We start from the raw sequence: 72,089 nt of genomic DNA, 5'->3' as shown, positions 1-72,089 counted from the left end.
TACCAGCACAAACACACAGCAGAATTAGCCAGGAGGTTTCATCTCAGCTGAAAAGTTCGACAGCTTTAGTCTGGAATAGCTGTTAAAAAGGGACTCTAGCTGACAGACAGCTTCTGTACTCAAGGGGTTTTGTATAGAAAAGCAAAACAAAACCAAATTGGGTTTGTTTTGTTGGCTTCCTCATTGGATATTTTGGTACTATTTGTTTTAACTATAAACAAAGAGAGGCGATAGAGAAAAAGTGCATACAAGGAGACTTTTCCTGCTGCATTTCACATACATCTTTGCCACTGCAAGTCAAAACCGCATTTCCAAGAGTAGTTTAATAATGAAAAGCATATCAGATCAAAAATCCCACTGGACTTCTAACAAATCAAAGAGACGGTCATAGGTCACTTATAAAACTTCATTCAGCACATGTTTCAATGGATCTCCAGAATCCCCTCTGTGTTACAGATTCTTGAAGGACAAGTTGTCCCACTTCTACGTATTTATGCATGTTATCCCACTTCTGCATATTTATGCATGTTGTGGAAAGCCTGCAGGCTGCCCATCTGGAAAAAAAAAAAGTCTAACCATTCTTGAACACTGTTGATTATGGTCAGTAGCACAGAGCATTACAATGATAGGTGGGGAAGAAAGGTATAGGTGGGGAAGAAAGAATATCACACTGAAGCTATACTGTGGAAAGGTCTAAATGTATATTTAATGCCAATAAACATTAAATATATATTAAATGCCTACAACCACCCATCCTAGCCTTTAAATAAGCACCGAACTTTGCCAGTCTCATCAACAGAAGCTAACTGCCTAGGGCCCAAAGCACACCAAACGGATCCAGACCACACCAGGACAAGAAATGTAAAATATGCCAACATATCTCCACCACTCCCACAGTAATGACACCCCACAACAGAACCATCTCCATTCCTGGATCTCACACCTGCACCTCCAAAAATGTAATTTCTCATCCAGTGCACCAAATGCTCTGATGGAAAATATGTAGGAGAAACCAAGCACCAGCTGCACACCAGAATGAACACACCCTGAAAATCTATCAAAGACAAAAAGACCCAATGACCTGTGCATTGGTGACACGTAGGGGGTGCATATGCACCCCTTGAGATTGGCCGTGCACCCTCTGGAAGCTCCAGCTGCAAAACCGCAAATGCCACCAGAAGTGCACTTCCGGTTTCACTGCTGGCTCGGCAATTGGTTGCTGGGGGACCCCCTTGGCGATCTGGTGTCCCCCCAGACTCGGGAGGCACCAGCTGCTCATGGACCTGTGGGTGCACACGTCTCAAGACAACCACTCTCTCTCCAATCTCTCAGCTCTAATCCTCTAAGGGAATTTACAAAACACCTTTCATAGATGAGCCTACGAACTTCATGTCATAAATCTAGTGGATATAAAAAATCATGGACTAAATACAGCCATTGGATTTATGGCACATTATAACCTGCCTGCCATCAGATAACACCAGGTAACCTCTCTCTACATTTTGCCAGCTACTTTCTATCAAGTCAACATTCCCCGCCCCCCTTTCCCTACTTCATTTACCTGTCTCACACCTATTGTCACCCATGGCCTCTGATCCTCACTGCCATGCATTTGCATTTTCACAGACTAGCATTTTCCTCCCAGCAGAACACAAAACATCAGCAAATGGCTCCCTATGTCTGAAGAAGGGTGTTTGTGCCTGAATATTTGCAAAGCACAATTTCTCTAACTATTTAGTTGGTTTAATAAAAGGTATCACATCTACCCAAAGAACCTTGTCTGCCAATAAACATTAATGCATGATTAGAAAACAGGGACAGCAAAACAAGGTAAAACATTACTAAAGCACTGGAACAGGTTCCCAGAGAGGTGGTGGAGTCTCAATCTGTGGAGATTTTTATGACCCGGCTCGACAAAGCCTTGACTGGGATGATGTAGTTGGGGCTGGTCCTGCTTTGAGCAGAGGATTGGACTAGATGTCACCTCCTGAGGTCCCTTCAACTACCATTTTTTAGGATTCTGCGACAAGCTTTCAGAGAGGATTTACTTCAGCTCTGTTTCTCAGTTGGCATATGCTGGGTCTATATTTCATGAGGAACATCTACTATGTGCTACATTATGCTACACATTTGACCAGACAAAACACAGATGCAGGAAATATTACAAGCATGCAATATGGTAGATTGGGAAACTTAAGTTTTGGATTTCCTGAGTCACTATTGCATTTTTAATAATTATTTTATTTTAAAAAATGGAAGAAGAAAATGTAAGCATGTGTCTGCCCTTATGCCTGGCCTAAAGAAACCTTATTTAGTTAAGCAAAGACAATGTCCTTCAATGGTGATTCTCCATTCAGTTACAATCCATTTTACACCAATTTACTTTGTAGTAGGAATAGTACAGGCACAATCTGGGCAGAGAAAAGTGTGTGCACATCATCAGTTCTGTCAAAGTATGATGTGGACTCTGTCTCCATGCCAGATTTCAACTTTTGATTTTTGCTCAACTTGGGTGACCTAAACCTTTAACTAACACTAACCACTTAAACCAGGTAAGAATATACTTTTAGGCTAGGTACAAGCATTCAAGAAGCCTGAGGTTTAATTGATCTAAGTTATGTGGTTTTCTGTAAGCAGCATAATTTAGATTAGTAGCATGCACCTTTTGATGGGGGCGACAAATATTAGATCAGGTTCTGCCATTTTTAAACCAGTCTGTGCACACCAAACATCTGCTCTGTTATGGGTACAGACCGGTTTTGCGTGTTGAACTTCTGTTCTGTTACTTATCATTTATACCAGTAAAAGTAATGTCTGTACCTGGCCTTGGGCTCTCCCTGTATGTCAAAAGGAGCTGGAGAACTTTAACTCAGGTTTTTCCAGAAATGTCACCTTCACACAATGCACTGTGTATAGTCAATTTTATCCCTGAAAATAAAAAAGAAGCCTTCAAAACATTGGGAAATTTGAGGTTACTGTGGTAATCATTAAACAAATTTAGACATTGATCCTGCAATCAGATACAGCCCTTTAAAGTCCTAAGTCAGCTTTGCCAATATGCTGTTGTGTAGCTAATGCCCAGGACAAAGTGCAGTCATCTATGTATATACTGACATCTATGGCCATTGTCCTAAAATCCTTTAAAAAAAAAAAGTTTCCTGGATAAGAGACAGTAACAGTTTATCCCAGGATATTGCAAAGTACATCTGTATAATAATCTTGGGATTGCATCATTGAATCACTGAATGGTTGAAAATTGGCACTGCATTCAGTGCTTGCTAAACCCCGATTAGAAGGGTGATGTGTGCTGGCCAATCCTGGTATCCAGGTTGTAGCCGTATTGGTCTAGAGGCAAAAGGAATCAGAGCTTGTGGTAGAGGTGATATTTTTTATTAGACCAACCAGATTTTTGCACAAAGAAAAAATCTAAAGAATGTTTTTTGCAAAAATCTAGTTGGTCTAATAAAAGATGCCAGTCCTGTGGTATTTTTATTCCAGGACAAACACAGGCATAACTTATCCCAGCACATACGTAATATCTGTTCCTAGCCTCTTTCTCTATGTTGGGATGTCAACCTTTCTGGAAATGGCTTACCCACAAGTGAATGTGCAGCACTGGACCCATCTAACAAGGGAGGTTTTAGAATGTGCCCAGGACCAGACCACGAGGGTAGCAGTGCAAGATGACTGGAGATTTGGGTGGGTGCAACAGTCTACTGCAGAAAGCCAATGAGAGGTCAAAGGCCTTTGAGAAAGAAGAGAGGGCGCTTACTTCCCAAGGGCTGTTGTAAGGCCAAGGGTGCAGCACATCAAAGTAACAGTCTGGTTATATTTTTCTGAAGTGAAGTCACTATCAAATGCAAGAAGGTGGAGAAAGCAAGTTTCCTTCCTCAACTGTGTTCAGACTTCAACTTGGATGACTTTCCTCTGTCCTCAAGATAGGGCTAGATTGTCCCAGGTCTTGCAAAGCTGAGCAGAAAGGGTGCTGGGGGAGAAAAGTCCCTTGCTCCACTGCTTTGTTTGGTGATAGAAAGCTGCAGCTACTGCCTTTATTTTTCAAGTGTGGGGAGGTAAGACCAGGGACTACACATCACAATTTTTTCCCTGGCAGACTCACAGCACAATCCAGCAACGTGCCCCCCTCCTTGCTCAAAGGGGGTTAACATCACAGGCTAACCTCTTGCAATCACCCCCAGCACTAAACCTATTGTGCATCATTCCAGCTGTTACAGCCCACTGGGGACATGATGCATTGCAAACTGTGGCTAGATCTCATTTATAAGCCAAGAAATCATCCATCTAACTCAGGGAAATCGGTCCTCCAGCCAGATGATAACCACCACCATTCGATTCTCTTTGATGGATGCATGATGGCCTGTTGCCTCCCACACGATGGCTGCTGTACAAACCATATCCAACCTGTGTTGTAACCCAGACCCGTCTCCTTTCCCTTCTGAAGTTACAGTCCCCTAGCTGATGCAGACAACGTGCTTCGCTGGGAAGAGAAAGGAAAATACCAGCCCCTCGACAGTCTCTCAACTGATCGGGGAATCTGGGTACTCCAAGGGACCAACTCCATTATTTCCGTAACTTCCCCACCCATTGCATGCTTGGTTAATTGATAAATCAGTGCCAAAAACCAGGGAATGTTCGTTCTAGCAAATAAAGAGATAATGTTTTTAAAGTCTGCATTTGCATAAAGACGTGATTTTTTTGATGCATGTAATTAGCAGAGAAGATTCTGGTTGAAAACTGAGTGTGCACTGCAAGGTCCTTGCTACATGTTCAAATGAAACCTGGATAAAAAGCAGGTACAGAGCAGTTACACGTTTTCAAGCATGAATATTATAGCTGGCTGGCCCCTTTTATACCTGGAGAGCCATTTCTATCATGTGATCATTACTTTGCATATGTGGATGGTCTAAATTTATAGCATGATTAACCAGTTAATTATGCAATATAAGCAATAGGTAGCAGAGGCCTGAGTGTTCAAATGGCAGCAGGATCCTAATGGCTTTCCACAGAGACTGGATCAGGATTTCCCTTCAATCTCCGAAAAGAGAAATTCTGGATGAGAGGCTGTCTACAAAGTCTAATGTTTTAGGACCCAATTCAAAGCGTATCTTAAGTCTTGTCCTACGAGGCCTCACATCAATAAGGAATGCTAAGTGATGTCGCTCCTTTGAGCATTATCAGCTGCCTTTGCTGTATTAATGTGTAGAGGTCTGCTACGAAGCAAATGGGGTGACAGCTTGGACAAATGCACTATTGATTCTAGATACCTAGTCATACAACAATTCCCTTTTATGTCCCTTGTCCAACACATCGTATTTTAAATTAAGTTGACAGATGACACAGGATCAGATTAAAAAGGCTCGAATGTGAAAGAATATTAGTTTTCCAATTTTGAGATGAATTCAGTAATGGAAACTTCTCCCTACTGCCCAATTTAAAGTAGTCTAGAGAGGCCTGAGAAACAGCGATATACAGGATGCTGTTTGGTCGTCTTCATCGCCTTTTCTCCCAGTCCAGGTTGAAAGCTGAGTTACTGTCTTGCTGAGAAACCTGGACATGGACCAAGATCCTCTTGGAGCAGAATCAATCCACTGCCATTTTAACATCTCAGCCTTTTAAAACCCAGAATGATAGGATATGCACTTCATTACAATCTGCAGTGCACGTAAAAAAGGTGCAATTGGGAGAATTAACCTTATTTTACAGAGGGGAGCTCCTTCAAGAATTTAATTAAAGAAATATTTTTAAGAGCCAGGCAGTATGAAATATGTATTGTAGTATAAACTGTACCCTGAATTATATAAAGACAGTAGGGTTGGGGTTTTGGGGGTTTTTTTTTTGCATTCCTCAGTTGCAACAATGAGTCACCTTCTTACTTGCAAAGCTAGACATGTATATTTTCTGTAGGTGCCAAACAGGCAAGACACCAGCTGGCTTAGATTTATAGTTAGCGGGGCAAAGTGCTTAACTTGCAGATCTAAGGAAACACAAAAGCTTCTTTAAAAAAAGCACCCTTTTTAAAATCTCCTGATACTTGTTCTGGAAGCCCTCTTGTACATGACTGCAAGCTAATTTCTAATAGTTCGTGCAAAGAGTTAATACACTATATTTTATATATGCATATCCATACACATATGCATATATATATATATATATATATATGACTTTAAGTTAAAAACTGATTGAGAACTTATTTTTATATTACTTCTACTTCCGAAAGAGCATCTAAAATGCTCTAAAACCTAGGTGTAGAGCTTTTTAAATGGAAACCTGGGAAGATCCCCAAGGCAACTTCACAGATGTATTAATGGAGTAATAACTTCCAAGCAAATTCTGCATTGACTGAAACAGCGTGCAACCCTGCTGGTTTCAGTGGAAATGAGTAGGGGTTAAGGCAATGCAGAATTTGGAGTTGATGTGCATCTTTAGCCAAGATACTACCTGCATTTGTAAACCAGCTAGACAGGGGTATGAACCGAATCACCTCTTCATACTAAACGTGGCTGTCTAGCATGTAGGCCACCCACCGTTTTACTACCTTACTTTATTTGGACATACTACTCTGACAAATGGGATGGCTTCACTGAGTTTGCTGTTTTGGAAACAATAAACCTTAAGGGGAAGAACAAATGTTGGAAACTGCACGAGCAACGAGTAACAACCCTAAACGCAGACAATCCTGACTCCACACGCTTGAGGTCTAATATTCTCTTAAATAAAATACAACCCACGTGCCTGAAACTATCCAGAAAGGACATTTTCTGTCTTGGATTCATGGCAAAACACAAGGGATTTGTCTTGTATGCGACTGGGAGCTTAAAGGTAACACTCAGCCTTGAAGAGCAAACACCATCAGTGCTACAAGTAAAACCTGCCAACCTTCATGAAAGAAGCCAAGGGTCTGAGTTCGCGCTGTCCATTGGAAGCCTCCACTTCTGAAACCAACACAGGGAATTAATGGAGCAGTCCTGCACCATTAACAGGGTGGCTTGAGCACTAATCAGGGATTTCAGTTTAATCATTTTCTGCTGAACAAACTGATGCAAAGGGATATGACAGCTCTGATGGAGCTACCCCAGTCATGGCAGGTGAGGACCAGCCCTGATGAAGTCTAACGTAATGACACTAGCAACTTCCACTAAGATTGGAATCACTGAATCATGATTTCTCATCAAGAAAATGAGGCTGGAAGGGAGCTCAGGAGGTCACATCTAGTCCAACCCCCTGCTCAAAGTGGGACCGGCCCCAACTACATCATCCCAGCCCAAGCTTTGACCCGGGTTTTGAAAACCTCCAAGCATGGAGCTCCTCCATCTCATTCAGCTGTCCTCCAGCTTAAGAAAGAAGTATTATGTGCCACATTAGGTTCCCAGGCAAGGCACAGCAACTACCTGGTGCAAAACAAATGATCTCAATCTTCCTGAAACCTGAGCTACATCTATTCCCCGAGCATCTCCGCACACAGCAGCACTAATAAGATCCACAGAGAGAAGCTCCTGAGGCTTTGGGGGTCCCAAGCTAGTTACCATGCCATGTGTTATACCTTGCATGTAAAGCAGGTGTTCCTGAGGTAGGGGCTGTCAGGAAATCAGGGGCCCTCGGCCTTTACCTAATACCGAATGGACAGGAGGTGGGGTCTCAACTACAGCCAAGCTAAATGCAAAAGTGCAAGGTGCATGGGCTGGGAAAGGTTGGGAAATCACCGGTCTGAGTTAGCTTTACGGTTGTTTCTTAATATCAGTGATTCTCAACCTTGTTTAACTCAAGGGAACGTGCCGGCTCTTAGCCTTTCCCCCTTTTTTTTCCACTATGGAAAAATAATAGAGAAACTCTTTGGGGGCAAGGAACTCGTAAAACCACAACAGGTCAGGATGCTTTATAGGATCCTATTCAAATCTCTGGACGTATCTTTTGAACACTGTGGGTGTTTGTACACCCACCAGAGCTGATACTGCACGGCACCCCGCAGCACCCTTCAAAGGATTTCACAGCTTCCTGTGGTGCTACGGCAGCCTGGTTATGAATCACTGCATTTCATCATTAAACAAAAATGATCCCATGCTCACAACTGAAATCTGTGTGCAGTTATGTGTCTGCCGTACACCACATGAGAACTTGGTGCTTCATCTGCACTCTGGAGATGGAGACTGTCTCGCTTGTTAGCCTGGCAAGGGGGGGGGGGGGGGGCGGGGGTATATACGTGTAAATAGGGTTCTTGTGGTGCGATACAGATTTATACCCTACTTCCCAGGTGCCGCTTTCTGAAACAACTTGGCAGAGGTTTCAGTGCTGCTGGGCTACAACTGCAGTAAAGTTGTGTGGTCCTGCAGAAGTACACTGTGCGTGCAGCACGCTCACGCTGCACTTGGGAGCAGCTGTGTGTGTCCGTGCTCATGGCTGGGCTCGGGATCTCCAAGAGGATTTTGTTTTGGTGTGGTTTTGCCCTTCCCTTTAGATTGCCTTAAGACCAAATGACCTACGCCAGCTGTTCATTGTGAGCCTAGGAGGACTGCGCTATCAGCACACGGCAAACATCGGGTTTACACTGTGTTAAAAAACAAGCAGCAAATAATGAAAAAACACCACTTGCTAGCATACTTTTTTTTTTTTTTTTTTGCACCAAAATACAGGGCAATTATTTAAGAAGAACTGGCTCATGTGCCAGGAGCAGCAATGAGGAACCTGTGTTTAGACAGGACTGTGATACTTCACCAAAGCTGTTAGCGGAGGCGCCTAAATCTCATTTATGCTCAAGTCTCTTTCATGCCTCTCCAGTAGCATCAAGGGAATGAGAGTAACATTGCAATTCACCTCCTGCCCGGTCCTGACATGCCCTCCAGACTGAAGTAGACAGGGCTGAAGTAGATAGGAGGGGTGTGAAAGGCATGACTGTTTCATCGGGCCAGGGGAATTGCCAGCTGGTAGACCTCAGCTGCTTCTCCGTCTCTTTACCTGGTGGCTAGAGCACAATAGAGAGTTTCAGCTTCTGGCAAAAGCAACCTTGTGGCTAGGTACTTATCCCTTTTTAAGCTAGCTATTTCTCCCAATGATGATTATTCATCCCGGGCTCAGATTCCTTCAAACTCCTGGCCTCAGTCTCTCATCTGGCAGCTTATGGATGAGTGATAGGCTGAGCATCCGACAGCAAGCTTTATCAATAAAAGCAATGGCTAGCAGTTCTGCTCCACACACAAGTTGAATAGCTTTCCCCAGCTGAATCAATCAACCTAGGACCCATTCAGCTTAAGATCATTTGTGTCTACCATATGGAAACTTTCTCACCACTCCTGGGCTATTTACGCCATAGCCCGGGGCCTTATTAATCAGCAGTGCTCTTCCACACCCTTTGATAGCATTAAGGATAGTCTCTTGCTCAGTGTAAGATGCAACTGTCTGATGATATCTCAAAGGGAGCGGGAGAACAGAAAAAAAGTCACGGGCAAACGGGAGAAATCACCATCACCCATAAGCTTGACTGAGGGGAGCAAAGCCAAGAATGCAAGGCCTTTTATCCTGCATGGCTTGTGGCTGACGTATGGGAAGTGAGGTGACACGGGTGTAGAGGGGGGAGTCAGTAGCAAGCTGTTGATAGGGTGAAATAAACTTACATTACCGAGGCATTTAATTTCTCCCTTTCACCCTGCCCTTCCAGCCCCGATGGCTTGCTTTGTGCTTCCTATATTGTCAGCTCTTTGGGATGGAGGCTATGGCTGCTTCTCCAGTTGCAAAGCTCCTATAGGTACTGCGGTCCAAATAATGACGTGAGATGCCAAATGAAGTCCAGTCAAAGTCAATGAAGTCCAGTGGTCCGAGTTTGCGCTGGAAACTTTGGTTGGCATTTGCAAAAGGGCCACAAGAGCTAGGTGCCTAACACACGCGAGTGCTTTTGTCCGCTACAGAAGCTCATGATCCCCAATTAGTTGCCAGATGAAACGACTGCGTTTCATTTTGAGAAGCTCAGCCACTCAGCAAAACGCGCTGCCGCTGAAATCTCATCTAACAGGGCTCTGAATAGCAGCGCAGCTAGTTTTCGTGCTTAGAAACTGTCATTATTTGCACTTTACTCCTTTGCCGGCTATGCCGTGCCGTAACAAGGCAGATACATTTCAAGTCTTGTCATTAAGTCGGTACTTGAGGATCTGAAGTGTGATGTTGGAGAGGTAAGAAACAGGCAAGAAAGTTTTCTGTGCGTTAAAAACGCAGTTTAAAACGGAGCTGATTTTGAAGCATTTGATTAGTTGCTCTTATTTTGTAAGTGAGCCCTTGTAGGAAAAACACGCTGCTTCCAATCCAACACCCACTTTAATATTTGCCGTTAGTTCCCTGCTCTTGGCTGATGCGGTCTCTTAGCAACTTTCTGCCCTTTGCCCCTTTTCATTCTTGCTCCTGTTAAGAGCACTTCCTTCGGTTGCCAGTCACTCACTCCCCTTCAGGACTTCCTTAGAGAAAGATAACAAAAATCCTTGTGTGGATGGAAAGCGCTAGATACAAACGGCTATTGCTGCGTCCTTATGTTTATAGCACAGGCCCAGGGAACAGGCTGTCCTGGGCTCTGGCTTCCAACCACAGCATAAGTCAGTCAGAAAAAATGTTACAGCCCTGGAGAAGGAAGCAGAAACAGCGGCAAGCCCTGCAGTACCTAGCACCGGATTCAGCTCTCGCCCTTATGCGGGAGTGTGAAGACAAAGGCTTTCCTCCTGAATGATGAGAGCCGTCACTTCTTTTCCCTTGGTGAGTATTGCACATGGGAGATAAAAAAAAAATGCAAAAATGCCTCTGTGCCGGCTGAGATAACAGCTTAGATGCCAAAACGCAGCAACGGGACCACGGAGGGGCCCTACGAGAGCAGCCCTAAGCATGCACCGAAGCAGCACGCCAGAGAGAGACCCACAGCAGCCTTGCAGCAGATGCACCGAGCCACTCTAAGGCATCAGCGTGGGATCTGGTAGGTGCTAAGCAGGACAAAATTTGCCGAGTGGCTGTCTTCAGACACAGAAACAAACAGAGGCAAGCCCGTAAAGTTGTATCCCCCCTTTTCCGTCCTTGCATCCAATGCAACAGCAGCCACTTACCTAGGAACCTGACCTGAGGTCTCTGCACCCCATAAAAGAGCACGTATCAGCTTCTTTCATCCTACCCCATTCATCAAGGCCACGTATCTACCAGGGGGACAGTTTAGAGTTTGCCTACACCTCCATCCATCACTTCCATTTATAAACGAATAGGGACAAGGGTGAACAAACCTTGGCATCGCACACGCACATCTGAAGTCAACCAAAGGCACGCTGCACGTATGCGAAGGCCTGTTACAGGCAAAACTCTGACTCCACGTGTAAGCCGATGTATTGTGCAAGCACATTTTGTAGAAAACCCACAAACTCTGGCCTGTGGCATATAGTGTTGGCTCTTGTCCGTGGGCAGGAAAAGCATTTTTTTTTTTTTTTTTATAGACATGTTTCAGCTGAAAGAGTTTTTGTTCTTTCTTTTTATAGGTTTAATACCTGAACTCTAGACCTTTCTCCGGAAAATAATTATTTTAACAATGGGGCCTTAGCCAAATGCCGCAAAGTCCTAGGGGAGGATATAGGCTGCTTTCTGCGAGGACCTTGGGAAAGACTCGCTCAGGCATTTCATGGGTAGGACCATGACAAATCTAGATCTAGAGCAGGTCAGACACAACCTGGTGTAAGACTTTGTGGTTTTACTTTGAGTCCATCCATCCATCCCGTTGTGATGAAAAGGGATAGACTGCGACACATGCTTGAGTGCCTGGTTGGATTGGAGCCGTAATCCACAATACTCACAGCTTCATGGCTTTTAAAGTAAATGGGTTTTGTTTATCTGGCTGCCCACTGGAAGCGTTGAAGCTGCATAAAAGCTTATTTATTATTATCACTTTTTAAGAAGCAGGCTGAATTCTCTCCTCCATTTCTGGCTGTGATAAACCCATAGATTCCCACAGCATAACACAGGGGGAATCGGTCCCATCAGGTGGCCATGAACAAGGGGAAGAGCGAGAAGATGACAAAAGTGTGCAAGTGGGAGAGGAGAAGAGGAAAGGGAAAGATGCCTGGACGAAGGGGAGAGGGAGAGAGAGAGCCATGCTTGAGGAAACTGGTGGCACAGTACCAAGGGGGAGAAGAAAGAGGAGCAGACATCCCATGGCAGTACAGACAGGGATGACAAGACCATCCAGTCCAAGACCTAATGGAGCCAACTTCTGATTCACATGGGGAAATTTTCCTTTAAAACACAGATTCAGCAAGGACTCCAGCACCTGGTTAGCTTTAACAGACATGTAAATCCCCCAAAAAGACTTCAGGACATCCAACTGGACTTAAAAAACGAGGCCCCAGGTGCTTAAATAGTCAATGCCAAAGAGCTTTACTGCATTGGAGGCGCCAGAGGAATAATTAGTGGCTTATAATCTTGGCCCCCTTGAAGTCAGTGGTTTTATCATGGATTTCAGAAGAGCCAGTGTGTCACCAGTATCCTTTGGCAGCTGCAGAAGTGGCGCATGGACCTACCATGGATCCCCCACGATGGCTTAGCATCACACTTCTGTCCACCCGGTATTCGCTGCCTAATAGCGTGTGCCTACAAACTCCAGCGCTTTACACCTGGCTTCCACATGAATGATCAGGACTTTAAAAAAAGAATTCAAGCCATAAAGATTAAAAAAAGCAAATATGTAGGTTAGGAGGACAAACCTAGTTTGCCAGAGGTTTCAAAGGTCTGTGGTTTTATAAGCCAATTTAGCCCAGGCCTACTGAAAATGTTTCCTGGCGGGAGATCGGGAGTACTTTCGCCGCTATGATCATACTGACCTGTACTCTAAGTTAATGGAGATGGATACGACTGCCAAACTTGGTTCTTTTGTTGCATAGAAACTAATGCCAGATAGTTCGGGAAGTGTATTAAAGCTCCTCTGTGCATGACCTCGCCAGGATTTTTTTTATCATTCAAGCTTTAGTATAATTCAAGGAAGGCTTTACCCAGCCCTGATCATAAATTGCCTTAACGAGGAGCCACAAAGCAAGATGCTCTTGTTAATTCTAGTTCTTCCTCATCTGAGACAGAGAGGTGAGAAGTCACCAGAGCCGAGAGCTTCCCAAACAATGTCAGCAGAAAATATGGAACCTGGAAAATCAGGTCAATATTCGAGTCCCCCCCAGGGGCTTGGAAACATGGCAAACTCATTAAATGTCTTTCTAAGTGCTAGTGTCTGCCCATCTTCTCTCATGTTGAGTAGGTTTATACTCTGCGGGCTAATTACTGGGACCGCTTGTGAGGTATACCACCTCCGCACCGGGGAAGTGGCCTGACTAGGACCTCATATGCCAATGCAGGGCACAAGCGTGCAAGACCCTGCAGCCTCAATATCTGTTTCAGCAGCAGCAACAATCATTCCCAAAAAGACAGGTTTTAGAAGTTAATATGCGTCGTTGAAAACTGCAACACAAATTGACTGATTTCCTAATAGGTGCTCCACCGTGCTTGCAAAGGCATCGCGATCATTAATTCATTTTTACAACATCCTGTGAGAGGAAGAACTGAGATGTGGAGAGATTATGGTCACGAGCATCCAGCAATTTCTGGTGCAGTTGGAAACATCAAGGACCTTGTTTTAAGAGCGTGCCCGAAAGCTTGCAAATAAAGACATTTTTTTAGTTGGTCTAATAAAAGATATCACCTCTAGCTCTCTGCAGGCTCAAAGCACAGTTGCCTGTGTGCTCAGCCTCTCTGCACTTGGACTACAGGTTTTCAGAGGTCCAGAAAACCACAATTAGCAACCGCCTGTGACAAATCTCATGTCAAGGGACTTACCCATCATCTCCTACATGAAATCCAATCCACCGATCTGCCTTTCCCCTTCAAGACCCTCCTTTCTCTTCCTGCAATTCCCGCCTCCGTCGCTACTCACCTTCCATCCTCCGTGACAAACGAGGCAGGAGTCCTTCAGCCTCGTACTCTTCATTCACAGAGCAGGTCCATCCATTGCCTACGCAAGGAGAAAACACAGTATAAGACCGAGAATTTAAAGACCGTATGCACGTTATCCTAGTGAAAACCCACATGGGTCACCAGTAGCGATCAAGGCTTGACACCACCACACAGGCATCTGCCACTTGAGCCAACGGAGGAAAGGTTGCCATCTTCTATGCAGCCTGTCTCTAACCTAAGTTCCTTGGGTGATCTTGCTCCATACTAAAAACAAAACTGCCAACAAGTTGTTGCTTGTAGGAGCAATGTGAGCAGAAAATGGCTCAAACAAGCAGGGGACCGAAGTACTTGTGTTGGCTAAGAGGTAGCATCCCCAGCTCCTGTGCTATGGGACTATAGAGAGGCTGTGGTTTTTCGGTAGATAGCAGCAAGATTTCACTCTTTCTCGAATGCAATATCAAAAAGGTAGGGAAAAGTAGGCTCTCTCTTAGGGGGCTTAAAAAAGGACAAATGACAACAGTTCTGTCCATCTCCCGCTGAAGAACCCTTGGTCTGCTAGCCATCCTTGACATGCATCCATTAAAATATCCTCCAAGACAGGAAGAAGACATCCAGACACATAGCGCTCAGCCCAGGCTACAGCTGGAATAAGCCAAAGTCATGTGGAGCTGTAGTGTATAGGCAGTATGGACAACTAGGTAGGGAAAGGGCTGGGAAATGGGTCATGTTTCTAGCTCTGTTCCCAGCCTGCTGCCTGGTTTTGGGCAAGTCACCCTGTATATTTGTCTTCCCACACCTTTTGTTTCATCTTTTTGGATTACAACCTGTTTGAGGCAGGACCTGCCTCTTGCTCCGTGTGCATACAACATATAGACGTAATGTCCCAAGCTTATTTGCAACCTCCAGGTGGTACCGTGATGTAAATAGAAACGGCAATTGGAAAAATAAAAATAGCTTGTTTTAAACACAAAGAAAACCAGTGAAGTGTTTCATTTTCCATTACTGTTATGCTTCCAAACTGTAATCAGATCCATTCGCAGACTAATATAATATACGGATATTTGCCCCTTCAATAAAATGTGCAAATGAGCAGCACTGCTCTTTTTAAATTGTATACATAAATATCTCAGAGATATTTTGAGAGACCAAGCACTGGCAAAGACAGAGAAGCTGAACTGCACCAATCTAAGTTCTGGAAGTAATGAACTGAGGTAGGTCTAGGGTTAAATGAGAGGACCGAGATAATCTAGTGAACCAAGTATTGTGTGCCTTAAAAATACCATTTGGGCTCTGGCGACATAAAATCTACCACCAGTCATGGTCTGTAACAGCAGACCCTGGGCTTGACCAGAAACATCCAATTCAGGAAAAGAAATAGGAGGAATGAATGCATTCAATTTTGACACAAAGGAGTAGTTAGAAATCAGTATAAAAGTATATTTGCAGAAGAGGGAGCGTGCAATCAGCTCTGCATAAAGTTGCTGTCAAGTAGGTAAACACTTTAAGATCCAAAAAAATATACCCAGTCTTCACAAAGGATGCATTGAGAAGGTTGCCAAATGGGGATTCAGGTAGTCCCTATTTGTACTACACTGTCTTGGCCAACAGGAGATGGCTTTCTCAGATCACGTCTGAGCTGATTCCCAGACTTAGATATACTTCTTTTACTCTGTTTTTTATACTGACTCCACACAGTAAATATTCAGTGTGTAGAGTCATGCTATATTTCATGTGAGTACAATTTGTCATATTTTTCCCTAGAGCTGCTGCTGATGATTTTTTAAACCAAATGTTCTCTCTTGCTCATTTTTGTTTCTTTTCTCTATCATATTAAGCTCGAGCCTCAGTAATATCTTGAGTGATGATATAACAAACATAAACGTTGGAAAAAAGCAGAAAGCACATTACCTATTTTAGGAAACAAGTCCAATAAACTAAGACTTAGGTAGATAGGTTGCTCCTTCACACAATGGTCCTCTGCAGGATTTTCCATTGGGCCAGCATTTTTCTATGTAGGAGCAGCTTGCTAAAAGCTATCAATCCATTAACTTGGTCAAGCCTATTTGAGTCACTGCAATTACTCACATTTATTGTTTGCATTTGCTGTTCCGACTCCTCTTTAGTTATCCAGCCAAGTATTGAAGGATACTCTAAACAGCATAACCTAGGACAAGACAACATTTAATTCTCTCTCTCCTGTCTCCTTATCAAAAAGGAGCAAGAGAGCAGGAGAGAGACTCAGACCAATGCAATATAGGTTGGAGCTCTCCCTTCTCTCTCACAAAAAATCTCTCAAAACTAATCACTCCATCTACAGTACATAAGCATTATTCAGACGCTTCATGAGACAGCAAGGTGGGAAGGGACAGACTTCTTTTCATTAGCTTAACTGAATTTTACAGAAGACCTAGGTAGAGTGAGAAGCCTAAAAACATTCATATAGCTATTGGATCTTCAGACTTCACTTGGCTCGGCTTTGCTATATCTTCAGCTATTGGGGATGCTGGGAAGAGATGGACTAGACATGTTGGGTCTCTGCCATTCCAATAATCCTCCTTTCTCCAGGAAGGAAATCCCAAATTGCTTTAAGGCATTACAACATTTGAGTAATGTCATCTGAATAATCACCCACATTCCTTTTTATCCACAAAAATCAAGGAATTTCTGATAGGTGCTAGCTCCACTAGTGGCCTTTTCAACTTGCACAGTGGCGTTTCACTAAAGCACTTCTCTAAAATAAGCCGGGTGGATGCATCAGGGACTGCAGCCAAGAAGTCCTGAGCTACAGCCAGATTTTGGTCAGGCAGGACCCAGGAGCAGAACAGAAAGCAGGGTGGAAACTTGAGGCGGGGCAAGTACAGGATACAGGAAAGCAACTGCATAGCCACTTATTCACTGTCTAGAGGACAGGACTTGATCAAACATTTGTGTTCGCTGCTTGTATGGCTGGGTCTGGAAGGGGTATAGTCACAACTGCACCAGGAAGATTTTTAAAGCGTCGGGAAAACCCGGCCGTGCAAACAGTAACGCCGCTGGAACGCAAGAAAGGGCAAATTTCGCTACGTGTACAAGTGCCCATCGAAGCAGGCGGTCTAATCAACCCACCTCGTGCTGATTATTTGCTCATGCAGATTATTTGCTCACCACGGTTGACAAACCAAGACAATCCTTCAACCAGACGTGGGTCTGAACTAGATCAGAATCTTTTGAATTTTCAAAGAAAGTTTTATTATTTCTTTCAGCGGCACAACGCAGCACTTTCTGTTCCTGACAGGAACCCTATGGGAAAACACGTCTCTCTCATGGTATCTCTGACTCAAGCCCCAATCAAGAAGCCTTGGAAAACTCAAAAGAACAGAGCTTTTTGGTGCTATTTGCAATTTAAACAGGTGGGGATAAACTCAGATAAGCATCTCAGCCAGATCTTCAACACTTGCAAGGTTCATCTATCACTAGAACTGCCTGACTTTATTTTTATGGTCCTAGTCTCTCCTCAAGACATCCTTGCAATCCCTTGATTAATGGTGATGGGAGTTATGCAGATGAACAACAACAACAACGAAAAAGAAAATAGATCCACTATGAAGCAGCTCTCATAGTCCACCCTGAAAAATGCCAGCTTTCCATAGGGAAAAAAGCTAATCCTTCATTACTCGCTTGAAGTGACAGGCAAAGTATCTTCAAAAGTCTAAGAACTCAGATACATTTCTCAGAAAACTGCAATGCAAGGGAAAAAAAATGCTGTTTCCATTAGTGAGGTATTTTAAAAAGAATTGCTTCAAGACAGCTCTTAAGTTTTCCCTCCTTATATACTTCATACAGAAAAATATACCACTTTATTTCTCAGAACCACTTTCCCATGCCTGCATTTATTTTAGAACTTGTATGTAGTTCTTTTCCTTTGTCTTTTGATACCACTTAACACTAGTAGCAGTTACCATCATCTAAAAGGCCTCTTCCGTAAGTGTGCTGTAGCTGTCGATAAATTGGTACTCCAAAGGCAGTAACTATTGGCAATAGCTAACTACCATATAACTTTAAGAGAAAATGTGTTGCATTCTCTTCATAACTGCATATGTTTTTCTCTGTTGCACCGACCAGGAGGTTGTTTCACTATTGCTGAAGGCCCCAAAAGGATAAAATCTCAGAAACTCTTCTCTGAAGCAGCAGATGTATGCAATGCGGGCGATTCATTTCATTTCCAATATTAAACTGATAGCAACTTAATTGCTACAGCAGCATCTGCTTACTGGCATACAAACTGCAAGCACTCTTTTCTACTGCCGCTTAATTTTTTTCTTCCAATTTTAATACTTGAGGTGCAAAAGGTATCTGCAATATAGCTCGGTAATTCCTGGCATGGCTTGTAGATGGTGACAGGGAAGCAAAGGTGATGACAGAAGCAAGAGATTCTGGAGCTCTCTACTATGTGTTTGAGGCCCGTCTGCTGCTGCCTCTTGTTTCAAACCACATTGAATAAGTAGGCTGGGCAGAAGAAGTAAGTGTCAAGTTGTTGGCAACTGCAACTGTGGCTTGTGGGAAGAGGCTGTTAAATTTTCAGGCTTCTCTTCATCACTAAGTAGTCGAGAAAGTCTCCTGCCAATGTGTCCTCACCATCCATGAATGAAAGAAGGAGAAGAATAAAGGGAAGGAATCTCTCAGGACCACTGAGAGGTCCTGGTGAAGAACCCAGACTCCAGATCTAAGGGAATTTTACTACAAACGAGAAACCTCTTTCCCTGGAGACATCCCTGAGGACTGGGCAGACCCCAGGACAGAGGACCTCCATCTGGTTCCTACCTGGGAGGAGACACCAGTCCCTGAACATCATGGGTGTTGTACCACTGAGACACCTGCAAGGATGGAGCCAGCCCTCTCAGTTCCAAAGCAGCCAGGAAACAACCTGCCATCCCAGAGTCAGACAACGGTCCAGTGGGACCCTAGCAGTGGGGTGTTTGTTTCTCCACTTGCCAACACTGACCCAACACAAATTCACACCACAAAACCCACCCAAACAGGAGTTTTCTGGGTAAAAGCCAAGAAGTGTTCCCCGAGATGAAGTCAAGGTGTCTCAGTGCCCACAACCAAGCTTAGAATGGAAAAACCTGGCCATGTCTACACATTCATTAATGTGCTTTAGGTAATGTACATTAAATCTAGTACCACCCGGCATTTTTACACATGCAAGTGCTGCCGCGCTGGAGGCTTTGAAAAGCACCCAGTGCTGTGACTGAAGGGCTGATAAAATGGTGGCAGCGTGCTTTTGAACTGAAACACATAGAAGACGCTTTAGTTCAAAAGTGCACTGCTGCCATTTTCTGTGCACTAACATGCTTTTTGCCGCCTATCCAGCTGTACACGATGCAGACCTGACCGTTCATACTGTTGGAAGATGAATCGAGTCTGCTCCAAAGTAGTGTTTCTCCAGTGCATCATGGGACCAAAAAGTATGTGTATAAATGCCCTCTGTTGGGAGGTACCAGAAAAAGGTGCATTAGTCTATTTTAATATGCATTAGCTAAAGAGCACATTTTTTGTGACGCTTTAATGCACATTAAAATAGGCTAATGTGCATTAAAGCATGCATGGCGATGCACCCACTGAGTCTGTACTTATAACGTCTGGCTTAAAATATTTGATGGAGAGGAAGGTGGAAATTAATTTCATTCCCATAATTGCTTTGTGAGGCCTCCTGAAGCTCCATGGCCCCTGAGATTGTCTCTCAGAAGACATGGGGAGATAACTTTGAAAACTATTTCTTTTCCTGAACAGATTCAATGACGTTCTGAAGCATGTACCAATTTGCAGGATGCATGCTGGTGAGCTCCGTGAACCTGATTTTTCCGAGGCAGAGTGACAACATCGAGAGTCCAAAACTGATAAACTGCTTGGTGGGAAAACCGACCATTTATGGCAGGAGACGTAGGACGGTGAAAGAGGAACGGCATCTTTATCTACTACATTTTATTGTGACTGTTCTAACCACATGTCAACCAAGCCTCCTTCTCTCTCTCTTTTAAGCATACAGTGATGAGTTATGGGCTGAGCCGGCATTTTAACATTTGTGTTTCGTAGGATCATTTGAAAAAATGGAGTACAAAAGGCTATACTAATTGGAAACAGGAGTTATTCAATGCCAAGCAGGAATTAGCTACAGTTTGCATTTTCCTTACAGATGGCACATAAAAAAGGCTTAAATTTGGAAATCAATTCAAAGAAATCTACTTGGATTAGTACCATTGAAAAGCATCCAAAGTCAACCAAACCTTGCAGAATTTTAGGCCTAAATTTGATCTTGGTGGTGGGAACTGCAAGCTCCCTGGGTGTCCCTGAAATCACATCCATCTTCAACCCCCTCCAGAGTTGAATGAAGGCATGGATTAAAATCAGGTACATATGATCTGAATTGCAGCACATATTGAGTTTAGCAGGAGTTTTGCCTACATCAGAACTTAAAGGTCAGGTCTCTAATTACTTGTGGGGGGGAATCATTTTTCTCTCCCTTTCATTCTGTGGCAATAAAAACTGAAGGAGAAATAAATACTTGGTACAAACAATCTCAAATGAAGGTAGAAAGCTGCATTCACATGAAAACAGTTTTCCATGAGGTTGTGTATAGTTTAAAGAAAAAAATCACTGTTCAGCGCATAGCAGTGAATGCATACGGTTTCCAGACTATGAACAGTATTTTACCTCTTGTCAGTGAAACCTATTCTAAAGATGATGATATACTGCATTTTTAAAATATAAATATTCTGCCTAGGATGGAAACTTAATATAGCAACAGCAAGTTAAACGGTTTAACTTCGTCTATGACATTTTCCCAGTTTTGTTTGGTTGAAGGCTTACTATTTACATATTCCCTCGTGTACGTCAATTTTCTTTTTCTGCACCAGACTGTTCTGCCACTTTCAATAAAGCAGCAAAACATTAAGTATATCTTTTCTACTACAACAATTATATGTTGCCAAACTAACGTTTTTCTTACCCTCACCATACACTGTTTCCTTTGAAAGCATCTCTGCAGCAACCAAACCAACCATAAATTAGTCACAATGCCATTACAGCTGAGTTTAATTTCAAGTCTCTCAGCAAGTTGTTAAGGGTTCCTTCCCTAGGTCACAACTGCGGAAATTTGGAAACTCTGATATGATTTATGAATATTACTATATTACCAGGTAATAAGAAATCCTAAAGGGGATACACACTAATAAACCTTTGTTTAGTTCAATTTATTTTCTTGGAGCAGAACAAACATGTAAATCAATCCAATTGTTTTACCACGCTACTTATTACTTTTGAAAAGTCCAGCCAAGTAAAAGCTCAGATTCCAGGTTTGTTCAAATACAGTTTGTTAGTACTTAACGCTTCTCTACAGATAAAAATTCTCTTGGCCTCTCTGTCTCACCCCCTAGCAGATAAGTTAACCAAATAATACGGTCAGTGGATTTTCAACTTTATTGATTTATTTTTTCCATTTTTAAAACAATTTCCTCAACGGGCTGGTGGTGAACAGTTGTTCACACAAATTCTATTATTCAATGTACGAGATGTTATTTGGCTGTGGTTAGCCCTATAAGTAATATTTCTGCTCTTTGGTTGCACAAGTATAACCCTGGTAGAGCCAATTCCCTGTTCCTTTAATCATGGAAAGCATTACTTTGCTTGGCAAATAGTTCCATCAGGATTGCTCTCCAGAAGTAAAAGGACTTACCAGGCCAACTAATGACTAATTCCTTCCCGGTATTTCACCATCTCCCCATGGTCATCTCTTCTCTCTCAGTTTGCATTTAGATTGGGACCATCTTCCTGTTCAATGCTTGTACGGCCCCTAGCACAGGGTGGTCCTGGTTCACAACTACGGCTCCTAGCTACTGCAGCCACACAAGCATCATCATCATCATCAGATTCATAAACGTTAAAATACTTAGTCCAGCCCTGGTTTCCAGCCCATATAATAAATCCACCAACCCGGCATTGTAATATCTACAGCAAATGAAGATAAAAAGGCCCGCGAGCCTGCCTGGCCAAAGATCGCTTCGTTTGAAATTCAACCCAGCACACGTTGAGCATTTCTGAACATTTTAACTGGGCTTTACAGATTCTTTTAGGCTGCGATCTAACCTGATCACCTAATTAGGTGATTGGCATTTAACCTAGATGTCACCTTGGTAAGCACAGTGACATCCCTCCTTCCCATGCCTACTTATTTTTAGCAGCAGGTGCTATCCTGTCACTATTTTCTCCGTAGTATCCAACACTTCTCCTGAACAGGGACCTGGGAGGCAGCAATTCGCCAGGCAAGGCCCCAGCTTTCTGAGTGATTTGTATGCCCACAGATGAAACATTTACCCCTCTCTTCCTCCCACACACACATTTTCACTATCTGTACACATAATACCTGCTCCACACCACCCTGCTGCACCAGGTGATATATTCTACATGAATAGCAGGTGGCAGGTTAATAGTCCTAAAGTACTTTGCAGCTGAAAAACACCATCTCCATCCAAGGTCTGTGCTGTTATTTTTAGTGTAGGTGATACAGGTCTGTTGAACCAGCCAACTTCCATCACTTGGACTGGATAGTCAGCAATGCGTTGGGACTAGGGGGGTTGGAAGACAAAGCTGTGTTGAGACAGGGCTATCCCATCCCAGTTCTGCCTGAATCCACTGCCTCGTGTGCTACAATATGTGCCTACCATCAAAGGAGTCAGGCAGCGGGTCAGTAGCAGGGGCTGGAAAGAGGGGAGAGGAAACCTTATAACTGAAGCATAAATTAAATCTGCACACGAGGGGGTGAGAATCAGGGAATCATAGTTATCCTTTTGTCCCTGCAGCCTGTTTTGCCTTGCCCGTCTGGAGCAACGAGGTATTTGCCCATCATGGACCTTGATCACCCTGAGGACTGATAAAGTTATTTCATCAGTCCTCAGGCACTGCATGGGCTGATAGGCCTAAACTGCTTATAGAAAGCACAAGGCTTTTGGTATTTTTTTTTTTTAAGGAGTCACGGAGCATTTCTTCTCCTATCCTTAGAGAAATTATTTTCAACCTCAGTCCAGGAGAGCCAACCATTGGAAAGAGTTTTTCCATACTCAGTCATCAGCGATGATATAAAAACAGTTTAAATCATTGCCAGGATATTTGCTCTAGTTGCATTGAAACTGGAGAGTGACTGATGTTGTATTAACATCACCTTGGTCACTGCTTCAATCATCATCATCATCTACCTCTTAGCCCACTCATTCTCCTAAGCCTGCTTTCTCTCTGCAAAACGCCCCACACATTTTGGGCACCCTGGAACATAAATAGCCAGCTTGTTACTGCATGGACGATCACGGGCGGTAAATGCACTCACTCTGGTCCGTTTGCAAGCTCTTTATGAAAAGCCAAGGGTTTTGTTATCCCTAGCAGGTCAAAAGGGTTAAATGGGCAGCATCAAGCCAAAGTTAAAGTGCATGCCATGGATGTTTCACAAGCTTTATTCGATACTGAATGCATCCAGATAATTCAGCCCATTTCTCCTTCTTTTGATTTCTTTTGTCCCCTTCCTCCCAGCTAAACACCAATCGCCAGCACCCCGTACACTGACTGCCCTTTGGTGCATGCCGCACGCAGAAATCTGGGTCAAACAATAATGGAGCTCTACTTATTCGTGCCCATGGCAGCTCTGTCCTGTCGGTGGGTGCACTTTGTGCTATTGCAGGGCATCTTGCTGGGAGTGTGGAATAAGGTAGCTGACATGCTATTTTAAACACCAGTGGGCCCTGAGCCTTCTTCAAAAGAAAAAGAAAGGGGGAAAAAGAAGGCAGCTCCAGGATGGAAAAAAAATCCTAGAAAATGTCATGTGAAAGAAATTCTGGGGGTGTCAAACCCCCCCACACAAAAAACCTGCTACAAACTTATCTTTAAATTCAAAGGCAGCATCTGCATTTGTTCCAAACAATGGTCAATGGTGGCAGGAGGAAAACAAAGCGCTGCCACCTACTATATACATACTTCACATTTCACATATAGGCCTGGTGGTCCGTGCGTGAAAAAAGCATCGCTTTGTTTGGTTTTTCAACCCCCAAGGCCTGACTTTTCCCACAGACGCCAGTACAAAGCAACCTTGTTCCATGCTGCAGAGATGAGGTGGCGTTCGACTTCCTCCCTGCAAAGGAAATGTTAGCAGATATACTGACTTAATATTTTATATGGAGAGGTTTGCCTGGTGGATCCATATTGTTCCATCAATGCTACCCCACCCTAGCCCTTATCATGGCCCGCATCTCCCCCCAGCCCGTCCCTCTTCAGACATGCAAGGGAAATGTCCAGACCCTACCCTTTCCTAGGACGGGCAGGAGGAAAAACACGAGCTTGTTATCGACTCATCTGCCTAACTCTCTTCAAAGCTTTTGACAAGCCACCATGCTTCGCTGCAACTGGGATCACCAGCAACTCACTTAAACTAGGACACTAAGTTTGACAGTCTTGGTATTGAGGCACAGGGTCCACTTCTCCGATGCCCTGGGACATGGCTCGCAGCAGCGTAAAAGGAGAATAAAATACTACAAATCCAAATGGGACAATTTTGCACCTGCCTTGCACTGATACAACTGTCTGTGCAAGAGTCAGGATGCATGCCCACCTCGTTGTATGGGATTTTTCTGAATGTGAGGATTTACTTTTGCAATCTATTTCCCATGAAAAGACTGCAACTATACTAAATGTTACCTGGGATGAAAATGGCAGAATTTTCTACTAAAAGAAATGAAGTCTGAAGGAACACCCTGAGGATGTTTCAAATTTTCAATGAAATTCACTCTAAATGCAACAAAACCATATATATATTTGGGAGGTTCCTAAGTCTTTTGAAGAGAGTTTTCAACCAACTCTAATAACCACGGCTGCTGAATGCCCTCAACTGCATGTGACTTTATTGGGTGCTGGGGGTTTTAAGGATATTGCAGAATGATGCCTAGGGTTTTCATTAATGGAAAAAATATCCTTCTGAGCACTGTTAGTTTTTAACCTAAAGCCTTTCCATTTAGTGGGTTCAGAACAATCAGGATGTTGATAATACCTAACAAAACAGATTAATACTGGGTCATGTTTGGTGAAATTAGTTTAAAGAATGGAGTTTTGCAAATATTTGGTTTAATGCTGTCATCTAAGACTGCGTTGAGTAAGCGACCGAAAAGACAACAGACTTATATAAACCTACTAAGTATATGCTCTGTGCTGTTTTGTTAAAAGTTCATTCATTAGCTGTTACATATTATGCTGAAAGCAAACAAAGTGGAGCTTTCAATCTTCTGCAGCCAGCAAGAATATCACAGAAATGGCTTAAGTGAGGATATTTGGGAAAAATAAAGCGCTAGCCACAGAGCGCCTCCTTAAAAAGGTTAAATGGGTTTGCTTAAATCTTTTGACTGAGGTTCCAGTTGTTTGAAGGAGCTACTGAACTGTTGGCAGCTTTTACCGGGTTGAACTAAGATGAACTTAATGCAAATTTGGAGCTTGCCAGAATTGCTGCTTGGGGTAGAACTTGTAGTAACAGGATTGACGGAAACCTGCCAATACAGCTCTCTCTGGCAGCGCACAAAGTGCAGCTGTAGCTGCCTTTTCTTAGGTTACTCCAAAATTACAACACGTTTGCAGCAGCTTGACAATAAAACTTTTAAGTGGGAGAGAAAAAGTAGCCAAACTGGCCCAAAGTGCAGCTCTATGTCAAGGAAATCCCATAGCAGGATAAATCTCCGGCAGAACTGCAAACTGCTAAAGTTCACTGAGGCTGAAACTAGGTCCAAATGAGTATTGCCGAAGACTTAGGAAGCTCTCTGGACTCCAGAAAAAATAAATTGTACCAGTTGGTTTGTCCCAGTGCTTGTACGATATACCCGTACTTTTTTGTGGCTTTGCACACACAACGTATGTGGATCCTTGCATTGAAGAGTACAGTCTATAGCCCCAAGCCCACAGTTAGATCCACATGGGTAGCTCCTTGTATCCTTGGGCATCGCTAAGAGCATGGTATTCTCACTAGAGATGAAACAATCCCACTAGCTGCTCTGTCCACCTTGCTGACAACTGCAGGATTGCTCTCCCCTCTATATATTCTTGTGTTTTGTCTGGTATTTCATCTCTCCAAGCAAAACCACTGCTGCTGTTTCCTTAGGAAACTACCTGCTATTCCACCCCGGGAAGCCTCCCCTGCTATTTGGCCAAGATTTCGGTAACAAATGGTCAACGTAGTAAGTAATGGCATCAGACTGTAAGGGAAAGAAAGGAGAGGAAAAGTAAAACAAGGAAAAGGAGGGTAGTGAATATAATTTACAAAACAGACATGGGCTTTGCAAATATAAAGCCAGCTTTAAATGTTCTGGTTTTAGTAGTAACTCTGTGTGGCACAAACACTGGAAACAGGTATATCAAATGAACTTAACATAGTAAAATGCACTGTATTGCACTATCCTACAGTAAATTGTCCACAGGTTATACCAAGAGAAAAGGGCTCTGTACTTTATGTTGGATTTGAAACTCTTTTTTTTATACTAGCATGGATCAAGCTTAACTCAAATGAAGCAAGCAGCGTTGCAATACGGTGGTCGTGGGGTATATACCATATCACAGTTTACAAGAGGCATACTCCAGCTCTTAATATGGCAGTGAACACTGACCTTCAAATACCCCTGCCCCATGTTCCTGTCAACATGGTCACTCGCGTGCTAACAGCATGACCAGAGACCATGACACTCCTGTCCTCCTGCTTACCCTCTCCAACCTGGCTTTGCTGTAACCGTAATGGAAGGCATTCAGTGACTGCAGCCTACTAATGGACATCTGGGCTAACAGGAGGTGGGAGATTCTCCTTCCTAGTTAGGCAGCCCAAATATTTATTTCAGAAAACCCACCTCTTTGCATAAGCGCCTGCCCAGCGTATGCAGACAATTTTCTATGACTGCAGTAGTCCACAGCTGGAATGAAAAACTCTTGGTTCAGAGATGATACCTTTTATTAGACCAACTAAGAAATTGCAAAAAAAAATTATCTTTCTTTGCAAGCTTCTGGGGGCACACACACTTCTTACAGCGCACAGCTTGCATTTTGCCCTTCTGTGAGATTCTCCCTTACTGCCCAAACTGTACCCAAATGCAACCCTTGCCCACGAGCAGAAGCATGAAGGAGGAGACCCTGAGTTCCCTAAACTTTCTGGTTAAGAGAGAAAGCAGGGTAGATTTGCACCATTATTGACTAAATCAGAGAACGTTAGTCTAAGCTCATAAGCAGAGGGCTTACTTCATCAGATGCTGTGAAGGGACTGCAAGAAGCAGAGCTGCTAAATAAAAAGCAGCGATTAAAATACAAAGGGTAGGAGAGTGGGGAGGAAAAAAGAGGGTGGGAAGGTAGGCAGGGCAGAAAACAGCAAAGCGGTTAACCCATAGGGAAGGACGCAGGGATTATAAAAGATAAGCATCTGTAGTCTCTATTGAGACCGTACTTAAACACAGCCCAGGGTCTGGGTAAATTTCTTCCACAATCAAGCTTGTTTTTAAAAAGTGTTGTTGCCTAAGAACAGCTGCCCTGAGGTCAGCGATGGACTGTCCAGGGAAGTTAAAATGTTTTCCATGGGTTTGTCTCTCTTTCTGGTATTGATACCAGATTGGGCTTCATTCATTCTTGTGTGTAGGGATCACCTCCTCCATCCAGCACAGGCCTCAGAGGGGCCCCATAAGCAGGTCCATGATGGTAGGTGGCAGGTAAATGAACCTTGGGGATAGGGACACAAATGACACATAAACTGGTATAAGCAATCAGAAACTGGTTCACATCTGTAACACAAGAGCAGTTTGGTGCATATAAACCACTTTCAAAATGGCCGAAACCAGTGTAAGATAAACCTGGACGGATGTAGTATCAGACTGAACTGATTTAGGTTAAATCGGTTTATTGAACTTCTGTCCCAGATCCCCTCCAGATTCGAGTCAACTTGCAGTCCCCCAGCACCCCACAATGCTTTGCACCTCCTCCACAAACCTCACTTTGGAGGGCGGGCAGGCTAAATAACCAAAGGTTGAATAGATTCAACCTTGGGCTTTTTGACTGTCCGTACTCAGCCTGGATGTTATCATTCGTGTTATTTGGTCCAGTGATGATGTGGTTAAGGATGAAATCAGGGATCCGTTCCCCTACGCTGGATTAAGAGGCCTGTGTTTTCACTCCATCGTCCTTTGCAGAGCTAAGCTGGGGTGCCCAGTACACAAGCGAAGGGCGTCAGAAATGACTGGAAACCTGTTTTGTGAATCCAGACCTCATCAGCCATTCCAAACTGCAGATCCTGTTGCTGTCTGCAAGCCCCTTGGGGCAGGGGCTGGGTCTTCCTTAAGGTACCATGCTGTATCCAGGGCATTGCTGCACTAAATAAGGTATCAACTATAAAAATCGCCCCTGTGAGAGGGGCCTCCTTGGGAACGCTCGCAGGGATTGTGCTCTTACAGCTGTCAGGCAGGTGGCTAGGAACGGCAGACAGGCTGTTTGGCAGACATTAAACTACCCAGATATGACACGGGAAAGGGCTCTGGAGGAGCTCAGAAAGCACACATCTAGAAACATAGCCAAGAGAAGGAAGAGAAAAACAGCAACTGAAAGAAAGGAGTGCAGTAACTTACTTCTTGGAAAGTATCCTAGGTGCCAAATCTATATGTAAGTATATGTATACATCTACAGTACACGATATATGTTACACTCACGCGCACACCAAGAGGGCAATTTCTAATGCATCTTACTTTTGCACTTGGGCAGTTTTGAGCCACGTCTGTTTGTATGCACAAAACACAGTATTTGTATATACAAATCAGGGAATGAGGCATGAAGATCATTGAGATGCGGCCTCTGCGACACAAATGGGGACATTGCACGACTACGCAGGTGGTATAGGGAAGAAGTTCAAACACAAATACCTCTGTAACATGAAAACATACAATGCAAGTCTTTGCGATTAGTAGTATTATGTTGTTTCACTTCCCCCATCACCAGCCCCTGATCTACTCTTTCACCATTTGGTCCAGGTTCTCTGAAGCAGAAACCATCACTTATTCTGTTTGTAAAGAGTATAGCAAAATAGGCGTAGAGCTTATGCTATGTATCTCTGATTTAGTTAGCCTGTAAAAGTGCAAATCTACCATGTCCTCTGCTTAGCAAAATAAGGACAGCGGGTATCACTATATAGAGACAGAAATAGTTAAAAACATGGCCTTACATGTAAACGTAGATGCACGGTATCCAGTGCCAGATTAGGACAAGCTATGTCCATCTTTAGAGGCCCCATACAATAAAAATAATCCATGAAAACCACAAAAATGGATTTTCATGACATTTTAAGATGAATTATTGTTATTTCTGCATAAATGTATGAACTCAATATGAAGAATAACTGTGGAGCCATACACACCCATATATATACACATACACACACACACATTAGAATGAAAATGTCCATTTTAATTTTCTTATTTAGAGGCCCCTCATATTGTGAGGCCCTAAGCTGTAGCTTAAGTAGCTTAAGGATAAATCCAGCACTGACAGTACGTGTAGTGGGTAATTAGTAAGACATTCAGAAATATCAAGTAAACACGAGACAAAGATTTTCCCAATTTTTTGCATGCAAAAGGAACAATTGACACCACGCCTGAGGAAGTGGGAACATCTTTGAGCTTTAATGTTGGCTCTCTATTGAATATTATTCTTTTGCAGTGGAAACCGATGACAAAGAACAATAAGCCTGCCAGCTGTTGCAAACAGCCAACATGGAGCATGAAGTCATTTTACTGTGAGCCCAGCAGTTCCCCAGTCTGCCTAGGGTTTGGTGGGTTGTTTTTCTTTTTGGGGAGGGGAGTAGCAATGGCTGTATTAATTAGATGGGCTTGGTTCAGATCAACAATGTATGCTACTAGCATAACATTGAAATTATCCTTTGATTTTCCACTTCCCTGTCCACATTTTATTTTTACTACGTCAAAGTGTTTTCATATGGGAAAATTATTCTCTGTCTTTGGGGCCTGACTGAAACCCCCACAAAAATCAATAAGAGTCACTCCATGACTTGCATTAGACCGTCAGAGAAAAATCAAACATCAGGCATGCCACGGAGGAGTGTTTACTGAACGTTTTCAAACAGCCATGCCTTGGGTTCAGCCACTTGCGGCTTTTAGCCTGAGGACTAGAGCAGGTTTGGCTTTCCTGAATCCCAAACCTGCGCAGCTCTTTATGAATATCCACGTGTCAGACGACTCCTGAACAGGTTGTGAAAAATCTGAAACCCCCTCTGAAAAAGGCCAGACTGGCTTTTCTGAAACTAAATGACGATGTGGCCACTTTGCTGTGACTTAGGTCACATTTCTTCCAAATCCCTAGCCTGAAGTAGTGCAGTATTTTAAATGTTTCCTCTAGGTCCTTCTGTGAAATGTAATTACAATTGCAATGAAGTGCTGTCATTTGGCATTTCCATGGGTGCATTATCTCAATGGCTGCAAATGGCCAAGTACCGTTTTATATTGACCGATTGCCAGTTCTATATTGACCAACAGTTCTATATTGACCAATATTTCTGCGGCCCTGTATGCTGTCGCATAGTCGACCTCGCTTGCTTGAAGTTGTTGCATACACCACTGCCTTTATTTGACTCCCTTCAGTCTAAAGGACAAAGCATGGCGTGCATTGGCACAGACTTTGAAGTCAAGTTCTCAGCAGATGGATTTTCCTTGCCAGTTCTGGCATGGTTTGAAGTGAGGAGTTTCATGGGAATGGTTAGGTAACATTAGTCTTCGAAAAATAGTCTCAATTCAGGAGGCGAGTTCTTCCAAAAGGCAACTGGAAAAAATATGCAGTCTAATACAAATAGTTACCATGGTGGAGCATAGGAAAAAACAATGCCAAAGCAAATGCCACCATTATGTTTTAATTTTCCATTATCAGGAGAGAGATTTCCTAATAAGAAAAGGATTATGGTATTAAAGACCAAAAAAATAATTCCCCCTCCCTGTCCAACCCCCCCCCAGACAAACAGCCAAAGAAAACCTCTGCTCCCCCTCCCTATCCATACTGAAAAGGCCATAGGTCAGGGGACATTTTTGCATTTAGGCCCCCAAGACCTCATGGCAGGAGTCTCAGCATCAGGTTGTCCACTTCTGTGACTTTCTTTATGGTGGCCTGTCTAGCCATTGCTTTAACTAGAGGCAGGCACGTTTCCAAAGGTGCTTCACCATGGGCCTGGGCCTCAGACCAGACTTTGCTGTCACTGATGTAAAATCAGGAGGCACAGCACTGAAATCAGTGCGAAACCAGTGCAAGCTCATGCCAAGCACCATGGCATCCACACATCCAACTAGGCTCTCATGCAACGTCTCATTTTAACCCCAAGCCAGAATTGCCACCTGTGGTTTTCAAGTACCTCTGTTGCAGCCCCGGAAGGAAAAAAAAGTAAGGGCCTTGCATGCACATAGTGACCTCCTAAAGTTCATACACGTTAGGAGACAACCCTCGCCTGAAGGTTTGCAGCACCGCGAGGGCACTTAACGTACACTGAACTGCTTGAACGTGCATCTGCTTGCTTTTTTAACTGAGGTTAGTAAGAGTTAAGTTGAACATGTGACACTACCTGTGATAGCACTGGAAAAACTTTGTGGAAAGGGGCTGGAAAAGCCCCTTTGTTAAGATATCTTGGTTGTAGAAGACCTAAACTGAGCTCCTTATTCTGCTCCAAACCGCAGACACTGCTTAGACCGTCTGTGCTCCTGCTCCCCGTTTGCATAACGAGGACAACAGCACTTCCAAGTCTTGCAAGGATTGTGAGGTGCACAGGTAATTAGGGCCAGATGGGCATATGGGCACAGCCTGATTATCCATCTGTTGAACCCCGTGGTCAGGGCCACATTCAACCAAAAAACTCCCGTTGAACTCAAGGAGGAAGGACTTGGTCATCGCTGCAGGATTTGCCAGAAGGGCTGGTTGAATTTTGGCCTAAACAGTGCCTCCAGAGTCAAAACGTCACATTTATTTTCCCAGCTTTTTGATTCAGCCTTTTCTTTCTCTCGCTCTCCAAGGTTGCCATGCAAATATTCAGTCTCTCTTTCTCTGTTTCTATTTAGTTCTCATTCTTGTTTGCCTTTAAGTGAAATGAGATCATTTGCTGCAATTCCCAGAATTATCTCAGAAAAATAGTAGCTGCCTGACATCTCTCTTAAAAACTGCATTTAGGCGGGGGGGAAAAAAACCCCAACTTTTAGCCGTGAACGTTTGAAGATGATTAGAATTCAAGTCACTTCCCAACATGAAATGTTTTCCCATCTCAGAGGGATCAGACTATAATACCGTCATCTTTTAAATTAATCATTTCTCCTTCAGATTTAAATTCAAATACGTTTTGGCTTTAAATTATTATTTTTCATCAACAGAGAGCGCTTTCCATGTTAGCAGCCTATCGTGAACGCCTGTGCTGAATGAGAAAGGATGTAGGGCTTTTTTTATGTCAGGGCTCGAAAGATGCCAGGTCTCCTTTAGATAAATATATATGTATTATTTTATTTCTAAGCTATATTTTTAACTCTCAATATTCTTTAACATTTCAGCTTCTGTGGGAACTTCTATTATTTTTAAAATCTGCTCTCATGCATTAAAATGCCTGCAGACAGGAGGCGAGGTGCGCGTTAGGACCTCTGAACTTGTTGCAGATTTGCATGCACGCTTTATCTTTCACTGAATCATTGCAATGTCTCTGTTCCCGGCCTGGATAAAGGCTTTGATACAGCGAAGTTACACATGAACTTAAGTGAGATCACCCACGGTAAGAGGTGGGAAGGAGGCCATCATCACCTCCTCGCGCCCCTTTATAGGCTGCTCATGTCACGGGCTCTGCAAAGTGGGGCACTGGTGAGCTTCGCCAGCCCGCTCCGAGAAGACAGGGGCTGCGGGGAGTGGGAGAAGCCTTGACGCCACTCCCCTGTTGCACCGGCTGGCTTCGCTGCTGCAAGAAAAAAGCCCTGCAATAGATAAAGGGCTGGCATGATTTACCTATAAAACAAAGGCATAGTTACAAGTTGGCCCCTTTCCTGATCTTGGAGCTGCAAGCCTGCAAGGCATCCCATCTTCGAGGCAGACAGCAGATGCCGAGATACAGGCGAGAGACACAGTAAGCATGAAAAGCCACGCGCCGCCCACCAAAGCAACGCTGCCTGTCGTCTTTGATACAAGGCTTGGAAATCACAGCCTCTGGAAACTCTCTCCTTAATTAGGGACAGCGCTGAACGTTTGTAACAGTTTGATCATGGCAGAGGCACGCTGTTAATTAGCAGCGTGTGTTGTCGCAGAGCTGCGGCCGGCCAAACCCTCATCCGGGTCAGTGGGACACTTCACTCCAAAGACTGAAGGCCCTCATCTCTGACACTTGCTCCCTGTATTTGGGGGTCTAGTTCAGATCCGTCAAACCTGGTGAGGCTTCAGAGCGGGGCAGGGGATGCTACAACATGTCATAATTAACGAGGGCCGAATGGTGCTCACCGCACACATGCTAGCAGTCCTCGTTGTAATCCATTAGTAACAAGATACGGCTTAAAAGAAAATAATATTTCCCACATCGCATGCAAAGAACTTGCCGTTAGTCATATTCAAGCGACTAAATGCCACGGAGGGGGGAAAAAAAAACAACTCAGTGCTAGAACAGCTGGAAACCTCTGTTGCTGGGTAAGGGACCTCAAATTATTTTACTATCTCAAGAATATTTAGGGCCAGCTGGGGAACTGCCCAAAAGAAAAATTAACTGCTCTTCTGAAAGGAACAGCTTGCTGTAACTGCTGATGACAACCCTAAGGGAGGAACAAAAAGTGATTGTGCTCGGTCTATCAAAGGTCCGTGCCCGGCTTCCTTCTGTGAAAGATCATTTGCATCGCTCGAGCGCCCGCATCGGCGACTATCTCTGCACGTTCAGCATCGTGCGATGCTCCCTTCGAGCACCACGGTGGCACGCGCACGTTCAGACTCTGCCGACTCCAGAAGGTCTGCGCACCATTTCGTTTCCGCCGAGCTGCCAGTGAGGAGTCCACGCAAGGACCTCCCTCGCCACCGTGCACGGCAGCCCGAGAGCTCGGTGCTTCGCCACGGCACGGCCTTCAGCAGGAGTCTGACCTGGGAGCAAAGAGCTGCATTGATTTTCCATCCCCGTTGAGGCTCGCTGAGAAGAGAGACTCACGTTCTCAATGAAGTCTTCTGCTCTCTCGTCCTTCTCTCTCTTCCTGGTTGCAGTGGGGTTTGGGTTTGAGAATAAATGAAGACTGGTTTTTTCCTCCTCTTTGGAAAATACTAATTTCTCACGCTTTTTCAGAGCTTTGTGGGGGGTAATTACACTGGAAGAGCAGTTGATGAGACTCAAACAGCATGTTCTGGTCCTGGAATTCAGGCCCAGCTTTCAGGGATTAGATGTCCTAGGCTAACCTCAGCTGTCTGGCATTAGCCCAGAATTTGGCTATGGCAGGTGAAGGGGAACAAAGGGGTTTCTCTCTCCTCCCAAACTTTTCCCCCCTGCCACACGTGACAAATGTGCTTTCAATTCAGACATGCACATGTCATCTCCTGGATGGCAGGGTACAGAGGCAAAAAAGAGGAGGAAATGGGATAAAAGGATTGTTTCTTAGTTTCCAATTCAAAGAACATTTCACAATCAAACTCAGCTGCTAAAACCTCAACATCCAGCTCGTGGGCAATGAGGGGAATTAGGGCTGGAGTTTCTAAAACTCCTCAATGCCCTGATAATGCAAAGTAACCAATGGCTAACCCAACTCTATTCGTATTTGGGAGTGTTTGCAATGGAAAGCCACTTGCTATGATCTGATTATATGCTCCCCTAGTCCAGACTCCAGGCAGCATACAGATGTATTTGAGTTCGATGCACTGCAGTTATTATTTCACTGACAGGCCTTCCAGAGCAAAGAAAAGGGCATTATTTCAAGCTGGTCTGGATATCAAAAATGTGAAGGTACCTATGTTCAGAAGGAATCAGGACTCGTGGCAGAGGTGATAGCTTTTATTGGACCAACTAGATTTTTGCAAAAAAAAACAAAAAAAAAATTTCTTTGCAAAAATCTAGTTGAACTAATAAAAGAGATCACCCCTACCATGAGACCCAATTCCTTCTACCTCTTGACCAATGCGGCTACAACCTGGATACCTGACTATGTTCAAAAGCCACCTATGAGCCACAGCACCATATTCAAAATGGTCTATAGGCACTGAGCAATCGCTGTCTGCCTGGAACATTTTAATCCCAAGATGCACTTTTTTCACCTTGTTTACAACAAGTGGGTCACAGCAAACAGCAAGTGTGCGCTGTATATCTGATGGCAGGATAAATTAATAATGGAAAGGCATGATGGTTACTTGCAGTCACTCCAAACGCTCGCTGTGCTTTCTGGATGTACGTGACACGATAGGCTGCAGGGCAGCGTGGTTCCGAGAGGCTCTTTCTGCTCCATATGTAGGTTTTTGGGAATAGCCATCAGCTTGCAAAACACATGCAGTAGCAGGCAGGGATGCTGAGCTTTACTTGTGACTCACTGGGCCAGTAGCACCGCTCACCCCCATGATGAGGTTATCATTCCCACAAGGCAGCATTTTTCTTTGCAAAGAAAAGAGCGTGGCCCTGCCAATAGGGTTCAGGTTGGGCTGCTCCCATGGAAAAATGAACCACAAATAATGACACGGGTACCTCAGCCGTAAGCAGAAGTATAACGGAGCACATCTCAGGACCATTTACCTTGGAGCTGCATCTGCTGTGTACCAGCCAAGGCAATTAAAGATGTATCTGATTTCCTAGCTCAGCTGAGGAACAACCTCTTCCTCTTCCATTTGCGGTGGCGGGGAAAACCCACCACTCCAATAAATCCCTCGGAAAAAGAAGCACCACATCTACCGGTCTTGGAGACTCCACCAGGTAGCTAACACCGCTGTACCTGTTTTAAATTATTCATGTAATAATGATTCAAAATCATGTCGTTGCTACCGCTTCAAGCTGCACGGCCAGGCCAGAGGTCAGCGTTTCTGAGCCTGGTCAACGCACAGGTTGTAAGCTCCCAGGAACGCAGCGATGATGCACCAAAGTTACCCAGGCTACAGCCATCCAGACACCGAGGTCCGGTAACCTCACAAAGAGCAACTGCAAAGTTATCAGATTAAAAGAACTATTAAACAAGAATATTCACCTCAAATTGCCATCTCTTCTCCAAATAGTCTGCTGTTGGACTCGTGGTGAAAAACATTACCAGGGCTCTGAGAACCAGGTCTTTGGCAGGAAAAACACCATTCTGATACCGTTTCCAAAAAAATATAGGGAATCTTTTGATCCGTTTGAGTCCTGTATCAACAAATTGACGTTTTGAAATTATTTCTATTCAAATGATTTTTAGAAGTTCAGTTCCTTCACATTCTCTCCGCGACAGCATAAACGCAGATGTTAAGGGCAAAACCATCCTCTTAAGTGCCTTCATTTCTTCTGCACCTTATTTACACTACCAAAAAACAGCAGCGGCTTGCATATTATGCTTCCTTCTCACATGCATGTCCTACAGCTGTATTATGCCTACTTACAAGTTATTTTCTCACGTTACATGGCCAATATAAGAAGCTCAAAAAACCCCAGGAAGTGCAAATGTTCCCTGTGCCTGAAGAAGAGAGTTTGGACCCGAAAGCTTGCAAAAGAACAATTTTCCCAACTATTTAATTGGCCATAAAAGATATCACAATTACCCAAAGAACCTTGTCTTGCTACCATACAGGTCTTAAAAGGTGGTGGTTCAAGTTCAGACATGCTATTTGGGGTACTAAACCTATTGCATTTCAGGATCTTTCTAAAACGAGAGGAATTTTCCTTGTGAGAAGCAAACTGAGCAATCACTTGGCCCCAATATAAAATCTTCAGTGATCATGGAGGTGCTTTTCATTGCAACCCTATATTCTTACTGAAATTGTGACTGGAAGAATAATGGAGGTCAAAGCTGCTGTACTTGCAAGTGCCCTTATTGCCAAAATCATCCTGAAAACAGTTTCTTTAAAAAGTTAAGCATAGGCTTATATGTATAATTGGATTGAGCCCTTTCCACAGCATCTAGGGTTTTGTGCAGTCAGTAGAAAGCAGGTCTCTCTCTATGGTCTGGGCACTGAGAGCTTAAAGGTGTCAGACAGGCATATTTTATTGAAGATATTTTCTCTTCCGGGGTTTTAGGTGTTGTGGGCAAAATGATGGTCAGTAATAATACACCTGGAAAACATTAGCTCCCTTTTTCAACCAGCAAAAAGGCACATGTGAACCTGAACAGCTGTAATTTATATCATTACTGCTGATGAAGTTAGTAACCTTTAGCAAGGAGACATGGGATCAATAGCTGGTTTGAGGAGATGCAGCTGCTGGAAACCTAAACAGGAATGAACTAGGAAGTGAGGTGTAAAAGGCAATAGCAGAATATTTAAACCAGATGAAAGCTATAAGGTGGGTAAAGTGACCTTGAAAGAACTAGGTAACCAGAAGGACAGAAGGGCAACAATGATTTATATACTTGCCTCGCACAAATATTACAATGTTTATTGAAGGGTGCAGTAAATTATGAACAAAGTAGAGCTTTATTAGATTAATGAAAAGCGAATTTATACGGGAAGGTTTGCTTCTTTGGAGAGTAGGTAGGGGAAATGAGTTCAGTTTAACTCCTTTGTGTTCAGGCTCAAAGCTGCCTTTACTTGGGATTTACAGACGTGTTCCCAAATGTGACACGCGTGGACCTCCAAAAAGCAGGAACTGAACACGGTGCTACTCATACAGAGGGAAATACTAAAAGGCCGAGCCTGGCAATTCTCCCAGTGATCCCAACACGCTCTGGTCCTCTCCCAAACCCATACGACCCAACGGGAAGGTCTCCATTGGCTTCCACGCCATTATTACAGTATCACTGAAAGGTCTCGGCTGAGATGAGGACCGCATTGCGCTAGGTGCTGGGCAAAAACAGTAAATGAGGCTGTCCTTCCACCATGGACTTCCTGAACTGTGGGAGAAGAAATGAAAGCACAGAGAAGTGACGTGATCTGGCCACGGCTGCACAGCGAGTTTGTGGCAGAGCTGGCAACAGACCTCTGTCAGGTCACCAGACCCACCTCACCCCTGCTGCATCTTGCGCCGTGGATTTTGGATCAGACCTTTTGATATCAGACTTCAGTGGCGGCAGGGCCAAACCCTTTAATTAATGTCAGTACATTTAGGAGTCAGCACATTGTTCTTTGCAGCACTACGCTGAATTGTGCATAGGTTTGCTGGCTTATTTTTTTAATGCAATAATGGAAGCAAACAAATGAACTCTGCCTTAAACACTTAAATTCAGCAGAAGTCAAATTCCACCCACAGAAGTGACTTTGCTAAATGAATCCTGAGGCTGCTACTTTGGTGGCGGTCAGATCTGTTGTCACCATATATAGAACTATATGCAACATAACAAGGTCATAGTACACGCTCTGGTCAAATTTGGGGAATTAGCAATATCTATAAGAGAGCTGACATGTCATATAAGGGATCAGGGCACAGTATATTGCTGCTAACTGGAGCATGTGCCATGAGGATGGCTCCATTACTAAGGGGATTATTTAATGCAGATTGAACCTTAGGGCCCCTCTACATATGTAGGTAACGGTGCGATGGGTTCCAATGCATGATCCACATGATCGTGCCACCTGTCATGCCAAAGCATAAGATCCCATCACCGCTTATTGCCATCCCGGGCTCTCCCTGCACTGGCAAATAGCAGGATCCGACAACACACACGTAGCTTGTGCCCCCACGGCTGGAGATGGCAGCTGCTGCAATCTCCCAGATGCAGGGGTGCAGCAAAGACCCCAGCTGCTGTGCGCTGTTAGTCCTGGGGGCACAGGCTACACGTGCAAATTAGAGCTGGATAGAAACCAGGTATAAAGTCATTACACATTTTCAAGCAATAACTTTATAGCCCGTTGGACCTTGTTAAGGCACCATAGCCAATTTCCAAGTGTAACCAGTCTAAATCAATTGTACAATTAAGCAGGTAATTGCACAATAGATGTAACGTAGAGTAGGCTTTAGTGTAATGAATTTTAGTGACTACTCCTGACCCAGGAAAGCAGTAGTGTAAATGTCATTGGGCTAAATCTAAAGTCACTGGCAACCATCTTAGAGACTTCAACTGGTCTTGGACTGAGCAGCTCCTATCAAGTGGATACTTTGTCTAAAACCCAATAAAGACGAAGAGCCACATATACAGTGGTTCTTATTGCCGAGAGCTGTTTCTAGAAGACCTTAATCAGGTAAGCTGAAGAAGTCAGCTATCTGTGTAGATATGGATAACATGCTAGGATTTATACTCAGAATAGCTACTTAACTGGGGAAAATAGGAACTTTTTTGCACACTTGGAGATCTAAAAGAATCCGTGCATGCATGTGCATGCTTACCCTCCCCCCCAGCTGTAATAGAAGGAAAAGTGGGGGATAATTAAGAAACTGTGATGGTGCAAATGTGATCCTTAGTTCCCTTCCTGGCTTAGGTTTTCACTCCTCCCCATACATTTTGCCAAAAACATGAAACATGCTATTAAATCAAGTCTGACTCCCTTCTCCCCCTCCCAAAATTTTTCAGGCATCAAGACCTTGCCCCGGATAGGAGAGAGCACATTCTGTTTGAACTCCATAATTCCTTCATAATTATTTTTAGTAATGTTCTCTTTAATTCTCAGTGGGCTCCTAATGAATTCATGAAATCATATGGCCTCCTAGAATTACCTGCTGTAATTTCCCACAGGTGTTACCCTGGGTTTGGATGGGGGTCACGTGCTTTCTTTTCCATTAAAACACCGCTCTATCTGACTTTCCACGCGTGTGATCTAGACAACAAAGTTCCAGCTCTGAGACTTCCAAGCCCCTGTCCCAAAAGCCCCAAACATTTCAGCTCCAGCAAAACTTTTTCTGCAGAAGAAGGTAACAAGCATAAATCAGTATTAGTATGATTTAGCAGCAGCTAAAAGGCTCTGAGAGCGATCAAGTCCCATAGCACTACACATGATGCAAACACACAGTTAGAAAGAGCTCAGGTCCTAAAGGGGGGTTCAATTTAAAAAGAAGTGGAAACAAAGACGAAGATGCAAAGTAATGGACTTGGGTCACCCACCAGGTTGGTGGCCAAGCTGGAAGAAGAACATGGATCTGTTGAACAGCAAGGGATGCTGGAGCCCATAGGATCATCCTCCGAGAAGGGCACTCTCTTAAACCAAACTGGCCATGTCCCGGGCCCCGGCACTGGTGTGGAAAGACGATCGAATACAGGAGAACCGGTGCTCTTCTCCTGTCCATCGGACCAAGACCAGGGTCTGATGGAGAAGCAGAGAGCCGGCCAACCTCTCAGCTGTTTCTTCTCGGGCAGGTGTCAATCTTCAAGCCTCCCCCAGTACTACAGGCCTGTCTGCACGGCTGCTGTGCCCCACTTCGGGCACGGGAGGTGCAGCCTTTCCAGGGTACGTCTAGGTGTGGGTCATATAGAAGCTGCATGTCGAGGGTCCAGGGGTTGCCCCGGCATTGCAACTCCATCACCCTAAAGGTACCAGAATTGCACGCACACCACTTGGGTTTCGAGGGACCCTGACCGACGTTACACTTATAATGCGATTGCCTAGTTAATCATGTCTCAAGCAGTAACCTGGCCACACGGTCTATCAATTAATGGCATGATAAAATAAGGAATAAACCACAAAATTATTACAGAAAACTTGTGTAATAACTTTGTGTGCTCCAGAGGCTGGGAGCGCACCTCAGCTGATTGAGGCCGTGGGAGCGCAGGGAGCCAAGATTTCTACTTGCCAGCAATGGGCCCCCAAGATCACGTCACCCTGCAGTGGTAACGTCGGGTCCACGGCTCAATTCCCACGATTGTGCCTCCTGCCATGTGCACGTGGCATGGTAGGAAGCACGATTGTTGGAATTGTGCATCGGATCCCATTGTACTTTTAATTTAACATCTGTCAGGGGCCTAGGAGACAGCATTTCCCAACAAAAACACTGCATCAAAAAAAAAAGAAAATTTGAGCTGGCTCCACCTCCCCATCTGATAGGGACGAAGAGGATTTTTGTTTCCATTCCTAAACAAACAAAAATTACCAGTTGGGCCAGACACAGGATACTGGTGCCCTTGGAGGGCCATAAACTTTATCAACCCGCCCCTTGACCTCCAACTTGACTATTTAAATAATTGTAAATCATTTCTGTCCAACCTAAACATTTTTTTATCCCACTCCAACTACCGCCGCTCTGTTTCTCAAAACTTGTGTGGTGCTGAGCTCCTTGATCACACAAGGATTCTGATAAATTCTGCTTAATGCTTTAATCCCAATCTTGCAGCTATATAATTGTTAAATAGCTACTAACTGTCACATGTGTCCAATAAATAGCCACCTAACCACAGCGTAAATAGCATCAGATTTATTCCAATATAGATTGCAATTAAGTTAGTTTCTCCCAGTACATCTGTTTAAATATCTGTAAGATGGACCAGAATGGCAAAACATATTAAAGGGATTTGCTTTTGGAATAAGACCATGTGCAGTATTTTTTCCCCATTTAAAAGGCAAATTTGAGCACTCAGGAAAAACACTAGCATTGGTGTGTGTTATGGGGGCTGGGACTGCGCTGAGGGAAATCTTCTTGCACAGACAGCAGTGTATTTATTCAAGTAAAATATATATGCAAAAAGGGACAAGCATAGTTCACTGCTGAAACCGAGCATCTTTGCACGTTATGACTTGCATGTGCACCATGAATCCTTTTACTCCACATGGAAGTGTTCTCCATGTGTGTAAAACCTGCCATGGAAAAGTTTTCTTAAGTATGAGGACAGCGCTATGCCAGGCCATTTGCGTGCATTATACAGTATACGGGCCCTCTGCACTGGTCTGTTTTGGAGGTCTTTCAGTGCATGTCCCCGTGAGACAACCATTCAGCACTGATCGTCCTCTGCAGACTGAGCAGAAAGGTGGATCCAACCGCAGTGAGAGACGACGGGATCTGCAGTGCCCAAAGGATGTGGGGAGGAGTCGGGGTGGGGGAAGGGGTTAGAAGCGCACACTCATACAGGTGCTGGGGGACCAATTTCTCAGAGCCGAGATTGATTTTGGCTAAGGTCAAGCGTGACTGGGGGCATCTGAACTCCCAACTCTCTGGGCCCGGGGCTTGCACACAGGATATGGGCCGTGTCTGGGAGGAAGGATATTGGCTCAGTTGTAGTTTTATGGCCCATGGATCTTTGTAGACATGGTCACTGAGCTTTGCTCAACAGCATTTGGAACTAAGTGGGCACTTGGATTAACACCCCCCCCCCCACACACACACACACACTAAATAAGATATTTTAACCCTGTTTTTCAGGTCGGAGGAAAATTAGGCATGTAGGAAGAGACAAACTTGAAGTAACAGGCTGAGGTCTGGCATGTCTAATTAAGATGCTGCTACAGCAAATTTAGTCTTAGTCTAAACATTTTAATCCAAATTCCAAAGCAGGCTGCATGAAAGGCCACAGAGCCACAAGGACAACGGCTCACTTACCAGCCCCCCGCGGCTCTTATCGTACTTTCACTTATCATAGTTTACTTTCTTGGACATTTACACTCTAGGGCCTGCTTGCTGCAGAACAAAGCAATACAATGGATTATACACTGATTTGCTGCAAATTACTTCAAGGACATGGGAACCTTTTTCAATGATTTCCACTCTCTGTCTGTTGCTGTGTGATAGGCTGCAAAGGTTAATTTGTTTTGAAATACCCGTCTCTGTTTGCATTACTGATCAACCCAGCAATTATAAATGTTAATCTATTCTTTGCTAGCCTTAAATTCACAGATCCAGGACATGGGTCTAAATAAGAATTCCATTCCTCACCTTGATTTATTAAGTCTCGAATGATACCACAACCTGCAGAATCAAAAAAAGTGAAAGCATGCTACTTTGCAGAGGGCTTCATCAAAGAACTTTAAAGCAGGGTGTATTGATTTAAAGCTAAGTGATTTAAAATAGCCAGTTTTCATTTCAGTCTCGAATCAGAAACCAAGAAGCCCTTACTTAAATCATTAATTTTGATTTGTTTTACAGTTGTACATTTTACATGTTCAGAAAGGAGGAGCGTTGCTAACCCTTAAGAAATATTGATTTGTAATAGGAGGTAGCTTAAGTCTGAATTTGATACAGCTCTTTTCACTAGTCAGAAAACGACAATAAACACATCTTTAAGCAATGATATCAATGAACATCCATTTATTCAAGGTTCTTATTTGTTGTGTTTTATCATGTTTGAAAATGGTGCATGACATTCCTTATTTACTAGATGATTGCTTTATGAGCAATTTTTGTCAAGCTGCATTTGGATGAAAATTGGACTTGGAATGAAAAAAAATGCTGAAAGTCAGCATCTTAACATAGTGTTAGTTAACTAACACAATCTTAAAGTGCATGAAACAAAAGTTGTCCACAATATGTTTTGCTTTCAGAACTAGCTGGACAGAGGATGCATCATCTATTCGTTGGAAACTGAACTGGTGCCATCTAGAAAGGATGCCCTCCAAAGATTTGAGAGGTAGTAGATCTGCTTCCCATACTTCACTGTCATGATCAATTGGAAAAAGAAAACAAAAAACTTCCATGCTTTTTCACTTCTCAATTGAGTTTACAACTTGAAATGAGCTACTTGCTGAACTGAACTAAGCTGAACAAACTAAAAGGAAGAAGATACTCCTTTGGTGCATCTACACATGTAAATAAGTGCAACTAAATATAATGCGCATTAAGCAATTTTTGGCAGGTGTCTACATGTGCAACGACTTGGGACTAAAGCTAGTCCCAAGTCTCTCCAGTCCTGCCATATGCCCCCCAGGCGGAGCTCCAGCTTCCCATCACATGGCTGCCAGCACTTGGGACTGACTTTAGTCCCAGGTTGAAGCCAGAAGAGGTGGCCAGCCAGAAGCCCTGGTGCTGGGATCAGGCAGGGCCCCTAGTGGCAGAGCAGATCCCGCACTAAAAGTAGTGCCAGGTTGCATCTACATGTGCGTTAATGCGCCTTAATTAATCATGCCTAAATCTGATACCTTCAGATATCAAATTTAGGCACAATTAGCCTAAATTCACCGTTTTTAATGTGAATTTTTAATGTGCATTAAGGGTGCGCATCTACACATGCACACCCTTAATGCACAATAAATTAGGCTAAGGCACATTAACACAACTCATGTAGACGTGCCCCCTGTGTACCTGCACAGCAGACTATAGCTAGCTGGTTTATCATCACTTCAACATACTCCAGTCCTAGATTTCTCAGCCAGTGACTTCCCCCAGGAAAGTGGACTGACTTTCTTTAAAGTTACAGCAGCAAATGCTTTCTAATTGGTTATTTTTCATTTATGTTCAATTGACTTTAACAGATTGTAGTAAATTTAGGACCGGGTATTACTGATCATAATTCCAAATTTGATTCTAAATTGGTTTGTTTTTGAAATTGGCCTTTCTATTGCTGCAACAGTCAACAAAAATCAATAGGAATCACAACTTTCAAAAGACACACAGGATCTGGATCAGCCTTAAGTGACCTCCATGACTGGAAGTATGACTTTTTGGGGGGATTCGCTTAGCATAGCTGTTCTTACTGATATGGTTCCTCTAGTCTGCCATATAATCATTTAGGGCCCAATCCTGACAGGCACTGAGTTCCCTATACATTGCAGAAGTGAGTCCTTGCCAATGACACTCAAACATATTGTAGTAACTGCATTAATTAATCAAATCAACAGTAATCCAACCTTGCTGTGTCTTCTATCTACTCCGCTGTCCACTTTGCAGGGACCATACAGTTAAAGAAACAAAATACTCAAATTCACTAGATGCTTTATGGTTTAAATTGGTGCTAGAAATAAAGTACTAATTGTAGTCAAGAGGATAATGAACACTTTAGCAAAGAAGTCTTTAGGACCAGATGTCTTTCTAAAAAGATACAATCTTGTTTCTTAAAGATTCATGAGGGAATTACTAGGTACAGTTTGGTTGCCTTCCACCCTACAAAGTGGTCCAAGCAGATGATGAAAGAGGTCCTTTCTGACTTAGCAAGTCTAGGAGTCTGACAATATAAGAAAAAAGCACAGTTGACGGTTACAGCAAAACCATTTTCTGCAATTCAGACATATAAGGTGCAATATTAAAAAGAAGACAAGAAAAGCACAATGGATCTGAAAGCATTCCTTGAAAACGTGGTAGGAAATGCACAAGAAGTTTCCTCTAGTTTTTTGTGCTGTAAGTTAAGAGGATTTTGCACCTTCTGTCTGACAAAACCTCAGCATGTTTTTTGTTTGGCATTCTCAGAAAACATCGTCCAAGCATGCTCCTTATTGGATTTCAAGTGCCAAGGCCAGAAAAGCGATTTGCTGTTATCGCAATGTCCATCCCCATATGCTGCGTGACACCAACACGTATCCCTTATGCAGTATCTTTTAGAAGAGCCTCAAAGCATCCTGCAGGTAATTCTCATGTCATGCCTGCAAGACCACATTTCATTAATGGATAGAGGAAAGGAAGTGTTCGTGGCAGGGTTTTACAAAGGCATCTGCCATCATAGTTTCTGCCAAACGTGCACGTACACCCTTGAACATTTAGCCTTTTATGGTATGGAAAGACAGGGCCAGGCAGAGGTGCCCCGTGCTAGTTCTGGGACCAAAAGGCCAGCTACAATAGCAGGGTGTTGCACCTGGCATAACTAGCTCTGCTGAGATTAAGGACTTAATTCCTGGTTTTGGAGCTCAATGCATCTCTGGCCAAATGACTGGCATGAAGTTGCACAGAAAAGGCAAGGAATAGACTGAGAGTCTGGTCTCCCCCTCCAGCAATTAGACCATATTTCCAGTCAGTATATCAGAAATCTCACTCTACATTTTCCTTTAGAAACCTCAGCTCTCCTGAACACAAATAAGCCAGCAGCTCAGTTATGAACACCTGTCCAGGAACTGCTTGCAAACCCAAAATATTCAAATCCAAAGCAGAGAGAAATGGTGAGTCTACCACAGCTATCACCTACTGCATGGCACCTGTACCACCTGTATGCTGCAAAGATCTCCCTCTCTTGTCTATATCCATACTAAATGAGCTTCCGTTCACAAGCACCATCCATTTTCCAGACAAAATGCTAAGTATAAGATAAAGCATCATAGAAATTAGAGCTCTCCAAATAGTATTGGAGTGGGGAATTTCCTTTATATTCCTAGAAGGGGAGGAAAAAAAGAGCAAAAAAATAAAAATCTGAGGTTCCTATCCTTACCCACAGGCTCCTCACAGTTAATCATCTTGTGCACTGTGTGGCTTTGGCAGCCATTTCTGAAAACATAACCAGTGCTATTGGTTATGTCCAGTTTTGGGCTTCCACTGCAGAAAGGATGTGGACAAATTGGAGAGACGCCAGCAGAGGGCAACGAAAATGGTTCAGGGGCTGGGGACATGACTTGTGAGGAAAGGCTAAGGGACCTGGGCTTATTAGGTGCCTATAGACATGCTGTGAGACTGCTCCGATGCACTGCAATTACTGTGCAACAGAGCAGACTTGATTAATCAAGTCTGCTGGAGTGTGGCAGCCTCCAGAGTCATGTGTATCAGCGTCCCTGTGCTGAAAAATGGTGGCGGAGGCACTTTAACTAAAGCGTGTTGAACGAGCTTTAGTTAAAGTGCCCTTACCGCCATTTTTCAGCACAGGGGTGCTGATACATGTGACACTCGAGGTGCTTTAAGTAAAGCAGCTTTTAGAGGAAAGAGTCTTCACGTGGTGAATTTGATCTACGCCGCCCCTCTCAGAGTCCAGAGGGACCTGGGAATGGCCACCCACTCCATGGGGCCACTGCTCTCCAGCTGTTCCCAGCACCTCTGGGCGACAGGCATGAGATAAGAGCAGCAAGTATTTCTGCGGAACTGAAGATTGCAAAATTTCATCTCGGTCTGATCTGAAACTCGGCTCTGCTCTACTGACAACTGCATTGTTAAGAAATCAGCAAGGTGGTGGAACTAATCAAAATGCTTCAGCTAGCTGGATACTTCATCTCGTGTGTGGGATGGAGGAAAGAAGAGAAATAAAATGAGCTGACAGAAAGGAAACTGAGAAGCTACAGCACACACCGAACTGGCCCAGAAATCAGATTGCTAACCTGTTTATTGGTTTCTTGGCCTGGCTCCCGTTCCTTCCAGATAAACTTGCACTTGGGAGAATGGCGCAGCTTTGCATATTAATGTAATGAGGCCGTGGGTCATTCTGGTGCTATCAGCCCTGGATTTCAGAAGAGATCATCCCCAGAAAAGCCTGGGCTGGGGAGTGGAAGGGGGAAGAAAGGAGAAAAAAAAAAAGTATTTTCTTCTTACTGTACAAGTTTATATTGGGAAGCAAGGAGAAAATAGATTTTTTTTTTTTAAACAAACAAGTCTTGAAAATTTGGGCTTGCTTCTCAGGTAGTGTAACTGAGGACAGCTCCACCGAAGTCTGTATGACACTAAATTTGCATTGACTGCATACCCAGCCAAGAGAGGAAAAGGTATGACAACTTTTAGCCACATGCCATTGCAGCTAAGTCCTTCCATTAGGAAATGCAGGTACTCTCCTCTCACAGGTAGTAGAGCATCTTTCTTCTCACCTGATGGGGGAAAATGTTCAATGCAAATAAAAATGGCCCTTCCTCCGTGATCACTTCATCTTTCTCTTTCTCTTTGGCATGTTCCTAGCATTTTTCTTCATTCGGCAACAGCTGTGCGTAGTTGGTCAGACACTTGGAGTTGTTTTTCAAAGTTTTCCTAAGGCTTTTCAGGTCCCTTTTTCCTGCAAGATGCCCAAACATAAGTCATCCTGTTGGCTTTATAGGCAAATTAATTCAGAACACAAGCCTCGGAGCTGGCAGGTAATTAGTTAGATGGAGCTTAGAGTTGAGCATTTCTCTTTCCATAGCAAGGGCAGCTGAAGGGTGGCATAAACATTTTTGAGTTCACCCATTTTAATCCACTGTCTACATTTCCTATAGCACAGCTCTTCAGCCAAATCCTATCTTTTGTTATTTGTGTAAACTTCCTCCCGGAAGTCCATGGAGGCTGAGCACGTGATTAAAGGCTGGGTGCATGCCTTATATCCTACCACATGCACAGAACTGGATCATCCAGACTCTTCCTGCTTTCACCGTGGATGTGGAGGGACAATGATATTTCCGCATTATTCCTACTTCATGCAATACCTGTTGAAGCCCTCAAGTGGGCCCGAGTGTGGGGTTTTTATGGGGGGATTCATGGGGCTAACCTGAGATGACAGATAAATGCTTCCTTTGGTATTTCGCCATCTTGCACCGTGGGCACCACGCAAGTCATCAGTATGGGGTGGGTGCTTGTAGCGAGCTAGAAAACTCATGAAAACTCAGGACCCTCAAAGCAATTAGAGCCTGTGACCCAGAGCCAAGAACGGCTGGATGTGATAGTCCTCGAGTTGACAACCCAAATATAATCACAGATGGCAACAGGCCTCTCTTATATGTAGGTGGTGAGGGGGAAGCCGGTATTTTTCTAGTAAATTTTTCCTCTTTTGGAACGGCTTTTGCTCTTACAGCTTGACCATCACGCCACAAAGGGCACTGCCAAAATAAAAGGCCACGGCATATCAAAAGGAAGTATTTTGGCCGTGAGGCTTGTTCTGCTCACATTCACACACCATCCCCATGGTCATCTGAGCCATGATTCTTAATTGGGAAAGGGACCGAGCTGGCAACATGCTAGGATCCTGATCCAAAGTCATTTGATGTCAACTGACATCTTCCCCCAACTTGAAGAGACAAAAATGAGCTTGTTGGATCTCGCGTTCACCTCCAACACAACCAGAGTTGGGTCAATTGCTTGGATTTATCTCGGTACAGAACAGGATGTTAGGAGTCATTACTCACATGGCATCTCCCTTATTATCCTCTAAAATCAAAGATAAAAGTAGAGCTAGAAGTATTCTAGCTTGGTACAGAAGGGGAATTCGTGCCCCAGCTCCCATTGATAATCAAAGGAAACTCTCATTGACTTGAGAATTCTGCCTAAATTATACCCAACTCATTTCATATATTATCATACTGAATTTATTCCTGACATTACTTTGCTAAGATCAATCAAGACCTATTACAGCCCTGATCCTGCAAAGATTTATGCATGTGAATAACCTTCTCACCTCAATTATCAGGAATAGTCATGTACTCAAAATTACTCGCAGAGTCAGGGCCCGTCTCTGGGACACAGAAGCACAACAGCTGAGGAGCAGTTATGTATTCTTACTGGTTTGTTTTTCTGGGAGAAAAAGAAGAGGAAAGCTTGAGTTGATACTGGTTTGGTGCACTACACCAAGTAATTCTTGTAATCTACTGGACCCCTCAGCAAAGGACTAAAATGAAATGTTTTTTTCTCTTGTGTATCTATTAATAAGCTTCATTATGGGAGCTATTCAATAGTTATGGTGATTGTCATCATGTGAATCACTGCATAGTCCATTCTCTTTTGGAAACTGGAATAACTGACACAACCCAGCATCTCTTTTCATCTCAAGAAACTTTCCTCCTTGGCTCATCCTCAGAAAAAGATCCGTGGTTTGAAAACACTACTCTGCGTGTCAAACCCATGTTCTGTTCAGCTTGGCTTGCTGCTCTATGAGCACTCGTGGTGCTCTGGTGAGGTGCCGGAGGACTGGAAGAGGGCCAATGTGGTCCCTATCTTCAAAAAGGGAAAAAAAGAGGACCCGGGAAATTACAGGCCAGTTAGTCTGACCTCAATCCCGGGTAAGCTCTTTGAAAAAATTATCCTGGCACACATCCAGGAGGGCCTTGCGGGGGAATGCATGCTCAGGGGCAACCAACATGGGTTCATCAGTGGCAGGTCTTGTCAGACCAACCAAATCATTAGACGCAGGGGTTGCTGTGGATGTAGTCTTTCTGGACTTCCGGAAGGCTTTCGACACTGTCTCTCACCCTGTCCTCATCAAAAAGCTGAGAGACTGTGGTGTCGATGCCCACACGGTCAAATGGGTCGCCAACTGGTTGGAGGGCCGCACCCAGAGGGTGGTAGTGGATGGGTCCTTCTCGACCTGGAAGGACGTGGGCAGTGGGGCTCCGCAGGGCTCGGTCCTCGGGCCCGCACTGTTCAACATCTTCATCAGTGACTTGGATGAGGGGGTAGAAAGCACCCTGTTCAAGTTTGCTGATGACACTAAGATGTGGGGGGATGTGGGTGCACTAGAAGGGTGCAATAGGCTACAAGCTGACCTTGACAGGTTGCAACGGTGGGCGGATGAGAATAGGATGGGGTTTAACACTGATAAGTGCAAGGTGTTGCACATGGGGAGGAAGAACCGGCACCACACTTACAGGTTGGGGAACTCCCCTCTTGCCAGCACGGAGACGGAAAAGGATCTTGGAGTCGTCATTGACTCCACGATGAACATGGGCCGGCAGTGTGGGGAGGCAGTCAAGAAGGCCAACCGTACCCTGTCCTGCATCCACAGATGCATCTCGAGCAGGTCCAGGGAGGTGATCCTCCCCCTCTATGCGGCACTGGTCAGGCCGCAGCTGGAGTACTGCGTCCAGTTCTGGGCGCCACACTTCAAGAGGGACGTGGACGATATGGAGAGAGTCCAGAGGAGGGCCACTCGTATGATCAGGGGTCAGCAGGGCAGGCCTTATGAGGAGAGGCTACGGGACCTGAACCTGTTTAGCCTCCACAAGAGAAGGTTAAGGGGGGACCTTGTGGCCTGCTACAAACTGGTCAGGGGGGATCAGCAGGTATTGGGGGAGTCCCTGTTCCCCCGTGCGCTGCCAGGAGTGACCAGGAATAACGGTCACAAGCTGGCGGAGGGTAAGGTTAGATTAGATATTAGGAGGCGCTACTTCACAGTCAGGGCGGCTAGGGCCTGGAACCAGCTTCCAGGGGAAGTGGTGCAGGCTCCTAGCCTGGGGATTTTTAAAAGGAAGTTAGATGAGCACCTTGCCGGGGTCATCTGACCCCGGGGCTCTTTCCTGCCAAGGCAGGGGGTCGGACTAGATGATCTACCTAGGTCCCTTCCAACTCTAGCTACTATGAAACTATGAAACTATCCAATGGGATGTTTCAAAGGAAAAACATTTAAAGAGTATGCTGGACTTGCAGAACAGCCTGCATGCTCCACGTGTGGCCCTTCAGGGTTTCACTTTTGAAGATGCTTGCAAACCAAATCCTGCAGTTCATTTCATTAGCATAGGGGAGGGCAGTCCCTCCTCCCCGAACACACAAACAGAATTTTACCCCAACTCAAAAGAGCTCCTAAAAGCAATCATTTATCTAGCATGCTCCACTATGCCCATCTGGTGCTAACAGCAATACCTATACATTTCTTTAATTGCTACACCTGAAATCAAGCACGAAAATGCATGTGATAATGATAATATGCAGCTATTATATAATTTTCTGTCTTATTTTCAGTTCCTTTGGCTACACATCTCTGTAAACACAACAAGTATATGCTTCCTAGGAGGGCAGGCTTCAATGTTTTATGCATGATGCTCCATGAGATGCTATACACTACATGTTTTATGCATGATGCTACATGATACCGGATCCAGCGGATGGGGCAATGGATCAGAAGGCAAGAGAATGGGGATGTATTGGCAGCTCTGACACGAGCTTGGTGCAGGGGCTTTAGGCAAGCTGTTGCACTTTAACATTCATCTTTTCTTCCTCCCACCCTTTGCCTTATTTCAACTGCAAGCATTTGCTGTGTGCAAGTGAGTATGGCGCCTCACGCAATGGAGTTTCAGTCTCAGTCAAATAAAACAACCGCGTAAAATAAATGGATAATAACACCCATGTACAAACTCATATTTAAAACATTTCCCAAGCATAAGAAAGAAGCCAGCTTCATTTTACAAAGGGAAGACAGAACACAGAGCCAAAATGAACTGACACAAGTAATGCCATAGCTATATCTGCAGGAATATGGGCTATTTTTGAAGGCTGAGGTGACATGCTGATAATAATCCGATCTGTCTGTTCTGCTGCCTTCAAGTGCCCATTGGGGAGGCGGGGGGGAAGAGATACCCCGTGAGTGCCCTTCAGCATCAAGCAGGAAAACCACACAGAAATCTGAAATGTAACTTTAAAAAAAATCAATGCAAAATTGTTTGGTTCCTATGGTTAAAAGCAGCCACATATTTTTTTTTTCCTTCAACACAAGCTTAGTAGCCCCTTGGGAGAAATGATTATGGTTAACATTTTCATAATCACTTGGCTTGCTATAATGCATCTTTTTGCGAAAGGTGGCATTTTGTTTGCCAATTGACATCTTTTTTTTATGGTGCTATTATTGCCTTTTCATTTTCTGAGTGGATGTGTGTAGACCTGGTAATTTGTCTGCTCAAAGGGCTTTTTCCAACTGCTCTTTCCATTGTCTGCATAATATCTAATGCTTCCAGTGCTGTTCCTTGAATTACGGCAATTGCCTGAAGTATTTCTGCCCTCTCTATCCTTTGTGAAGATAAGTCAGTCATTGCTTTAAAAGTGGACCTAGTACTTGTAAAAGACTTTATGCTCTTCAGGATAGCACTTGAATGCATGCTCAACTTTAAAGTGTATTCTTAAACCCTTCTGAAGTCAGGCATGGGTAAACTGGGACTTTAGCTAGCTAGTCCTTCAGCATGAAGGAGTATCATGAAGTTCAGATAATGCCCTTTTTTGTCTGGTCCTGGCTTGATAGGACCACTGCTAAGGGCTTATTAAAAATAAAATGTTCTTTGCAATAGAAATAAGGGTAAATTTAGAATCAATTATTTTATATTGAAGCTGAAACCAAGCCCTTGATCCAATGGTCTTTTGGGATAATCTCTTAACAGCAAATCCTACATCCCTAGGAACAAGTGCAAAGTTTGAGTACCAGAGCCATGCAGACTGGCCGTCTTTGCTCAGACCTCTGGCTAGCATGAAGCAAAGGATTAATGATTTGGTCACCTGTATAGGAAGAATGAAAATGGGAGACGAACCACTCATTTCACCAAAGCTACTAAGCCCACACAGCCACTATACAATCTCTTTACAGCATTTACCAGCAAACCGTGTTGGATTTATAGTGGGAAAACAAAAGGGGGCAAAACAGAAGTGTGTGCGTGTGTGTGGGGGGGTGTGGGCGTGCGCAGATGCATGCAATCTTTTACTAAAACTAATATATTTCTAATACAGCCCTGGGTATGACTGTAAACTGTGTCCGACGGGAGGGCCCGGTGGCAACGTGGTGGGTAACTCCTACAAAATACCACAATGTTGCAACTTCCAAAGTAAGGCAAGTATAAGGCACCTCACAACCCTCGCCTGCACGGCCTTGTGGGTACTCCTTGGTTGGAGAAGGGCGAAGGGGCATCTCTTCGACAGAAACGTGTCCTCGCTGACATGAGCGACTGGTGCCTCCCGAGTCTGCGGGGGCACCAGATTGCCGATGGGAGGGTCCCCCAGCGGCTGATCACGGATCAGGGTGGGGGGAGGTTTCCACTTCTCCATACTCTTGCCTAGGTGTACATGTCAAAGGTCTTGGTGTGATGCTCGCCGGACTCTGTACGAAGTGCATTCATCTGGCACCTGACTACACCTCTTATACACACACCGTGATCCAGAGGCTTGGCGGTTGCCTACGCCATATTTCTATACTCTCGGGTTGCCTAACTCTTGCTGAGCATCCCCTCTCATTCCAGGAAGTATTGAAAACAATTCAGTTTTCTGAGAACAGGACTCTGGCGCAGATAACACGGTCAAGATTTTCTATACAAGAGAAAATTGAAACATTTTGAAAGTTGGTTTGGTTGCAAAGCAAAATAGTCTCAACCTAAATGTTGTTATAAAATACACCCCCCCAATTCAAAAGGTAAAACAATGATAAACAAAACATGGGCACCATCAAAATAAAAATCAAATGAATTATTCCAACTTGCTACCGCCGAAAGTTTTGGCAGAGCCACACAACATTTCAACTTAATCAAATACATAGTTTCTGATTTAAAAAAATATATATATATGTGTGTATACACACACACACACATCTATATACATATACATATATACATATATATTCCAGCTATATTTTCTGGAGCAGTTCAGTGACATTTGACTGCACTCCTCCTAGTTTACAGTTACAATGATCGGGACTAAGTTCACTCTCTCGATGCATCTTCATAATTATGCTCTTTATTAAGGATTTATACGGAAATTACTTAAGACATGCATTTCATATTCCCTCAGAACAAGCTGTCCTAAGGTGGAAGACCTTTGTATTTCCTCTTGCACTTCCTCTCACAACCACGTTGCATCCAAGTACGGCTGTAATTATTACCTATTTGATGCTCTCCAGCTTCAGACGTCCTTATCGTGCTTGTCTCATTTCGTATGCAAAAAGCAGATGATGAAACATTTCAAGAGGCCTGGGAATAACAGGCAAGGACCACAAAGAACACAGTTGTTCTTCGTTTATATCTCGCCAAGCTGCTTTGCTGTGTTGGCCAAACTACAGTGTTTATGTTACTTCTTACCGCAGACTCGGTATCGTTCATCACTCAATAACTGGTATAAACCAAGTATTCTTTTAAAACCTCCAGCTATTGTTTGGGTTGCAGTCATTGCAATACCTTCTTTTTTTCCTTGAAAACATGTGATTCGACTCCTTATATTCCTTAAATAGGGAAGACACCTAAGATTTTCTCCTTTGGGTTGAAGCCTCCTCCGTCTCCTCTCCTGCCATGCAGAGACCCAGTAAAGACCTAACCATGTAACTCTCTGCTTGGAGACATTTGCTGCGTGTCAGCACAGAAATGAATTGCACCCTTTGCTCCTGCCATGCTCCATGGTTTCCCTTGAAGCATTTTTTTTTGCAGTAAATCAGTGAGGGACTTTAAGGCCTGATCCAACTTCTATTAAAGTCAGTGGATACCAGCAAGCTTTGAATCGGGTTTGTTATTATTTAAACTCAATCTGCTCTTCCACTACCTTCAAAAGAAACCTATGAAAGAGCATGGGCTCCTGCCTGTGAAGTCTGCGGTGCCATCAGCTACTTTAGGGAACATGAGCAAGGGCTGAAGATGTTCATAGCCCTTTAGGCTTTTTCATCTACCTTATTTTTGAAGCGTGCTAGCAAAAACCCTCTGAATTGTATCTAATTGTTTTAAGACTACTCAAGAAGTGGCTGAGGGAGAGATATCTCTATGCTCAAAGCACGACCTCGCAATAATTTTCCTGTGCTGCCAGCTAGCTCCAAGAGGGAATGTGTGTTAGATAATAAATGCTACTCCCACAACTGTGCTGCTAACATGACTGATGTTGCTAGTGATGGTCCTTATGATAATAAGGAAGCCAAAGGGAAAAGCCAGGCTGGCGGCACTGAGTTAAAGAGAGACTAAAAACATTTGTCAAATGGAAAGAGATCAAGTTGGGAGGAAAAGACAGATTATGCTCCAAGACAGTATTACCACAGGAAAGTGCAATCAAATTAAGCTATAAAGATTACTTAAACACTCTTTGCACGGTAATACTATAAGACCTTACTCCCATGGATTGCCTGAATATTGCATGTTACTTATTGGAAAGAAATGGGCTTGGCTCTGGGGTGTGTTTTAAAATCTGAATAAGGAACATTTGAGAAGTGAGAGAGAGAGAAAGAAAGGAGAGTCCAGAATTTGACTGCTCAAGTTTAGCAACAGAGGACCGTCCTGTAAACATCCGTCTTATTTATAGGTTGTAAAAGAGGCTCTAGAGGTACTTTTGTCCATGCTTTGGGTCTGTAGCTCCAATGTAAATCTCACGGGAACAATGAGTGATAATTTATGAGCATGAATGAGATGAGAACCAAAAAGTGCACGTCATTTCCTCGAAGCTGAGAAACTGTGTCTATCCAGGCAATCAGAAATCTGCCCCTGCCACTTTGAAATCTCACCTGGAGCGAACGTGCCTGGATCAACACCCAGCCCCAAGCTCGCTTCAGTCATGTGCATTCAGCCCTACCCACCGGGGTATCGACTGCCCGTGGTGGAGGGCCGCCTCTGCACCTCTATTTCCAACGTCACTGAAACATTTTATTCCATGATTATTTAATGCAAAATGCGCCTGGTACAAAAAGTGAGCGCCCCTTTCCCTACCGCCCCACAGCACCGCTTCAAACACGAGGAACTGGGGACTTGGATGGGCTGAATATGCTCCAAGACAGACCACAGAGCTCCTATGAGAAATACAGCTAAGTATAGATGTTCACAAGGCCCCTGGCAGAAGTGCCCTAACTATCGTGCTTTATGTAAAGCGCTGTAAGTCAGAGCATGAGCAATCAGATGTTCACTGTTTAGTGTGGAGGGGTTGCACCCTGCCCACGCTGACCACTGGGGGCATGCCCACATGCCTCCCAGGAGGCTACTGGACTGGCCCCTCTCCCCAGCTCTGCCCCCTTACCTCCTCCCCCGTGACCGTCAGCAGCAGCTGGGGCCAGAGATGCTCCCTGCGGTCCCCCCCCATGGCAGACCAGCTGCGGAGCCCTTCCCCAGTAGCTTCCACCCCCCCATCAAGCAGTGGCCCGCTGCAGGCTGCGGGGTCAGAAAGGTTAGGGTCAGCGAGCGACAGCCAAGGGGGAGTGGGACAGACCCAGGCCTGCCTTACGCGCCATGTGTGTAACGTCTGTGTCTAGCCTAGATGTCGAGGGGCCTGTTCTTGTTGGCTTCTGATCTTGTTTAGCAGCCCCGAGTCTAGTCACCTCAGGAGCTTTTCCAGGCCAGAGGTGCTCAAGTCCTGGCCCACAGGCCAGATCCAGCCCTGGGAGCCATGCTGTGCAGCCCACGGGTCTCTTCCAGGGCTGAAAATTTGGAACTGGGGAAGCAGTGGCTGCAAGTGCTGCTCCCCCGCTGCCAAATTTCAGGACCCGTGGGCTGGGTATCACACTAGATCAGTGCACGAAGGTGGCCCAGGGCCTGATCCAGGTACGCAGGTGCTGGCTGGAGGCAGTAAGGGGCCCAATCCAGCCCACAGACTAAACCTGCACCATTCATCCAGCCCATGCCCCCAAAAGGGTTGAGCAGCCCAGCTTAAGGCCAAAATCCTACTGATTTTGTGGCTGCTGTGGGGGAGTGGGACCGGCTCATAAGTAATGACTTGGATGCCTCAAAGTCACCTAAGCGCAATTTATCCATCTTAGAGACAGACTAGGACTAGACCATAATTTCTATTTTCTCCTGCTGTAGTTGCTGTGGTTAAAATGCACTCAACTATAAACAAGTAAAGTTTTGTGCTGCCACATGTAGCAAAGGGCTGGTTTTTTTCCTCTTTCTAGCTAATGCCCATTTTCTTATTAATGCTTGACATTTTCTTTTTTGTGGGAGAACCACAGGTTTGGCAGAGGTTCAGGGACAGAAACACCTCTGAGAAGCTATCTTAATCGAAAACAGTTAAAGGGTGGGTGAACAGGTTGAAACAGAGGTATAAAAGGGTGCTGAAGCAAATGTAATTATATTTACAGACAGGAAAGGGGAATAAAGGGAGGGATGAGGAAACATGTCCAGGCCTCAAGTTTCTCCAAAAAAGATCTGTAAATGTAATTTTAAGAGGGTCATGGACTATGTCATGAAGATTAGTGTCCTGCAACTGTAATAGGTAGTAGCTGAATACAAAGGCGTGATCATATTTTTTAGAAATGGACCTGTATTAAAAAAAAAAAAGAAATCCACGCATCACGTTGTGCCACATATAGCGTGAGATTTTCATGTGTTGGTTATGGGTGCCATTTAGTCTGCAAAGCGCTCTGCTCAGGTTTACATCTCGAGAGCACTGCTGCTGTATCATGAACAGCTGGGATGCCAAATTTGGACTGGACTCCCACAAGTAAGAGAGAGGAGCAGGTTCGCATTTGCCCCTTGCTGAGAACAAGGCGAAACGCAGAGCCTCCGCACCTCACTGCCCTGACCTAGTACTTGCACTATCTGGCATAAATAACCTGGAACAGAAGACACCAGGCCCCACGGTACCTACTGCAGATAGCATCAATGGAAATCCACAATGAATTCAGTTACTGAGTTACACCGTGAGGTCTTCAAATTCAAGGGAACTGTTCACGTTGAGTAGTGGCCGCTGCACGAAAGAACTGCAGAGCCGATTCCTGGGCTTTTTGTCCTTGGGCACTTCCCATTGACTTGCTTGGGAGTAATGAGAAAGAAGGCTGAGAAAGAATGAGGGCCAGTTTCTGAGGTCTTACCCAAGGACTAAATGAGCAAGCTCATTTGCTCCAAGGAAATTGCGTATGGACGGAGGTATTACTCATGCCAAATGACGGTATGGGAACCCAGCCCCGAATGAATGGCTTGGGTGTTGGCTTTTACCAGGCACATTTCAGGAATTTAGAAGGACACAGAGTCCCTGAGAAAGTGGAACAAAGCTCACAAGCTCTTCCTACTCAAAAATAAAGCCGCTTAAATGGGAGGAAATAATCCAGGTGGTCTGTTTCCCGAAGAACGACTCGCCTATTATTGCAGCATGGATGGGTCGGTCTAAGTGATTCAGCACGCTGATGTTAACAACTTCCCATTGCTAAAAATTCCACCAAACTGGAAGGAAGGCTGAGGTGCCTTTCCCTGGGGCCAGGTGGAAATTCCCCTCCCGGCTCACAGTTCACGAGTACACCTCTGGAAGAGACGGCAGGCACCAAATTACATGGGCAAAGCCAAACAAAACTACCTTGAAGGAAAACTCGTGCCCCCACGCCTGCCCTCCAAGCTCCTGACCCTTTGTCTCGCACTTGCACCGGTGAAATGCGGTGCTCTGGGTCTTAATGTACACGGCCCGGCTCCGAGAAGCGACATGTGCGCATTTCTAACAACGGTACTTAAGTCCATATTTGATCCCCCCCTTTCCTTGCTAAAAAGTTTCCTTATTCCCCATGTCTCTGCTTCCCTAAAAGATAATTTGTGAGAATCCCTTAGCAGCAAAGCATGGATTCAACAGTCGCTTTTAACGCAAACTCGGAGCGAGCGCTCCTGTTATCTTTGTGATGTTCTGTGCTCTCCTCAGCAGTTGCAGACTAATTAGGAGATAGGTACAGTTTAATAAGACCAATTCTAGGCCCCAACTATCTTCTCTCTCTGCTAGATCCCTCTGTGAAGCACCCATTGCAATCTTAGGTCATGGAAATGGCTGTGCTGTCAGAAATGCAGTTTTTAATAGCAAGATCAAGGAGGAAGAGGAGGAGGAGGAGGAGGAGAAGGAGGGGGAAGGTAGGAGGATGTAGGAGGCCTTCATGTTGGCCAGGGGAGTTATGACAAGCATGTGGAAAATAATTGGATTTATGCTTACCTTTGATATAACTTTGAAGCTTCCCCAGTGCACACTTTTCTTTAAGGAACCAGATACAAAGAAAAATGCCGCATACAAAGCTCCACTCCCTAAATCCTAGCTCAAGTCCATGAAAGTTATAGGTTTAGCCTTTGGACTATGTTGGATACGATGGGTTTCCCTCTAGTGGAAGGTCCAAATAGGGGATGAGAGTCAATCTACTGCTACTGAGCAACACTTTTTGCTCATGATAGGGACTTATCATTTAAGTGCGAAAGCCCAAACCCTTCTCAATGCACGATTCAGGGAACAAATCAGTCTAGAAGCAAATTGCATTAGGTTACACCTACATTTTCTGAGGACAGATTCTCATCTTGCTCTGTTTCTGCATTCCCGAAGCCAAGCGAACTTTCAGGTTGAACTGTGCCCAGAAAGCATTGCGTTTCTCACTAACAACGTGGTTGCTTCCGACCTCTCTTTGCAATAATCACGTCCTGTTGAAGCTATAGACTTGCTGGCTTTTATTTTTAGCTACACCAATTTATAGCAAAAGGGCACCCAGTCTGTTAGCAGAGAAGACAGCACTACCACTCCTATTCATTTCTTCTGGCATAAGACTGGGCCTAGGGTAATTTCTATAACTAGCTTAAATTCGGTCCAAATGAATGACAGAGAAAACATATAATATTTAAAAATATTTGGCTTCACCATTTGCATGTACTGCAGGCTTTTGCCAGCAAAAAAAAAAAGGGTCAAGTTGAGGACAGCACCATAGATTGAGACTGTTAATTATGGTCTGGCACCCACTGTTTTGTACAATTAAAAAAAAAAAGGAAATTAAATGTTCTTCACAACTAAAATGCAACCATCTGTCAAAACAGGCCCCCGGATTGTCAAGTTCCTCTTTTGTCTTTTGGAGGATGAATAATCCTTTGCGCAGGACCTCTTGTGCTGTTAATGCAGCCATCGCTCAGAAAAATGTTCGAAGTTTGCACTCAGTGTTAATTCTTTGAATATCACACATATTTTGATGAGGAGGGGGAAATGGTCACCATCCTTGATAAAGTGTTTGCTATCAATCACACGCTGGATAGTTACTTATCGAAGTCAAAGGAAGCCAAGTCCAAAATTCACTGCTTTTCCTACCTATTTGGAGAAGGATTGAGTTTTAAACCAACCCTGCTAGCAGCCACCTGCATTACTGCTTTCTGACATTTCTCTACTTCATGTACGGCACAAAATTATCACTTTAACTAATCACCACCTTATTCAGCAAGTGGCCTGCACTGGTCTCAAGGAGCTGCTTGAAAACCGAGGTCTACTCAGCGAGTGACAGGGGCCTATAACACAAGACTCGATTCTGCAAGAACAATAATTGAGGGACTTCTGGAATACAATTGAGTGCGTTCTTCTCTCCGATGATTAAAGAAATATTCAAGTTGATGCAGCTGAAAGACAAAAGCCTTCTGTATGGGCCCTAAGCCAAGCACTGAAGAATGCCTTGCTTTAAACTATTTACAGCAACTACTGTATGCCAAGGACATATCATTTTCATGAAACCCAGGCAGGCAGTTTCATGCAATCATTGCTTACATGTAATTATACAAAAAAAAAAAGAAAGAAAGACTAAAAAAGTCTAACTGCAGTGAGCCAGCTTATCATTGATCAAAATGTGTTTTACCTCTCCTTGAGAAAACCTGTAACTGGAAGAACTTTGCTGCATATTTTCAGACTCATTGGGAATTGAAATGAAAAACATTTAATAAACTGCATTCAAATTGTGAGCACAGTATTAAATATATAAAGACAGCAGACAACCAGCAAGGGTCATGTGGAAAACTAATCCAACAACCCCCAACCTCTCCTACAATGCTTTCCTAGCTCCACGCAACCCTGATGAAATCCCATCCCAATCCACCCATGAATAATATAATGGACACTATAAAATTTGTGCAAAGAACGGCTATATGTCTATGTGTAGCATACAGTTCATTATAGCCTAGGATATAATTAATCGTAGCCTAAGATAGAATTATCCAATATATAGTAGGGGTCCATCCAATATATAGTAGGGGTCACTCTGTGCTCCTGAAGTCTTTTATTTTTATGTGAGTTGGGGCTTCTTAGACTATTGCAAGGGGAGAATTACACCATTTTTCCCGATGCTTTACAATCAGCATGTATTTGATTATACACAACACAATCCTATTCCAATGAACAAGGCAAACTCAGTAAACTTCGAGGGGAACAGATAAAAGCTTATTGTTGGTTACAGTTCTGCTACTGCTTGACAACTTCACATTAAATATATTGCTATTAATCATAGATATGAAACCATGGTGCTTTGCAAAACAGAGGAGCAGGGACATTTTCTGCCCTGGTGAGAACTCCCTACATACTTTTAATCCAAAGAAACAAGTGCTCATTAATCAATGACAGGGATGGACGCGACTCTTAACCTTAATGCTTTCTGTCCAGAAGATGCAGTGCCATGAGTGCTGAAAGGTGTCCTAAAAATGCAAACAGGTTTAACAGACTCCTTTTTCCAACTGAATTATCTTAGCCCCAAACCAGTACTGCAAAGGACAAAGGCCACGGGGTTATTTATATAACACAAGGAAATAATGTAATAACCGGCTGTTTGAAGCACGCAAGTAAGAGATCAGGGACAAAGCCTGAGGCAGGATGTCAGCAGTGCTATGCGGGGAATTAGCCGTGCAACTCTTTCCAATTCATTACAGAAATGCACATCCAAGTCCCCACTCATATATCGTTATGAAAATTTACCCAGTGATCACGCCGGTTCAAGGTCTACCATTAGCAAAGTAACGACAGCCAGGAGAAAAGAAAGCAGGTTGACCACCAGTAGGTAGCTATGACTGGGTGTGCTTCCTACACCCAGTTTGGGCTCCAACAGTGGCTACGAAACAACGTGGCAGGAAACCAGCCTTAAATGGGCCCAATGTAGAGTATTTGATAAGGTTGTTTTACAAGGAATTCACAGGTCTGTATTAACCACTTAGACAAGCTCCAAAAGGATCCCAAGATGATGACCTCTACATGCAAACTCCCTGAATAGCTAAATCAGGGCTTGCTACACCACTGCAAACCCCTAGTACAGCTGGCACCTTGGCATGTTTGTCAGAAGCTAAGTGGTTCGGCGCAGGAGAGCTTTTCAGAGGGCAAAATGTCCTCCAAAGACCTGGCACCCATTGCAGCAACATGCCATATCCATGCCTGTGCAGCAGGTCTGTATGGCGTTTGTTCACCTCGTGAAGTGAGGTCTTAAGAAGTAACAGGGATCAACTGAGGTGCAAAAGCAAGGAAATGTGCAACATGCCTTTTCAATTTAGTGTGATTAATTACATCTTCTAAACCCCTAAATGAGATACCACTAACAGGATCCAAAGTTAATTAGCTTGCTTGCACCTGTTGCAAGGTTTTTCCCCCCCCAGCATTGAAAAAAAGTTAATCTAGCCCCATTTTCAAATAGACGAACTTGATCTGTTTGCGTTTCCCCCCCGTGTTTTAAAGAGTTTTCTTGCCATTTTCAAATGCTGGCTCTTGGGTGAGTGCAAAGAAACAAAGCATCTTCATTAAATCAAATGAGTCCATGACTCCATAACCATTTTTTTTTTGGGGGGGGGGGGGGGGGATGGACACGACAGGAGCGGGCTAGGAATATTGACTTTGTCTGTCATGGATACAAGGCTACTCTAATCAAAAGTTCATATACAAATTAAACCCCTTAAACCAGCTTATATCAGCATTAGCTACTAGTAGCCAGCCCTCTCCAACTGCCTTCGATGCAGCTTCCTCTCAGGCCCAGTTACGTGCCCTACCACCACGGTACCTGAATGAATATCCGTCTCCTCCATCGGTACGCTCTTATACGGAGATGGTCTTCACTCCGCTGAAAGTAAACGTGCATTTGGAAAACCTGGCTGAAACGGCTTTATCTAAACAGTGAATGAAAGCGAAGTGGCGCCAAGTCTCTTGGCAAGAGGGGTAGGGCCACAAGTCACAGCTGATCACTGTCCATACACGAGCCAGCCAAGCTGACGGGTTGCATGGCAAAAGTTGCAGGATATTACTCTGAGCCAATTACGGCATAATGAGATAGTCCTAGACTAAGGGGCACTGCAGCTATTGCCGGCTGTCCCAGATCTCAAGGAAGATACAGACTTGCCCCTGCGTATTTCTGGGTCTTGCCCAGAACTGTAAGTCAATGGTGTGAATCTCATCCAGGAAGATATCATAGATGCTAGGGTCGGAAGGGACCTCAAAGGATCAGAGTACTGTGAACCCCACTGGGTCTGTGCAAATATCCCTGCTGATGCATTGACTCCTGGTGAGCTACTGTCAAGCTAAATCCTTCAAACCTAATACCATCCAGACACCTCTTTGTAGCCTCAGTATAAAACTGCTTGCCCCTAAACTAGTGTTGCTTGATGAGATACAAAACACACATACATGCAAGATCAGGCTGAGTTCTTCAAAAACTTCTCATTCATGTTTCTACAGCATTAATGTTTAATCTGGAGTGAATCATTTTAAGCCTAGGGGCTTATATTTCTCACAGTCGGCTCCTTCAGAAAGGGAAGATGCCATGTTTGCTTGATGACTGATCAGCCAACCTATTTTTTTAAAATCAGCTCATGCACAGCATGGCTCCTAGCTAGTGCCCAGATCCCAGTATAATTACATGCCAAATGCCACCTTCATACACTGGTCCTGCATGATTATACAGCATTTAGCTAAGGATTGATTTTCCCAGGTAAGGCCCAGTTCTGCAAGATGCTGAAAATACCCTAGGAAGCTGAGGATGCCAATACTTTGCAGAAACTGCCTAACGCTCTTTAACACGAGTTACTAATCTCCTATCTTGGTCTACTGCAGAGACTCCCTCAAAGATTAAGGCCTCCTTTAAAACCATCCTAAGTTCAAGGGAACCTCAGAGCAAAAATGAAGAGACAAACCAACGGGTCTTTATATCTTGTGGCTGATAGCGCTGAGTACTCTACATCCGCTCAATGTTTAGCTTCTCTCCATAGAGTAGCAAAACTTGTAATTTTAGTGCATTATTTGGCCACTTTGCCAGACCCCCAGAGCTTTGGCCTGCCTGCTCAGTTGCTACATTAAATAACGCTCAGCAAAAAAGTGCCTGGGAAACAGCGTTTCAGCTCAACGTTAACGGCACCACACTGCACATCGAAAAAACACATGGCTCTTTCAGTTTGGTTCCTCTAAACAAAAAAATCAGGAGGTAAAAACCACAGGTTTCTGACCACACATTGAAGCATTTGGAAGAAAAAAATGGCTGAAATGGCTTTATCTAAACATGAATAGAGCAATCGCGCACACTCTAAACAAGCTCTAATGAGCCTGGTGACATTTCTACACATGTAAATGATCGCTTGTGGGAAACACGGGATAATGGAGCTGCCGGAGTCGCTGTTATTAAGCTTGCGTTTAACTAAGACAAGGATGGAGAACAGATTGGGCAGCAGAAGAGAGAGGAAGGAGTACAGAGAAACGTGTGGCTTTGGAGCTGCCAGGACGTGAACCCGGAGAGCCGTGGAAAGGAAGGCAGAACCAGCGAGTCGGAAAGAAACTTCAGGGTCGTTTAGTCCAATTCCTTACAGCAGGGCTGGGCAAAATCTGGCCCACGGTGGACTCCATTTCCCAGCAGTCGCTACGGCAGACCCAACCCCACTGCCCAGACACGATGGCCTACCCACCCCACACCCACCGCCAAGGATGGGGTCCGCGCGGCTGGACTGAGCCGCAATCTGCTGCCCGCTCGCCCCTGCAACACGGGGTTTGGCCCCGTGCTGTCACTGCCCCAAGATCCCATTCTTTGGGTGTGGCATGATTTGCTCTTAAATCCTTGTTTAGTGACCAACCCCTCCTCCTCCTAGTGCTTATGAAGCAGTCAGCACACTCCAGTAACTTCTCAGATATTGAAGTTGGATGATCATCCATTGGGTCCTCCTTTTTTCCCCCCTTTATAAAGATGGGTACTATGTTATAGGCCTTCTTTCAGTTCTCCGGGACTGCCAACGTTATTGTCAGAGGCTCCGAGATTTACTCAGCTAGCTCCTTCGGCGCACTGGGATTTATTTCGTCAAGCCCTGCCAACTTGAATTCATTCAGATTTATTAAAAGCTCTCCGATGATCCCTTTACTTATCATGATCTGCCGCCCTTCTCCTCCTTTGTCTGTATTAATGTTGTTAGCTGTCTGGTCATAGGCAGCTTTGCATTTGCCTTCTTTGCATCTTCTGTTAATAGGTCACGCTGGCCATTTAATTGGTAGGTGCAGTTTCACTTGGAGGGGTGAAAGCAGGTGAAAAACTCATTATACCACGAAACCCATTTTTAAGGCCATCTTGACAGATACTGTATAACTGCATGAATAAAGATGAAGATGCTGCCAAAATGAATGTGTGTGAATTTTTAATTAAAGTATAGTCAAAACTTCATTAACTGCCATTTCATAAAGGAGTGGATGAAGCTAGGGGAGTTGAGCAGGGAACAGGGAGAGCTGCTCCCCTCTTCTTTTTAATTTCAAAAGCATCTAGGGATTGTGAGAATTTCCAGGACATGGAGACAGTGTTAAGAGCTGTGGATGCCAAACACTTTTGGGCTCCTTAAAGACACCGTTTAGAAACACGAAGCAAAGTGCAGCTAGCTGCCAGAAGATTGCTCGGGGCACTAGTGAACAAGTCACTGACATACATGGGATTATCATATCGAACCAGGGCCGGATTAGCACATAGGCACGACTAGACACGGGCCCAGGACACCGAGCTGTGGGGGTCCGGACCTTCCCTCCGCGATGGTGGCACAAATACTGGTAATTTGGTGCCGAGGGGGAAAGTCTTTTACTCCTTAGTCCCTACTTTAAATCGGCTCAGGTTTGCAGCAATAAAAAGCAACTCCTGCCTGCAGGCTGGCTGGTGAGCTGATGGCCTTATTCCTAGTCTGAGCAGACAAGAGCCCAACCTCACACATCCCTTAACCACGACAGGGACTAGTTGGAAGCCTTTATCCAGCCCCAGCAGGGAGGGCAAGGACTGAATGGGCATAGGGGTACAGCTAGGACATGGTCCCCAGTAAGAGATAGTTTGGATAGTCCAAACTATCCTAAATCTGAGTGTAGTCCATCCACACTAAATCCCCTTTAAAAATGAGCCCAAGTAAAGTGTTGTTGATATGCCATATTACCTAGAGAGCCACTGTTACACAGCAGGGTCAACTGCCCGAGGTATCAAATTTTGCCGTTTGGCACGGAAACCTCGCAACATGAAGACCAACACCCCAGGGTTCATCCGGCATTTCTCATTGTTGCTCTAGCACAGGTAATGCAGCAGACAGTTCCAGTGTTGTCATCCCCTTACAACACTGTATTTGAGTTGGTCTTAATACAAGATATCAGATTTACCCAAAAAACCATGTCTGCCTACATCCTTAGACCAACACGGCTACAACCAACACCCCTGTAATCCCTGTACAGCAGACATTAGGAGCCAAGTTATTCGACTTTGTAACTCCATGTTTGGTTTGGTTTTTTACAATGATTATTAGTGGTTTGGTTAAAAAAAAAAAAGCATAATTCTGAAGATGGTGTACGGGGTAAGGAGGCACTTGCGATGCACCAGACTGGTCTGTTAAAGGAATTTCCCAAATCTTCCAGCTGTGAAGTCAGTGAAATGGAGAAGGTTTAAGCTTTATATTTGGTAAGTAAGTCTTGAGAGATGGATACCTCTGGCCAAGTTTGCATATACACACGTGTACCACTTGCAGTGGACTTCCATTGGGAAAATGGGGGGGAAGAAAAAGAAGAGGGAGTTTATTCACTTCTGTGAAGCTCCAAACAACAACAACTAAAAACCACTATGTTAATCAGTCTCTCCTCTCGAGTTTGGTGCATCTGAGCATCACACCGCCTTCCACAGAAGACACCCCAGCTGAAGCACATAACAGTAGTACTGCGGGATGCATTAAACAAGTCCCATGTGCCAGGTTTTCAGTCTCCCAGGAGGTAGATGCCTACTTTGAGTGGGCATTTTCATTCAAGGAGCCTATATGCATGTTTGGGCACTTGCATTTTGGGTTTTTTTTGAAGAGTCTAGCCCTACAGACACTAACAACTGAGCTCCACAGCTCCCTCCTCCTCATCAATTAGCATAGTTTCTTTTAATTTTCTCATTCATGCATGTTTTATTCAGAACCTGGTTTTAATACAGATTTGAGTAATTGCAATCTACTCTCCATGCAGTACACCTAACAATACTCTGTTTGTAATTAGCTTGCTTCCTGCCCTAGAGGACATATATTTTATTAGGGACATAATATAATAAATAACTTTCCAACTCTTATATGACCATTTACTGTGGAAGAACTAGCTTGGCTACAATCTCTGTGTCCACACAACAACCTCAGGCAAAGTACAAAGGTAAAATTTAATATTCTGCAGGACTGATAGTGTCTAGAGTCCCATCTGGGTCTCAAGTGTGTTTTTTAATTATTATTTACCCCCTCCCCCGCATCTTCCTCCTGCCTTCCTGAATATGGTTCGGGGTACAATTCTGCAGTCTTAACTCAATCAGAAATCCTGATGAAAATTTGGAGGCTTCTGCCCAAAAAACTGGACCTACTCTGGATACCTTTAAGAAACGTTTGGATGCTCATCTTGCCAGGGTGATCTGACCCCAGCTGACTTCCAGCCCCTTGGGCAGGGGGCTGAGCCCGATGATCTTGCGAGGTCCCTTTCAGGCCGAATTAAATGTTTGTTGTTTTTTTTTAATGCATGTTAAAATGATCTTTCTGAAAATGAACAATATAAAGAACGAGGTAAAATAAAAGCTCATGCTCTCGCCTAAAAATGTTGCCCCCCCTTCTTACAAGACCGTCAGATTCCCGCCCAAGTGGAAAACTTCTGGAGCTCTTAAAAGAAGGGGGGAAAAAGCATCTCATTCAAAGCCATTATGCATTTCATGAAATGCATATTTTGTCAGGAGGACTCTCCCTGCTCCAAAGAGATCTGTAGGAAGGGGAAATTTCATTAACCTCTGTCTCCCTGTTGATGTTGCAGCTCGCCTGACCTCCATTCTTCCCTATCTGGCCTAACACTGTTCTCTTTGTAAAGGAAGGTGCAAGGGGTCCAATCTTCCCCTGCTCAGCTGGTCTTTGGATATGACACCGTTTCTGACCCCTGCTTTGACATGCCTTTTTTGCTCTCCGCTTTCCCACTGAGTCAGACTAACCTCCCCTCCCCGCTCCATCAATTCTGTTTCAAATGCATGAGAAAAGGCTCCTAGGAACCATCTCCAGTCTCAGATTATCCTTGCACGTTTCATAACAATATTTTTCCCTTCCTTTGATTAAAAATGAAGGCCAAATTCTGTTTGGCTGCAAATCCCCAGGACTGCCAGCAAACTGAAGCTATGCCAGGGTCTCCTACCCTGCTGGAGCCCATAATGGGGCCTTAACACAAGTAGAAATAGGGAATGCTCCCATCTTCCTCCCTTGGTCTAATAAAAGGTATCATTTTGGAACCAAGAGTTTTAGGTTTTGGTATTCCTTTTTGTCTCAGACCAGCATGGCTACCAAGTACATCCCTGACCCATTTTCCTCCTACTCCCCAAACAATGCCTCCCCCTTGCAAGCATCTTTTCCATCACTGGCTTCATCCCTGCTCCTCCCCAAAGCAAGTGCATCAAAACTGGTGGGTGCATGGAAGAAATACCCTGCTCTATTCCACTTTCTAGCACCGGCAGGGACCAAGGGAATCAGAGGATAAATGAGATGTCACTAAGTGGCATCCAAGGGAAAGAACTCATACAGTCCCAGAGAGTAAAACAGCAGAGAAGTGGTTGAAACTCACTGCTGCTTCCCTCCTTCTCCATACCGCTGCTGCACAGGATCGCAGTAATGGAGAATCAGGCCCGGTGGGTGCGAAGGAGGAGAGAGATTTCTCCATAGTTACTCCTGATTCACTGCAACAGAGAACAGAATTTGGTCTGGAGTTACAAGATTGATTTAAATCCGCCTCCCTTGTGCTATAACTCCTAACCGCTCAGCCTTCAGGTCAAAACAAAAAGTGGCGTCAGTGCAAAGGGAACAGCTTGGCTCAAGTGTATCAAAAGAAAAACATCTGAAAGCTTTCCAACTCTATAAATACACACATTAATTTTGCAAAGGAGCAGAGAGAACATCTTGTAATCTTACAGCTATCCTACCCCAGTATTTTGCCATTTTCCAGTTTGGGAGGTAGTATGGGAACTCTTGCTAGAGAAATATTTCTATAGATTTCAGTGAAGAAAAAAAAAAGGGGGGGGGTTACGTCATATGATGAATCAAGTTAATGTTGACTATGCAAACAAAATATGACCATTGTAACTGTAAATGCAAACATTTTCCAACGTAAAACACTGGCAGCATTAAACATTAAGTGAAGATTTTACATGCATATTACATACACACACAAGCGGAAAATATTTTCTAAAGAGAAAATGCTCTTTGCATGATTTGTTTTTATTACGAATGTATCTGTTCTCATTTTTCACTTTTTTCAGCTGTATAGCTAAGCCTCTATAATAACCTGAGTCAAGTTACTCAGGCATCAAACATGGAGAGAGCGGGGAAAAAGAGCCCTCCGTTCTACAGGCCAGTCAGTCTTACCTCGATCCTGGGTAAGCTTTTTGAGAGCGTTATCCCGGCACGTCCACGAGGGGCCGGGGGGAGATTATGCTTGGGGGCAACCAACACGGGTTCATCAGTGGCAGGTCCTGTCAGACCAACCTGGTGGCCTTCTACGACCAGGTCACCAAATCCTAGATGCAGGGGTAGCAGTGGACATCGTCTTCCTGAACTTTCGGAAGGCCTTCGACACTGTCTCTCACCCCATTATCATTAAAAAGTTAGGAGATCGTGATGTCGATGCCTACACAGTCAGATGTCACCAACTGGAGGGAGGGCCGCACCCAGAGAGCAGTGGTGGATGGGTCATGTTCGACCCGGAGGGAGGTGGGCAGTGGGGTCCCCCAGGGCTCGGTCCTCAGGCCCGCACTGTTCAACATCTTCATCAGTGACTTGGACGAGGGGGTAAAAAGCCCCTGTTCAAATCTGCTGATGACACTAAGATGTGGGGGGATGTGGGCATGCTAGAAGGGAGGAACAGGCTGCAATCAGACCTAGACAGGTTATGGGGTGGGCGGATGAGAACAGGATGGGATTCAACACCAACAAGTGCAAGGTGCTGCACCTGGGGAGGAAGAGCCGGCACCATACCTACAGGCTGGGGATCTCCCTTCTCATCAGGGCAGCGGCAGAAAAGGATCTTGGAGTCATCGTTGATGCCAAGATGAACATGGGCCGGCAGTGTGGGGACGCGGTCAGGAAGGCCAACCGCACCTTGTCGTGCATCCACAGATGCATCTCGAGCAGGTCCAGGGAGGTGATCCTTCCCCTCTATGCGGCACTGGTCAGGCCGCAGCTGGAGTACTGCGTCCAGTTCTGGGTGCCGCACTGCAGGAGGGATGTGGACAGCATGGAGAGGGGCCAGAGGAGGCCGCTCGCATGGTCAGGGGCAGCAGGGCAGGCCCTATGAGGAGAGGCGACGGGACCTGAACCTGTTCAGCCTCCACAAGAGAAGGCTGAGGGGGATCTAGTGGCCTGTTACAGACTAGTCAGAGGGGATCAGCAGGGATTGGGGGAGTCCCTGTTCCCCCGAGCACCGCCAGGAGTGACCAGGAATAACGGTCACAAGCTGGCAGAGGGGAGATTCAGACTAGATATAAGGAGGCGCGACTTCACGGTCAGGGCGGCTAGGGGCTGGAACCAACTTCCAAGAGAAGTGGTGCAGGCTCCTACCCTGGGGGTCTTTAAGAGGAGGTTAGATGAACACCTTGCTGGGGTCGTTTGACCCCAGTACTCTTTCCTGCCATGGCAGGGGGTCGGACTTGAGGATCTGCTCAGGTCCCTTCCGACCCCACTAACTATGAGACTATGAAACTAAGCATCAGAAGCCTCCAAACATGACCTTAAATAGATTTTCGACACAAAAAGATTGTGACAGTTTCCTATGGTGTTTACATAAGAAAGCAAGACTATATTGCTTGGCTTAAAGGTAGCAATTAAGCTTCCTGAGAGGGTGTATGTCTAATTGCACAAACACATTAGAGTTTCACATATAACTGCAATTCCCTCGCAGCCTCCATGTAGATCCATAACATCACCCTGGACTTCTGATTTAAAAAATCTTGAGCAAATTATTCCCCCCGCTGCCATTCAAAACGCGCCTCTTCGTCTTCATCGTGGCTCTTATCGACTCCTTGACCCACCTCTGGATGCCCAGGCTGCAGGGTCCACACAGACCGTCATGTCCTCCTCGTACGGGCCCCCCTCTATGTGAAGCAAGTAGCCAGGATACCCCGGCCTGTTCTCCATGCTCCGGGATTTTTGAGAGCACATCCCTTTCAACACTGAAGGAAGAAAGGTCAGACCTGGCCTGGCTTCCACATGGACCCATGACAGGTGGAGCTCTTATATCCAATTAAAAAACAAGAACCTATTCAATAAGATGGTCGTCCAAATAGATCGCTAAATTCAGCTGCCTGGCAACTTATCACCAGCTCCTTTCTCTCTAACAAAAAACAAAAAAGCCACCCCCCAAATCCAGGGGCTTTTCTATACTAGTACTCAGAGACAAGGGCTATTCG

Source organism: Crocodylus siamensis, chromosome 11, assembly GCF_052110815.1.
Source record: "Crocodylus siamensis isolate JL-2025a chromosome 11, ASM5211081v1, whole genome shotgun sequence".
Classification (NCBI taxonomy): domain Eukaryota; kingdom Metazoa; phylum Chordata; order Crocodylia; family Crocodylidae; genus Crocodylus; species Crocodylus siamensis.
Note: the sequence above shows the minus strand (reverse complement) of the source record.